The sequence below is a fragment of the Genypterus blacodes genome, unplaced genomic scaffold (assembly GCF_046128005.1).
Source record: "Genypterus blacodes isolate CSIRO-AG114 ecotype Tasmania unplaced genomic scaffold, CSIRO-AGI_Gbla_v1 ptg000027l_1, whole genome shotgun sequence".
NCBI lineage: Eukaryota > Metazoa > Chordata > Actinopteri > Ophidiiformes > Ophidiidae > Genypterus > Genypterus blacodes.
The window spans coordinates 1,527,310-1,598,972 of record NW_027466840.1 but is presented as its reverse complement, the minus strand read 5'-3'; the positions used below and the strand labels follow the sequence as shown (position 1 = coordinate 1,598,972).

The window sequence follows — 71,663 nt, the reverse complement described above, 5'->3', positions numbered from 1 at the left end:
TTTGAACAGTTTGATCTGGATATTCTATTGCACTTCATCAATGTAGTGAGTTGTAATCGATAGATCATAGTCCACGTATCCGTCCGTACATAGTGGGGCGATATTGGGAAGGTTCCTGTAAAATCCTGCTGTGGCCATTGGCACTCTGGGATGGTTGCTTCCCTGCAGCGGAGACGAGACAGAAAGAAAAACACTGTTTAGTGAATCTTGTCAACTTGGATTTGATGAGTTTGTCTTTGTTTTGGTCATTTAGAGCAAACTGTGCTGCCTTTATCCGATCAAATGGGCTCAATCTAAGCTTATCTCCTTGCCCGCCGAACAGCTTTGTCACATTTCAAGATGCCCCGTCCTGATGAAGTACTTTTCTCACCCGCCCCTCCATTTTTCCCCCCTCTTCTTCAAACAAATCAATACCCCCATAGTTTAGCCTTTCATAGGAAAGATTACAGAGAAATGGCTATTAAGGGCTTAGCCTCTATCACTTCTCCCATCTCAAAGCCACTTAAGGACTATCGCAGTCTCGGGTTGGGATCTGGAACCCGGTGCCCTGTCACACTCGCCGGGGTGTCGAGGGAGCCCGAGAATCACACCTAACTTCAGAGTTGCACCACCAGCGAAGAAGTTTGACCAAAATAGACGCAAGAAAAGGACACAAAGGAAACTGAAATATTGCAGAAATCGGTTTTCACTTTTCATTCCAAACACACCGAGTCTTCAAAATGACTTCCCTCCTCTCCTTCCTCCCTGTGTGTGTGTGTGTGTGTGTGTGTGTGATTGGAATGCACCCAGTGTTGCCCAGGCCTCTCTGTGTGTGTGTGTGTGTGTGTGTGTGTGTGTCTGTGTGCGTGTGCGTGCGTGTGTTGAGTCTTATTTCACATATTCTTCTTACACGCGTGTAATAATAGCCTCTGAGAGTTACTCATGCATTGGCAGAGCAGGGCGATGTTGCTCACACAATTAGCTGTCCGCAAAATGGCTACATCAGCTCTCATTTTCCTGCAGCGTGATGAGAGGGAACATGAATAGCATATTATTAGGGGTGTTGGCATTGCTTCCTTGTCTTCTAACAGTGTTTGTTCTACAGTGTTCTCTTTCTGCGAGACTGAAAACCAACAAAATGAGCATGATTTTCTGTTGTTTGGGAATAAATTGCTGCGGCTTGTTTGCCCTCTATTTCTGCCTATTTCTCTCCGGCACTCACTTACACACTTAATCCTCATGATTTAAAGTGCGGCAAATGTGGTTTTTTTTTCTCCCTCTTTCCCTCATTTTTTCCCCCCACACAGAGAAGCGTGTTGTCAGAAATGAAGCATAAATGATCACCACCAGAAAGCAGCGAGGGGGAAAATGAAGCTGCTGAACCGCACTCATGGGCGGAATTAGCATTCACTCAATCATTCACTGATATAGTCCAATGAGCACTCTTCAATCAATAAATGGGCCGACTCCCTCCAGGTGAAAACTTTTAGGGCCACTTGCAGTGACCTCAGCATCCATTTATACGCTGAACCCCTGGAAAAAAAGGCCTTTAAAAAGTAATATATGATTATTTCTACTTAAAAGGACATCCAAGTGAAGATGCAGTGGCCCTTACTCCAATTTTGAATCTTAAACCAGTGGAGAAATATTGTTGTGTGATCCATAGAAGCTCCCCTCTTTTCTCTTTTTCTACCACATTTGGTACTGAATAATTCTCTAGCTCATTTCGCCATTTATTCAGTGTTTGAATCTGAAAACTAAGTAACCAAATGATTAATACGTCACTAAGACATCTGGTCAAGGATGCCCAGAGCAAACAAATAGTGTTTTATGATGTAATGGCCAATTCTGAGGATTTTGATGGAGCCTTACAGTATGATGATACGTCCATTTTCACACTTTAATATGAACTGCATCTGAATATGAACGTTATTATGAACCTCAGACGTTGCATTTTGTTTCCTCCTACTTAAACTTTACAATGTAATAACCTCTGAACCTCTCAGAGCTCTCTGGAGAAATGTAGTTGTGTGTGTTCAATGGGGATATTGTTATCGCAAGCAGATAAACATTACACGAGCAATTCCTCATTATTCTTGCAGGATATGCATTCACCACGCACATTTCAATCAAAAACACACTTCAGTCAGCGACCTTTTTTTGGTAATCATCAGCTCATTGCCTTTCCTATCTGTTCATTGGCATTTTCCTTGCGGAATAATAAACATGGCCAAGGCCTCTGCAGACGTGCAAAGGTTTAAAGGCATAAATGTAGCAACACTGTGACATGAATACAATAGCCGACTTAAACCAAAACCCTCTTTATTTCTCCTACAATATTCAGGCTCCCCAACTGAAACCGTACCGTTTTGATCCGGCTCTATCAGATGGCAATATAGAGCAAGTCTATGGAAAATTGCGCCCTAGAGCAGTACACCACACTTGCGTTATGGCACCCGGAACACTTTTTTGGAGTGAGTGCAATGTCAGAGAGTGCTTGCAAGGGTCTGAGTTGTTGTGATCCATGATATTGCCAGATTTAATGCTATTTCCAGGATGCTTAGGTCACTGTTTTTCTACCGTTTCTGCAATCCTGGCTCATCTCAGCCTCTCCAATGTGCGAGTGTGAGGGAGCGAGCGAGCGAGAGAGTCCGACTTTCAATAATTCAGCATGGTGACTTGGCTGGAAAGAGCCTCACACACGCACATTCACACGCGCAGACACGTATGTAAGCACTCACGCAGCTATTCACACACTTTTTGAAGAGGTTTTGTTAAAACAGGCAGAATCTCTCCCTCTCTCTCTCTCTTTCTCTCTCTCTCTCTCTCAGCCCTTTTCTCTGGCTGCCTGTGGCTCTCTGGCCGGGGGTAGCCAGGAACACGGTTGCTGTGATATGGACAGCTGGTCGCTCCATCTCTCAGGGCCCCAGAAGGTGTGAAATCTGGGATACCTTTCATAGCACATTACCCTCGTTTTGGCAAAAAAAGAGAGAGAGAGGGTGCACAGGCGGGAGAGAAAAACAAAAGGAAGGCAGTTATTTATACCGGAGTGAAATCTCCTACTTCTCTGAAGGACCTGGGATCATGGATTCTCTTATCGATAGCCCCACATTGATTCGTTTTCTTAATTGATTGAGGGAAAAGAGAGCAAATATTCGTCATTTTGACACGTCCATTATGGCCGTGCAGCCCTGTCCACTGGAGCTTTGGATGCGTCAATAGATTAGAATGAATTGCTCCTGATGGGGGGGGGGGGGGCTTTTTGGTGAGGAACCAGTGTCTGCTAATGTGGCCATTTTATACCAGGCGTAGTTCTCCCACATCTGACGTGTGTGTATTTCTGTCGCGCGTGGTAAGAATACCAGATGCGGTTACATTTCTCACCGCCACACGTTGCATGTTTGACCTTTTGTACGTCGCGTCAAAACTCGCCGCAGCGTTTCTTCGCATCACGATGCATGCGTAAAGTTATTTACGGTCCCTTCTATAGGCCGGTTTAGAACGGCATCTGCAAAGTTCCAGGTGAAGAGTTCAACAAGTGGACCGGTCATATGATATTCTAAAGCTTACACAAATCGTATAATCACATGAAGGAGCTGACAGCACCTTTAACATGATGTTCTAAAGTCAGCTCCTTTATGTACCTAATTGAGCTCATGCTAAGATGTCTTAAACCTGGACCACAAGGACAAGACACACTTCTATTCTGGTTGACGATTGAGTATTTCATTCATATTTCAATGTGTTCTACCTTGTTCTGTCTTTTTTTCTAAGATTGTGTCAGTAAATGTCAACGTTGACCTAAATGTCTACAAACTGATGTGTGTATTGAAAACGGGTTGAAGAATTCATGAGTCAGTCAACAGGAAATGTCTAATGTAAAGCTATGAAATGATAATCTGTGTCTTCTTATACCAGCTGTCGTATTTTCTGCTGTTCCTAACATGTGGGCTATGCATGAGTAATATTTTTCCCCGAATCTAAATGTTGCAGAATCTGTTTGACTTTTCATATTGGAGGGATTTCGCTTCAGATTCTGAGTAATCCCAGATCCAATCCTTCTTTCAACACGCTTCTAACTGTGTTCAGCAACTGCCAGCCTTCCTGTTGAGGGCGGGAAATATATGGTTTCATAGAGCAGAGCCAGTGGAGAGGGAAAATGCAATCCCGTTGTGAGCAAATAGATGAAGATGACTTATTCCCCCCCTCACCTCTGAGCTCGCTCATTCTGAAAGAGATATCGCAGACGACGTCGGAGGCAGAGAATGCCAAAAGAGGATAAAAAGCACCAAAGTTTGCTGATGTGTGTAAGCAGATAAAGTGGGTAGTAACACCACAACTTTCCCTTATCTGATGGCGGCGCCTTCTAAATGTATCGGTAGCTTCCGCGGCTCAGTGGCCACCCTGCACGAGGGAAGCTGCACAATGATTCTCCCATCGATACGGTCAGTCCTCATTCGATTAGCGCTCCGCTCCTCCTTCTCCCGTATTTGGATTAGCGGGCCGGATTGGAACAGTTTGGCGTCTGTGTGCGGCGCTGAAGGCTTTTCAGCATGCGTGGGACACCTCGGATCAGTGTTTATTGAATCATTTTCCAAATAGGGGAAACGATAATTACAAGAAGTAGCGGCTGTGCACATTATGCAAGTGCTGTGCCATGACTTTGGAGCCAAACGGGCCTTCTTATTAAAGGCAGCTGGGCCGGCGAAGCTCCTAATCTATTTCCAGGATTTCCGAAGCTTCAGCAATCCACGGATTAGACGTTTTCTCACAGATTTAGACCCCCGCTCCCCCCTCACCTTACCCCCCCAATTCATCCTCCCCCCACCATTCCTGCTCTCTCTCTCTGTCCCTCCCTCTCTCTCTCTCTCTTGCCCTCTCCCTCCTGTTGGAGTGTTGCTGTCTGCAGTTTGTCAACTCGAACCCTTTTTTATTCTCACACATTCTCTCTCACTCTCGCGCGCGCACACAACACTCAGACATACCCTTTAAATATGGAAGGCACACACACACACACACACGCTCACATGTCTGCTTCTGTGTGTGAGTGGAGTCATGTGGACAGACCGAATGTGGGCTTTGCGATAGTGGTATCAAAGTCCTGAAATGCTAACACGTCTCCTGACACTTGCGTATTGAAAAGGGACGTGCACACGCGGTCAGATGCAACGCGTGTGTGTGCGCAACGGAAGACAATGGTAGACACATGCTCCTAGCCCGACACACACACACACACACACACACACACACACACACACAGCTGTGTTTTGTAGCATTACATATCTTTGTTCCATTGTTTGGTAAGTTTGTACTGTGATCATCTTGATAGGAGCATTGTCCAATAGGAGCTTTAGTTTTGTGATTTCATTATCTCCTCGTTGAATTGTTTTGTTTTGACTCTCTTGATCAGCAGGAGTGGAGGCACAAGGCTGTAATTTAACATCATAATGAGCACCTTCACTTTGGATACTACTCGGGCATTTTACTGCCGCCACTTCTTTAACTTTTACTCATGTAGAATTTAAAATGAAGGACTTTTGTTTGTAACGGCGTGTTTCTCCTCTGCCGTGTTTATGCTTTGGCTAAATGGGTTTTAGTGCGTCTTCATCCACCGTCTAAAATGTTCCTCGCTTTATGCCCCAATCATAAAAATGCCACATCTGAAACAGTTGAGTGTCTTTGTCTCCCCAAAAAAAGTCGTTTCTGCAGGGAAACAGTAAAATTGTCCACAGAAAAGGTCATAAAACAAATTACTAAGTCTGAAGTTATTATTCCGAAAATCAGGCATAATTTTGATTATTATCTTATCAGACCCGCATTTATCTCCCTTTTTATGGTGACATTTTATTGGTCACTGCTGATTAATCATTGGTATTCATTACACCGTGCATTCGGAATAAATCAGCGGAATAGGTCTTCCAGCGAGTTTTAAAGAAAGATCGTTCCACAACAATGCGGCCATGGAAAACATTTTATGAGGCAGACAGCTGAGCGTGGAGGAGGGAGGTCAAACCGGGGGGTCAGGGAATGTGAAACACGGTGCCCTCGTGCCGCTTCCCGAGGTGGGATTGAGGTTTTAGCACCCGTTATCGGCCGCATGGTCCGGATGTTGCTGTGCGCAGAGTACAAACCAGATATAAATACCGGCACATTTGCCGACACACACGCATGCACAAACTCCTGCATTCACACGCATGCATAGAAATGTCATACAAAGATAGATGCATGTAGACACAGTTATTACTCCTCGTGTGTTGCAGTAAGCATGTTCTGCGTGTTTGTAAAGCTATTGCTGTCACACCTCACATGCACAAATCCTCTCATTACATCATTTCATCCTCACGTCTTCATTCTATTTTTCATCCTTGCCGAGGCGCCCTGAGTCAACAAGGCCGGGGTTTTCAAAGACCTGTCTCACCTCGTGGGGTGTGGCGGGGAGCTACGGCGGGAAAGAGTTTGCTAATTGTGGAACAGTTCATCACAAAGCAGCCAATGCATGCGGCTTCCCCCGACCGTTCAGGGATGGATTCTTGAATCCCACGCAGCTCAGAATCCAAATGAGAGGAAAAACTATGGTGGCTGGTTTAAAAGTTTCACTTATGTTGGCATATCCGCACTCGAGGCTACGAAGAAGTTGAGTGTCTCTGAATGGGGGGGAGGCCCACAGTTTATTAAATGGAGAGTAAGGGAGAAGTAGAATAGGCTGGGAAAAATATGCAAAATGGAGCCGTAGCTGTAAGCCTTTAGGGTGATAAGCTTATCATGGTTTGGATCATTTTGATTTAGCAGTGCGAGAAAACAAAAGGAATATTTGATATAATACTGCAGACTGCTTAAGAAGAAAGCCCTGAGCGCAGCCAAGACTCCACATAACAAGCTACTCCCATGATGCAAACTGAATGTGACCAGATGAGACAGCAGCCCACGCTCATCCCGTTCGCCAAGTTCAACCGCCCCTCACTCCCCCTCTACCCGCACTGCGCTCAGGTGGGACGCGGCCCCGGACGAGACGTGTCACAACTTGCCTGATGGGATTCACGGAGTGGAATAACCGGGTCCGACAAACGGTCCCCTACCTCCGCCTGCTGCCTCTCCTGTTCCCCGTGTTGTCCCCTCCCCTTGAAGCCCAGACTTGACCAGCCGTGGGACATCGCAGACAGGGACCAGGTTGGGGTGGGTGGGTGTTTTCGGGGGGGGAGTGGGGCGGGGGCGGTGTGGATTAGACCTGATCCCTTCAGCTTTCACCACAAGCCGGAGGAAGGCTGGTAAAAGAGGCATTCTATCAGCGAATTAAACTTAGATTCATCCTGGGCTTATGTGATTAAAAGGGGAAGAGGACAGCATCAATTAACAAAATCCCTTCCCAACGTTTTCGCCAATATTTGTTTGAGGACGTGCTGTCTGTGATGCAATGCACAAATATTTAGAGCTTGCTGTGGATTCATGATTACCACAAAATGAGGATGTCGCTTTTGCTAGATCACACAACCTAGAGACGGCCCCAAACCTATCAGATTAACATTCAAAAACCCTTCTTCTTCTTCTTCTTCTTCTTGGGCTTTAGAAGTCAGTTGAGTGCTGAGGAATTCATCTTCCTGTTTCACCTCAATATGACCCCCGCTGAAATGTCACAGCGAGCGGGCTGAGCCATCACAGAGAAAGGATTTTACAACACCTTTGTGTACAGTGTGTCTCCATCTCATTAGCCCTACAATATGGTGATCTGACATCCCTGAGTGCTCTCGCCGCTCCCCGAGATGTTTGTAATCTTGGGTGACACTGCTCCCCCCCCTCCACCCGCCCTCCTTTTGTTTCTGCCGCCATTGTTCGCCTGCCACATCGTCGGCGAGATAAACCGCGGACATGTCGGCCACAATTGGCTTCCCCTTATTAGCCGAGGCGACGAACACGCAAATAAAAGCAAGCCGGCACTCAGAGATGAATAAAAAGCACACTCAGTCACGGCGCGCAAACAAGTGTCGGCTGGTACGCACGGCCTTATTGCTGCGTAAGTGCATCCTTAAAAGTTGCTTCTTCGACTATTAAGCCTAATTAATGAGCCTGGTGTGGAGGGGCGATAACCGCTTAACAGCGATTATCGGCCAGCGTGACACTCAATAAAGAGCCACTCCACACACAAAAGCCTTGGCTGCACTCGACAGAGAGGAAGGGGGAGATGGAGGGGGGGGTTGGAGGAGAAAGACCGGCGGAGGAAAGGCAGAGGTGAGGCGAGGAGGGATGTGGGAGGGGAAAGGGAAGGAAGGAGGAAGAGGGGAAAAGGGGATAGCGGGGAGGTTGGGAAGAGAGAAGTGGCCTTTATCCCTGATCCCCAGAGTGTGGACTAGAGTGTGAGCAGCCAGATCAAAGGGCTCTTGCCGGTCATCGGGGGGGTAAGGGGGAGGGGAGGGGAGGGGGGCCGGGCACAGCAAAGCACAGCCTTCCAAGACACAGACACACGCACACACACACACCCACACACACACAAACACAGACGAGGCCCCTGGGCACGAGCTGGAAATAAGACGTTACAAACAGGTTTCTGGCATGGCTGCAGAAGCCCCGAGCCTCAGCCAGCCAGGACTTTGTCAATCCATCTTGCTCGCTGACAAACCCCTCCGCTTCCTCCCGCCGCTAATGTTTCATCCGGCGTGTATTACAGCACAGACAGTTTCTATTTATTCTCCGTCTCTATCTCTCTTTGTCTCCGGCGTCATATGCTCGGGCCGGGGTGCGTTGTCAGCGGCGAAACCCCCAAAGAGAATGTGACAATTCTGCCGTCTGGGCTTATCGGAGCTTATTTCCAGGAGCTTACATACATATGGTTTTATATAGGGGGTCTGCGGGAAATGTTGTTGGAATACGTTAAAGGGGCTGAAAGCTGAGGTTGTATTCAATCACAGTAACTGTATACAGGTTACAACCAATAGAAACTGATTGATACTTGATACTTATGTGATTGAGGCAAAATTTGTATAATTCTCAAGATTACATCATTGAAGATCCATCACTCCTTGTGTGGAGAAGCATAAACCAATGGAATTAATCAGATTAGAACTGAAAAATGCTGCTTTCAATCAATTTACTTCAGTAATCAGATGAGAATCACCAACTCAAACTATTATCATTTAAAGTGATTTCATGTTTTTAAATGAGTTTCATCCAGAAGTTCCGTGTCTGTTTGCACGATTTCTAAATCATTACATATCGGTTGTTTACGGCTTTACCCTCTCTCTCTCAACTCTGTTTTCACTCAGTTCGCCATTCAGTTCAACATTTTTGACCAGCAGGAACAAATATGTTTTTGAAAACATGCTCTTGAGGGGATAAATCGATTTGTCATTCTGGTCTGGCACGGGGGGGAAACTGAGCTATTTCAAAATTACAAGTACAAATTGTCTCGTGATCTCGCTCGAGGCTTGAAGTGGCTGATGCGTTATGGCGCCCTTTAAAAGAGATATGTGAGCTATTCTGTTATCGGCGTGTCGGTGTGGAGAGAGAGGTTTGCCACTGTGTGTGTCTGTGTGTGTCTGTGTGGGTGGGCAGAGAGCTTTTTAAAACAAACATTTTTAAATTCACCCACATTAGTGTGGACGTGGCCTTAGGGTGCCTAGTGTGTGAAATGTGTCACAACAAATGAGCTTGATGAAAGAGGCTGGTTTGCATACGGGAGGGTCGTTAGGAGGAAAGGGATTCGTCCTATTCAGGATGTCGCGCTCCGTCAACAACCCGAGGTGTCGCCTTACCCAGTCAGTCACGTCCCCGAGCCCGTGAAGGTGTCTGCTCGGGGACATATGGATCTTCCATCACACTCCTTCCTTCTGGTCTAGAGGCTTATCCACAGCTTAGTGTGAGACCACCTACAAACCAGAAGGAGAAAGCAACTCTTATGTTTGGCTTTAGAACAGAAGTAGAACATGCAGCTCTAATGCAACCATGTTTGATCAGTCAGCGCTGCACGAATGAGAGAAAACACGCTCTTTCTGGTTAATAACAGCCAATAGATGAATGTATAATGCTAACCAAATACAGCCATACCACAAGCCTCGCTCATCTATTATTTAAAAAGAACATCTCGCTGACATTTGCTAGTTCAGGTTGGGTGAGTGCGTGAGCATGGGGTGAATGGTGAATGTATGTGTGTGTGTGTGTGTGTGTGTGTGTGTGTGTGTGTGTGAGTATTTGCTGGTGGGTTGTGGGGGTTTGCCAGGATGATGTTGAACATGCCCAATGCATTTTTAGCCTCTGGAGTCCTACGCTAGTTCACGCTTACGTGTTCATCGGAGTCATGAGCAGCAACTTGCATGTGAATCGCTCTTTGAATCTGGGTTGCAAGTCTGGCAGGAAACCTCCGGCATCGCCGCGCCAACGCAAAGCCAGTTTCTCCCAGGCTTCATATTTATTAGCCCTGATGTGTGTGAGCTGGCGCGCAGCGTGAGCAGCCGAGTGAAAGCGCTGCGGATGCAAACCATGCTTGACGTGGCCATCTCATGTGGAAGGCGAGAGTAAATAAGGTTCCAGCAGGGAGGAAAATGCGCAATCATTGCCTGGAAGCCGCGGCCTCCCATCATGAGATTCATGCAAACCCAAGCAGGCTCCTGCCTCAACTGTTCAAAGGGCGACTCCTTGCACAGTTAACCATTCTCCTTGCTTAGTGGTTAAGGATTGAATCGGGGAATGTGCCCGGTCCACAGCAGCCAGCAGAGGCGAGACCTTCGTTAGCTTACACCACCTCAGGTTATGCTCCAGAATCCCTCTGCCGTCCTCCCCCTCCGTTTCTAAATGTCAATCTCCACAGCAGCTTCCCTGTACAGAAATGCTGCCCTTCAGCATGACTGAATCCTCCCAGGGAGAGACGTGAAAAGACACAAGAAAAATTCACTGCTATCAATAGAAAAGTGTCTTGTGTTATTACAACACTGTGTGCACTCAAGTACGGGCTATAACTTAATCTGCGTGAGGAAATGATGTCTGGGGCCTGGGAAAGAAAGGTAATTTGCAAGTTAGAATCGTCGCTTTAATAGAGGACTTGAAACGAGGTTACTTGATATCGAACGAGTCTAAAAATCAGGTTTCCCAGCTATCAGGCATGAAGACCAGGCATGACTTAAAATAGCCGGTGGAGGAGCCAATCATAATACGTTATTTTGAGAATGTAATTTTCTCATGCCTCGCCAGTAATTAACCTCCACACAATAAGGTATTGGAAGCGCCACAGACGCAATTCCAGCCCCCACAGTTTGTTTAAAAGACGAGGCTATATGATAGGCTGTGTGGAACAGGGGAAAGGCGGAAGAGGGGGGAAAAGGGAGCGCGCTAAGATTCGACTTTATCTTTCGGCGGGGAGCCTTTTCTTCTGCATTCTCTGCCCGGTTTTATTCAAAACTGCTGTTTCTTCACTTCTGCTGAATTGAGTTTTGTTCCTGGCTAATTCCAGCCCCGTCTCAGTCCAGGGCTCGTGGGAACTGCCGCGATCGCTTACAATCACTTCAGTCAAACACCTGGGAGATAATTGACTGGGCTTCGGTCAAACTTGTTTTTTCCCCCCTCCTCTCTCTCGCTCCCTCTCTCTGTCTCTTTCCCGGAGTGTTCACAATGGAGACAAAGAGCATAGGCACAAAAAGAAGATCAGAATCACTAAATCCATTCCCACACAAGGCACTGTATAGATGGCCAGGGTGCCAAATTGCCTTGCCCCAGTCTGGGCCAGCTGAATGTGAAATGGTTGAGGAACAGTTGTGGTCTGAGCTTGGCAGTCCCCAAGGAGACATTCTGTTGGAGACCATAAATGCACACGGACCAATGTATTGTCTGTCTTATGCTTCCACAGATGCTTCCAGACATCAATTCCAAATTTCACAGCACACAGCAGAATTCTGTCAAATTTGTCAGAGCTCCAAACTTGGATTGTGGTCAGGGATTCCAAACGTAACAACATTAGCCTACGTATGTCACAGTTGGCCTTGGTGGAGGCACATAAAGAAACTTGTTCTTATATTAGCTCCTACTCTAAACTGGATGCGTTTGTGTGTTTTGATATAACAAACTTTAAAGCTTGAATATAAACTCACACGCCAAGGTAGATAAATGCAAACTAGCAGACTGATCTTGAATCTGCGATGTAACAACATCGGAGATAATTGGCCGGTTGAATTATCCCAGTGCGATCATGCTCAGTGCTTTCAGATTCGATGGCACACACTTCTATTCAGGAACCAAAAGGAAAACACTAATCATTCTTGAATTAGTGCATAGCAGCGGCAGCAGCAGCCATTAAAATCACACCGCTATTAGTCATTAGAGACTCTACAGTTTGGCTGTTAACTATAATCACGTCCTGGCAAGTTTCATTATCTATGGGACGTATTTAATGTGAAACAATTCTGCGATGTGTTCTTATCAGCGGATGCAACTTGGGTGAATTCATGTTACTGACTGGCTAATCTTATTCAAGGTCACGATCCGCTATAAATAAAATCCATAAAAAAAATACGGGAGCCTTGTAAACAACGGCAGACTCAGTTGACTTCTTATCTCGCACATAGCAGGACTGTAGTTCTCGTACGTATAGAAAATGATTTATCTTCCGCACGGCGTGGCCTCCTGATGAGAAATCGCATTTCAGCGTGGAGGTGGTGATATCCTTGGCCTGTTTATTTCTGCCGCCTGCGGGGCAGAGGGCAAATCGAGGGTAATTATTATTAGGGTATGGAAATGTTGACAGCTTTACAAAGCCCATTCTGCTTTACTTGCTGGGTGACACGCGAGCGCACGCAGTGACAGTAACTCACACCTGTTTATGTGGGGGGCGCTCCAGCCCGGGCCCAAGTCTCCGGAGGGATTTCATTCATTTTGTTTGCGGGGGGAATGCGTCTTTCCCCAATGCATCTGTTCCTTCTGAGCTCTGGACTGCCATGGTACCGTGCGGACGCCCTTACCCCTTCATTATAAGCGCAGCCTCATTATCCATTTATGTAGGTAATACCGTTATCCCTTGTGACTTGGCGGGCACATGAAAAAATAATTGCTTATGAGTTATTCTTACAGTATATGACCACCATTACATGCTACAACGCACACGTTCATTGTCAAACACTGTATAGCCCCGTTTGGACCGCAGAAACTTCAGCAATTCAGGAACCTTTCTCTCCCTTCGCAGCAAAGGACCTGGCAACGTTAGATAGATGACAGGACGGGACGTTTTATCACTAGGTTGTGTGATTGTGGGTGGTAGTACGAATATAAGCTTCTCTTTTACTCTTTACATGTCTGTGGCAAGTTTAGACTTCAGAGAGCGGCGGGGGGGAGAAGTTGTGGCCATAGGACAGGACGGCGCGAGCTATTCTCTGTGATCCCTCTGAGCGATCATCACTTCAGAAGTCAGCACATGTGATCTTGTCGCGTCTTAACCTACTCGGGTTGCCGTTGCTTCCATAGCTTGCGTCTTAACACTTAGAACGCGCCATACTATGAGATGTTCTTACCCCCGGTTAACAATGGTGTCCCCGACAGACGCCGTTATGGGATGCCCTCCAGCTTGTGCCGCGCCGACGCGTTTGTCACCTGCCTCGCACAACACAAATAAGTTTTGCGTATTATGTTGCCGCAGTCATGCATGCTGAATTAGCTGCTAAACGGAGAGCCGCCTTGTTAGAGATTAATCACACTGGCATTTGCCCTCACATATCAGTGTCATAATGGTTTAGAGATAGAAGACGGGTATACAGCATATTGCATGTCTCTGCTGTTATATTGCTAAGCCTAATTTTCTAATATATATGTAGGTGATTGAAATAAGAATGGAGACCTCGGAGATGGTTATCTGCAGCACTGTGGATAGGATTTTCCGTCCGCTATCAGGCAGGAGAGAGATTATCGTGTCATCTCCCAATTCCATATCTGTCTGTAGGCTGCTACGGACCACATTGAGCCGGAGGAATTTTTCCACACCTCTGGCCCATTATGCTTGGCCGGGCCTTGATGAAGCCAAAAGCACCTGCTGTAATTGCAGCGTTTTATAGACTGTACACAAGGCTACCCTCACTAAATACAGCATGCTTAGATTAATGGGAGCGTTCAGCGTTAGTGCATTTTTAATGAGGACTGGAGGCTGCCAGACTACTTTTCTATATGATGAGACACACTTTCCCCTCCGCTCGCGACACTGGCACGGTACGTTGCGGCGCCCCAGTGCCCGCCAGCTGGTATCCAGTGTGGAGCCAGGATAAGGCTGTTGTGCCTAGCAAAGTGTGCCTCACCCACCCCACGACAAGCCAACAAACAAGGCTTTTCTGTTTGCTTCATATTCTCGCTGCTTGAAATGCACAATTGAGATTCAAATATCCACCTTCACAGATGTGAAGACACAGCTACTCACACACAGACACACACACACACACACACACAGAGGGAGGGAGGCGAGCACATGAACGGGTTTGGTATTTTTCCACTTTGACACACAAGAGTGCACCTGTTGTCGCTGCAAACCATGCGCGCTTACACACACACACACACACACACACACACACAGAAGCTTATCGGAGAAAAACAAGAGTTTAGAGGCTGATATGTTACAGGATATGGGGTGTGACCCTGATTTGCATTTGCGCGCCGAGTGCAATGACAGAGAGAGAGAGAGAGGGAGAGCGGGGGAGAGAGAGAGATAGAGAGAGAGAGAGAGAGAGAGAGAGTGAGAGAGAGAGAGAGAGAGAGGTAAAGGCATTCGGAGGAAGAGACCCCTAAACATTCCCTCTAATTCTATGCCGACTCCTATGCCCTCTCGCTGAATAAATGCTTTAATCTCTCCCTCTTTGTGGCATGTGTGTGTTTGGGTTCTGTGCGCGTGTGTGTCGGTACATCAGGTTGGGAGGGAAGAGGTGGGGTGGCGGGTGGGGGGGGATTATATTCCTCCATCGCCACTGTTTTTACTAGTTATTTTTGCAATGAAAGAATTTACCACAGAGGTCCAGAGGCTGAGAAATTGCACCTTTTGCCGTTTCACTCTCCACCCCCCCTCATCCTCCCACCATCCTTCTCCCCCACTCCCGCCATTCTAAGTCACACCAATAGGCCCCATCAGTTCTGCTGTCTTTGCATTTCTCCTCCACAAAGAAACAGCAAGGATTCTTTAATGGAAGATTACCTTCAAATTCAAGCTTAAGAGATTATGCACTTTTATATATATCTTTGAGGTCCATTATTCGATGTCATTTCCTGAACATTCAGCCCTCTTCCTCTCTCGCCCATCTCCCCTCCCTCTCTTTTAGTTGTCCCCTCGTTTATCGCCGTGTTTAATTCAGCACTTTATCTATTCAAATATGCCGCATGCTCGCTTTACCCCTCTCATATTGTGCGCTTTGAAACTTTTTTTTTTCTTTTCTCTTTTCTTTTTTTTTGACAGACACCTACGGCAAACCGGCGACTTAACGCGCTCCTCCGTCTCGGATCCCGCGGCTCACTCTGCATGCAGCACCACCAACATGTCTGCTGATATGCCACATCCATAATTTATCCCGTTCTAAAATGAAAAATCGAACCTGTTCTGCGGGAATATTCATTTTTCCCCATCACCATCACACCACCCGACTCCTGTGCTTATGAATTATTTTAACCATTGGGTGATGATGTCCTGTGTTGGTAGGCCATTACAGGAGAGGAACTTAATTCGCCCATTGTTAATTAATTGCTCCATTCTTTGTGAGAGTAATAAAAACGCTATTAAGTAAAATACCTCTATCATTAACCTAACTTTGTTAATACGTGCATCAGCGGGGCTCGATAAACAAAAGCCGTCATGCCAACCGCCACACGGGTAATTAAAAATGCACCCTCATCAATTATGTCGGCCGGAAGATCGTCCAATGGGTTGGAGTCTCCTTGACGACTCTGCAACCCATGCAAGAGTGTGGCATAGCATCGAAAGTGTGTGTGCTGTAGTTAACAAATGATAAAGTTGTCTTTGTGAACGCAGCTTGAGTCATGCACGTGCAGGATGAGTGAAAACAGGCAGTTTTAGATACTCCATCTTCTCCCCTCTCTGGTTGGCCAGCTGTATCACTTGTGTGACAAGTTGTTGCGAGTCTATTATGGAAAGTGTCAAGCATTTAGCGCTACACTGTAAAAGAACAGGGAAAGTGTAGCACATCCACTTCACCTGTGTGGCTGGGGTAAAGGTGTTGTAATCCTGGGAAGCAATGTCGCAGATGAAAGCCAGGAATTTCAAAGCCAAACTGCAATAAATTGCTTTACGGCGAAAGAAACCATAAAGCATTGTCAGGTGAAATATCTGCTATCTCAGCGTGTACAAACAGACGTGTTTGCACTGAAGATCACATCTCCTGATAACCAGAACTCTGTCAGAAGGCGACGGTGGAAGGAAAGTTTTTTTTTACCGTATCAGGGTACTTTTCCATGTCGCCAGGGAGAGACACGGAATAGATATGAACGGAGCACGCGGCAAGAATAGGATGTTCCGCCATAAAGGATGAGTCAGGCACACTTCACTCCGGCTCATTCCGAAGCTTTATTGCGCTGAAAAACAAATGACTTCCTTGCAAACATTCCAGAAAGCGTTAAACCTATTGTTGGAGCACCTCCTGGGTTCCATCAGTGTTTGAAGTGGGTGAGCAATGTTGTTAAGTTTAGAGATATTCGTTTGTGGCAGGGCCTGAGATTAAGAGTGTGCACGTTCATTGTTTCCCCCCGCATTATCTCCTTCATCCCCTTTGTTCCCCCGGCTTTCCCCCCCCTTTTCTTTTACTGTTTTTTGTCACATTTCGGAAGAACTGGCGACCCAAGCGTGAAATTGATGTGATGAAAACAAACTTGGATAGCTCTCTGAGTTAGGTTACCATGCCGACTAGGTCACCCATCTCCCTAACCCGCCATCCCAACTTTGCTCTGGTGCGGCGACATACAGACGCAAACGCGCTGAATTTTCCGCAATCATTTACTTTGACACCTGCTTTTAATATTCCGGAGACAATTGAATTTATAGAGAGCCGGCGCAGCTCGGGCATCACTAATGTAGCTTCTTAAGATGATGTAATTGAAAATCGCATTCACAGTGACAAATGGTGGCGGATGCTGCGTCTAAGCAGCGACAGAATAACAATACCTGAGCATACATCTTGTTTCGTAAAATCATAACATCATCCTGAAGCACCGCAGCACTTTTCTCTTCGTCTTCTTCCTCTTCGTCTTTTTTTATTTCATTATAAATATAAGGTGCAAGGGCAAACGGGAGAAGTCGCCCCTCAGCTGTGTTCAACCTGACGTCCCCCAAGTGAGCCGTGAAATCTGGCGGCGACTCATCCCGGTGCTCTGCGTTTACAAGGAGAGATAAGGGGGCAGTTCAGACCTATTGTTGCAGCCGGCGTGACCCCAAACATCAAAAGGGCATCTGGGCCATCTCCCATTGTACTCAGCTACATTATATTGAGCCGCATAAACTCGTCCTTTTGTCTGAAGTGAAAAGAGAGCGGCCTCTTAATTAAACAAGCCCGAACGCCAAGTGACTTCCTGCGTGCATAAATGAACGGCGGAGAAAGTAACCGTGTCATCTCGGATGTGGATAAATGAATAAGTTGCTGAATGCGAGCGCTGGTAAGTGGGTTAGCATGTAAATAAATGAATAAGTTAGCAAATTACTGTTTAAGTGTATTAGCATGTAAATAAATGAATAAGCGGGTGAATTACAATGCGAGGGGAAGTTGCTGCGAACGGGGGGAAAGGACGTTGACGGAAGCGGTGAAGTCGCCGGTCCGCGAAGCCTCCCGAGGATGCGCGCGGAAACGCATCTGGCTCGTGCATGTCATCGTTCCTGGTGTACAGATGACACACCAATTACTCCTTAATTACACGCGTCATCTGGACCAAAGTGCCCAGTGCCAGCTTTGATTAATCCTGTTTATTGTCGTGGCGATGGCGGTCCCGGCGGACACGGAGCAACCGCCACAAAATAGATAGATATAATATAGATGTGTACGATTACAGGAAAGTGAAGGATTTGTAGTAATTCTTTGTAACTTCTTCTTAAAAAAGTATTTGTCTGGGGTTGTGTTTTACTTCTTCTAATTCAAAATTGCTAACTGGGGAGATTCAGGGAGATCAGTTTCCAAAATGTGATATTGATGAGTGACACGGGGTCATGCTGTGTGTGTGTGTGTGTGTGTGTGTGTGTGTGTGTGTGTGTGTGTGTGTGTGTGTGTGTGTGTGTGTGTGTGTGTGTGTGTGTGTGTGTGTGTGTGTGTGTGCGCATTATGTGAAAATCTAGACTTTCCTGGAAATGGATGGAAATGGAGATGCGAGCACGGACACACATGGATGCGCTGAGTTCGGTTCGGTTTGGTTCGCGGTTTGTCCTCAGACGAGCAGATCGAACGCCCTGGCTGGCCGCTTGCTTCCCCCCGCCTGCAACTTCCTGTCCTCCAACCGCTCCTCCCCGCGCTCCCGTCTTCACTTCCCCTCCTTCCGTATCTGCCTGTAATTCACGGGCCTCCCCTTTGTCCGGCTCTTTCCATCGCTCACTCGCTCGCTCCCTCGCTCCCCGGCGCTTTTGTTGCCTCCCGTCGCACTCTTTCAGCATTAGCTCCATCTCCATCCATCTGCTCCCTTTGTCTCTTTGGTCTCTGGCGGAAAAATGGGTATCGACTCTGCCTTCTCCTCCCCTCTCATCCCCGCTCCACTCTCTCTTTTCTTTTTTCTGCCCTCCGTCGCCGTGCGCTCCAGCAGTACATGTTCCTTTTTAGGAGGCGATGTGAAGAGTGGTAGAAATGCAGCCTGTAAGGGGAAAAAAAAGGTGATGATACAATCAGTTTTATTGTGCCGTAAGGATTTTTTCAGGCTTGTGGTTACACACCCCGTATGCAGGCTGTATGAGAGAATTGCAATTCGCATGCATTTTCTCTCTCTCTCTCTCTCTGTCTCTCTCTCTTTCCCTTCTTTCCTTCTCTTTTCATTCCTCAAATAATTAGGCTGCAGTCTGGACTCGGGGGGGTGTAACGTTTCTGCTCACGTTTCTATGATACGAGAATAATAAAGGTGGAAAAACTGGTCGCACCGCTCCCAAAATCTCTACCTGCATGTCAGACCAGCCGCCCCAGACCAGACTCCCCCCCCTCCTCCCCCCGTCCCTCCGTCCCTCCTCCCTCCCTCCCTCCCTCCCTCCCTCCCTCCCTCCTCCTCCAATGTTTTAACACGGAGTTCCACGAGGTGCGGCTGCACTTCGGCTGACCCAATTCTTCCCTGGCGCCCGTCCAGAGGGAAGAGTGCATCAGGACCGCGTGCTTGTCAGAGTGCTCGGCTCTGCCTCTTCTATTATTTCAGAAATCGCGCAACATCTGTTGTGCTCTGGGCCCTCGTGGTGACTCGCAGGAGGTCTTTTGCAGTTTACAGAAAGGCGCACCTAAATGTGCCTGTAGCCAGCGATGTGAGCGCGGTAATGTATTTTTTATGTGCCCAACTTCATTTTTGATTCCGGCTGTTGTTGCGTTTGTAAATTCAGACTTTTTTTCGGCGACTCACATGCGTTTTTATCTGCTTTATTACCCGTCAATAGATATAAGAAGCCATTATTAGGAGCAAATGCAGGGTTGCCAGGTTGTAAAAATGTCATACACATTCTCCATTAACGAGCCGGATTGAGGTTTCAAACTGCACTGCCGGCTGCGACGGGGGGCAAGGAAAAGATAACATTCACACATTTGGCTCAAAGGACAATTTAAAATTAGCAATGGCCCGCCAAGGCCGCAAATGATCCCAATCTTGACCTTTATGGGCCGCTCCAGCTTAGGTGTGCATCCTCTGGATTGTTGGACATCTGACAAGCTCAGAGTGTTTACATGCACGCAATACTACTCCCAAGTATTTGTCCTCTTAAATGCTAATTGCAGGAGGAGAGGAGTCCTGCCAATGATTTCGGCGGCATGAAGGTATAAATGTACTGAATGACTCTGTGAAAGGTTGGAAATTTGCATGGAGCAGTCAAGTGAACCATCCATCAGTGGCTTGGCTGGTCTCTACCAGGACGAGGTCACCACTGGAGAACAAGATTGATTGATTGATCTCTTTATTTATTCAAGATCAACCTCCACAATTGGACGATTGACAAATTTGCCCTTTGTTAGATGAACATTTATAGCTGCAGATGTGACTTTTGTTTTCACAACCTGGCAACCGGCGAATGATTCAATATTAATGTCTTGTAAATATCTATCGATTTCACCGTCAGTGTGCCTCATTAGAAAGTGGCAGCCGTATTTGTCACGACCGTCCAGCGAGCACATCGGGCAGGAGACCGTTCCTCTGAAGCCTGTACATTACCCAGATTACACTGCTGCTTACATGACCGCCTTTACGGGGCCGCGACACTCGACTCTGTCACGTTGAAGTTGACATATAACTTCAAAAAAGTGCCTCACCTGGGAAATCCAGCATGGCAACAAGCACCACACACACACACACACACACACACACACTCACATCTCATTTCCTCCAGTCATATTTCCAGGCGTGTGGCATCTGTTGGAGTTTTACAGCAATTTGGAAGTTTTGTGTTTGCAGCATTTAAAGCGCAGTGGCGTGCGAGTCGGTTGTAGTGTTTGTTTGTGTTTCTGCCTTGCAACCCAACACTCTTGTGCTTGATAAATTTTAATGGTCCTTGTTGAGCTTTATACCCGAGCAGAAAAAAGTGCCACACGAGCCCAATTCTCCAGCAAACACACCACACACACCACAGCTCACACTTTCCACATGAATCTTGCATGACCCGCTGGCGATTTCAAACAAGCCCAGTAACACACAGATCTAGAGGGAGACGCTTTACATTACGGAGTGACCGTGATATTATTTTCCTGTGTTGGGGAGGGGGGGGCAAGACCTGCTCCTTCTCCCCCCCCTCCCCTTTACAATAGGGCAAGAAGCGGGGAACCGTTCTGTGTTTCGCCCCAGGCTTTGTTTTGTGTTTAACAGCCCCTGCATGGGATTGATGTTATTTTCAATTGGAAAGCTCAGCTGTGGCTAACAGGCCCTAGCCACTCCAAGCGATTTGCCCTAATAATGTGGGCCGGACTCTCCATGGGGGGAGAGTAGCCACCATCCCACAAGCAGGAGGCTAAATGACACAGTGGCGTCCATTGATGGAACAGATTACACGGCCACATGCGGGGCGGCAAAGCAAAGGTGTGTGTGATGGGCGCTACAAAGAGGGGCCATGTAAAGACTGCACAGGGGGGAGAAGGTGCTGGTTTACTGTATGTCAAAGATGGTGAGTCACACTGTTTAGATTGGGACACAGGTGCCTACGGGAGCCATGTTGATGTATGGACCCTCTTTATGGCGCTGAAATGGTTTTGCTCTTATGTCTGGGATTAAAATAGTCAAAGTTGTGATCAAATGTCAGCATAAAGTCATTGGCATTTCAAAATCTGTAAAAGCCTCAGCCTTGTCTTACTTTGACAAAATGCATTTAAAGACTTTTGAATAGAAAGGTGGTCAGAAATTAATTGTCTGAAATATATTAGGGATTTAAAAGTATATATATATCATTTCAGAAATATAATTTTTGGATTCAAAATTCATACATATATTTATTTATCGAAGCATTCAGGTGTAATAAAAACAATAATGCATCAATGATGTCATCCTCCATTTTGAGTACTTTGACTCAGGATACTTGTACGTGGAGTTCAAAGTAGAAATTTGACCTCAGGACCTTTTAACTGTGTTTTCATCGTGGTTGAAGTGCTTTTTGGTCACATCTTTAACCACTTAGTTTCAAACGTGTCAATCTGCTCAATTTCCTCATGTCGGTACTTTATACTTGGAATCTTGCACCTTCATTTGACACCGCAGTAAAACCTCAAATTTGCAGCGTGTATCCGTTTTCACTTCCTGTAGCCGGCCTTCCGCGGCAGTACCTCCTATGTTTGTGAAACGCGACCGCTTCCTGCACTGCGTGTCCTAATAACGAGGACACAATGTGACTTATCAAACGGAGGGAACGAGGAGGTGGCGGCGGCGGCGGGGCTGAAGTCGCGCGGAGTTGATAAGCCGTCGCGCGGCGCTCCCGAACAATACCTGAATGGATGCGGCCGCTCAGTTCTACCTCCGCCCTCGATTAATTTGTATGAATCCAGCCGCCATCTATTAAAGTGGCCAGATGCTAGGATAGATTCTGTTGGGAGCAATGACATGTGACAAAGTGATATGAATCATCCCCCACTCAGAACAGCCACGGCACGCTCTCAGAGGACCGCTGACACAGTTCACGGGAAAAAAGGGAAAACAAAATGCGGCCGTTTAAACACAGAGGGTCACTTACACGGGGGCAGCTGTCACAAAACCTAAGAATTAGAGCAAATATGTGCAGGATCAATACAAATGTGGGTCTTTGGAGAAATTTCCTTAACCTGAAACCACAACCAAATGGAGAATTGATTCCGTAGAGTGAGTCCGGTCACGTTGAATATCCAAACAGAGATAATTATCTGCGGATTAGCCCCGTTTAGACTATGAGAGCTCCTCTTGTCAGCCGACTCTTGGGAGAAATCACTTAATCGTTAAGACATTTTGCCGCCTGTGAACCGCCGGCAGTCCACTTCAGTCCAATTGTCGCAACGCCGCCTCTGACCGGCCTCGCTCCTCGCCGCCGCATTCTCTCTGCGTCCCGAACCGTCTTTCGCAATTAAACATCGGCCTGTTTTCATTAATTGGGCTTTTAATTAATCCCTTTTGAAGTGCGTTCGTCTTGGTGATTTGCCCCCGGATGGCGGCTACTTCGGGGGGTAGAAACTGTGTCCATGACAACATGCCTCGCTCCCAATGGGTGCGAACAACTTTTCACACCCCGTCCTATAGATCGAGTCCCCTTGAGACACGATAACTATAGGAGCGGGGATAATGTAAGGGCAGCGTGAAAACGGGGACCCCAAGGCCATTCACTCTCACAGAGCGGAAAGAAACTGCAGCCAGCGAGCCGGTGACGCCTCAAATCTCTCTCCTCTGATGTGGGCCACTAAGCATTACCAATTTCTCATTTCGCAACAGTGCGTGACAATCTCCTCATCCGGCATTCGCCCATTCATTATCAGCTCCGTGCAACTGAAACAAAAGCCGGAGCACTTCAAAGATTACCTGCACTCCATCGGAGGGGGGGGGCTGCAGAACCCCCTTGTTTTCCCCCTCTTTGAAACCATTGCGATATCGGCCCCCAAATCTCCGCCGCCACGTACGTAAATATATCCACCCCTGTAGCGAGAACACATCCAGGAAAGGCAATCTTGACGTTGTAGCTTTATTTAGCTTTCGCCTTTTTAATGGGCATGCAGAGTACAATCAGATAAGCCTTTGTTTTTTTTTTTCAACTGTGAGTCACATGCTGCTCCAGGAAAGAGAGAGCGAGAGAGAGAGAGAGAGAGAGAGAGTGAGAGAGGTTTATTGCCAAGATATTTTTGCCAAGTCTGTGTTCATTTCGGTGCTATTACTCAGCTGCATCGGCGTGAGCAGCCGCTACACACGCAATCGCCCACGTTTACATACCAAAACTATTCCGCCGCACATGCATCCAAATCCCTCGTTTCCGCGGATTCTATTTCTGCCTTTACGGAAGGCAACGCCAGCTCCGTGTCACTCCCGTGTTGCCCCTATATTACAGCCGGTGTGGTACTGGTCCATCTGGGCTCTGTGAGGTCACTGCACACGCCACCTGCTCAGATTGGGTTTCAAACGTGGCTTCTGGGTAGCATCTCTGGGCACGCGTGGAGAGGCAGATGTATAGATTTAGTGGTACAAATGCCCCCTCAGATAACACACACACACACACAAAGTATCAGTGCACACAAGGGAGATACATATTTCTCGTCCCAGCACTGTTTTACAGGTTTTCAGTGCAATTTTGTGTTTAATGAGACTTACTGTATGCGACTGACTAATTTAGGCAGACAATAGCTCCTTGCATGCTCAGGTGGTCTTAATAGGCTTACAAGAACAAAAATTGGAACGGGGGGTTGCTTATTCCGTGGAGTGGGTTTCTTATTACAGGAATGTACTGCAGGATGTTAACTTGGTTGTTTCCTAAAAATAAACAGAAAGTAGACGTTGGTATCATTCCTGTTTATTCGTGAAAACAAGCTGCTGCTGCTGCTGCTCTGTATTTTTAGAGTTTTTTAGCCGGAGAAAACACTCCCCTATGTGTGCGTTCACCCACAGATGGAATAGAGCTCTTTGTTGAACATGCGATCAAAGAAAGGCAATATTGTAAAGGAGACGGCGAGGTATACACTCTGCGTATATCACTCTCGGCTCTCTCTAACACACAAGCCACTTTGTTTGGAATGTCCACAAAGCTTTTGTTTTTATTTGATGACAGCCGTGTTGCCTATACACATCCTGTTGACAGTGTATACATGCTTGATACTAGCACCTGTCCTCTTTATTGCGAAAAGAATGTGCAAAGAAATGCTTTCCACGTGCCCGAATGACACTATGTTACACACACACACACGCAGTAATTTCCGTTACGGCCTCGTCGCTGTGAGGGAAGGAGAAAGGGATTACGACAAAAAAACGTGCTTGCTACCTGCAAACCTGTAATTACACTGAAAGAAACAAGAAAACAGAGGACATGGGCAATAATCCTTCACTCAATGAAAGAGCATTTTTATTTGGAGTGAAGTAGACCTCCAGAATCAGCTGCCGTTGCTTTTTATGTATTCATGGCATTGCCAGTGGCATTAATTTCCTATTTTCTGCAAAGATGTATAGTGTGAATCTTCCAGCGTCGTTTTACATTAACGGCTCCGTGCGTGCCGTGATTGGAATATCTCAGGATCATTGTGCGCTCTAGCACAGTGGCCTGGATACAAGCGCTGATGTTTCTGTACACCAGCAGCTTTGTCAAATGTCTTTCGTCTAATTTCTGAAAAAAAAAAAAGAGACCAGAAGCGTCGGCTCGCTTAAACTCCAGGGTCCTGAAGAATCCACAAGCCGGGGACAGGGAGGAGCCGTGAATGATGACGGACATCGCTCGTTTTTGGGTTGGCGTGATGAATTACTCGAGGGGAGGTCACCAAAAAATGTGCTGTCAGAACATTTATCCCCACATGTTTTATGTATGGAACTATTTCAAATCCATCTTTCTCTCTTTTTTTGCTTTAAAGGAAGATTCCTGCCAGCTTCACTTTCACATCAAATTCGGTTTAGTTGAGACTGTAGAAGGTAACAGAGGGCTCTGACATCACAAAGGTTACTTCCTAGTTCTGCCTTAGAAAACAATACATAGACTAGAACCTTTTTTATTTCTTTTTATAATTCTTTTATTGCCAGTATCTGGACTCCGTAGACTCTTGAACCAGCAGTTTGTGCCAAATTGCTTTGCTTCTACGTTGTCCAAAGGTCCTTTTGTTGACCCAGAAGGCTGCAACGCTACACATGCAGTGCTGGCAAACCTCTAACTCTAATCCACAGAAAGTAGAGAACTAAGAACTAGAGCCGCCATCTCCCATGTGTCTGCTCTGTCAAACATGGCAGTACAAGCCAAACTCGAAGTGAACTCCATATACTGCAAAAAGAATCACGAGATGTTGTTCAAAATCAGCCCAGATGTTGCGGGAGACTTTGGACTCTGGGGGGGGGGGGGGGACTGGTGCTGGTTCAGTCACAAAAGTGTGTTTGATATGTAAAATTGATTCTGGTTGAAAATAATTACTCATTTTAATGAAGAATATGACATGACAGCATTAAATCACATATCCTGACTCCTCTGTAGCCTATCAGAGTGTATATCTGCCTTTGTTTTGCTATTGCAGTCATGTCAGTACTGAAAAACGTTCAAAAATAAGGTACCAAATGTAGAAAAACGGGGGAAATCTGCGTTGAAAAACACATTTTTCAACAAATATAACACAAAATAAGGCTCCTAAATGTCCCGGGATTTGTTTTGAACTTCCTCCTATGTAGTTGCGCAATGATTCCAGCTCAATCCAGTTCCTTTCTGCTTTTTTTTTTTTTGCCTGAACCAAGACGTCTCTATATGTCTATATAAATACAAAACCCCGTGGAAATATGACGCTCGGATGTGAGGATGGGGCTTGTTTTCTCTTTTTTTTTCTCTCTTCTCCCCCGCCTCCCTCTCTCTCTCTCTCTTCTCCTCCTCTCTCTCCGCTCTCCCCTCGCAGTGCGTGGAGAGGGGTTTGTACTATGTGCGCAGGCAAAGACCCCGCCTGCTTTCACGGCGCGTCACTGGCGAGTAGCGTGGACGCGGAGTCACTCCCCTGCCTACTTTTAATAGCTTTGTCATGTGATGGAAAGCAGTTGTAAGACAGGTGCCCTCGGTTCATTCTCGGCGAGGGGCAGCAGTTGCCTGTGTGAGCGCGAGTGGGAAGCGTGTGTGGATTTCTTTTCTACTTGGTTTCCTTTTTCTTTTTCTTTTTTCCTTTTTTTGATTTTTTTTCTTGCGGACCGTCATTCAGTGGCTGGATGGCGTGGGACAGGTGTAACCAGGACTCGGTGTGGAGAGAATTAGAGGTGAGCGCATCTAAATATCACGACTTCTCTTGTCATCTTTTGGTGGACTTGGTCTTCTTCTCCTCTTTGGACCGATTGGACACTAAGACAAGCCCGGGGGTTTGAAGTCTACACGCTCTCTTTCTTCTTTGCCGGTGCCGGTGCCGGTGCTGGTGTAGTGCGCGTCTGGACGTATATGTGAGAGGAGGATGCGGGAGATATACATACAAACGCGGGGATCTATATGACGAGTGAAGGGGAATGTGCACGATCCTCCACGTTAAAGGTGTTTTTTTTTGTTAGTTGTTGTTAAATGCGTGCACAGGCTTTCGGGACCAGCGCTTTCCCCTCCTCCTCCTCGTCCGCTTCCACCACCACATAGGATCCTCTGCTCTGCTCTGCTCCGTCGCAGGGGGGGAGAGCGCTCGCAAGCCGGCGGGCGGAGAAGGTTTCCAGCCTCGGTCCCGGTGCGGAGACCACCGGAGTCCACGTTTTTCCTGTTTTTTTCACGGCAGAAATGACTGAAATGTTCCAAAGTCAGGTATATTCCGCTGACGATCGGTGTTTCGAACAGACGATTGCAAAGATTTTTGATGCTATATTTCCCCCCCAAAGGTTATATCCACACGGAGGGAGAGGGGGGTTAGGGGAGAGAAGGAGGGGGGGTCGCGATACTTAACGGTACCGGTGCTCGTATGTGCGTGTATGTGCGTGTGTTTGTGCGTTTGTGCGTGTGTATGTGTGTGTGCCACCATCCCGGCCGGACCGAGGAGCGATGCCGATTGCCGTTAGCAGGGGGGGATCACACCCCAGCACGGAATTGCTTTAGTTTGAAGTTTATTTCGCCTCCTGCAGATGATTTACCTGCGCAGCCGCCGGATCGTCAGCTCTCCACGCTGAACACCGGGCGTCGTTGAATAAGTGTAACGAGCGGACGCAGGAAAATAACGCCATACATCACTTATTTACCTCCTCTGCTACAGTCTAGTTGCGTTATCTGAGCGCTGTCCTGCTTGGTTTGAGGCTTTAGACGCACCTGGTTGTGTGTGTGTGTCTGTCTGCATCCAGCCTGCGTGGAGAAACAAAACTGCCCTAAATTAAAAAGTAACAGCCCCGGTCTGTACCGACTGATCGCCGGATTCCCGTTTGCGTCTCTCACAGAGACACGTACGGTGTGTGTGTATGTGTGTTTGTGTGTGTATGAGAGTGAGGGTCCCCCCCTTTTGCGCTCGGATTGCGGTATATGGACTTGGATCTGTCAAAACAAATATTCTCACCGGTCGAGATTCTGCGTAAATGTTCTGGTATTCGCGTCAAACGTGGACGTTAACCTCTCTCGTAAAGCTTTTCACTAAGGGGATTGCCTCCCCAGACCACCGTCACCCCCCTCCTCCTCCCGGTAATCTCCCCCCGGGGCAGGTGCGTTTATGTGCGGCGCGTTTATGTGCGTAAATCACCGTGGTGCGCCCCCCGGTTGTGTGTCTGGCGGCGCTATTTCATTAGTTCACAAGAGAAGAAGCCTGCCAGATAATGAGCCACGGGACGTCCAGTACGCCGTCGTTAGCGTGTATTTATCTCCAGACCTCAGTGTCGTAAAGGAAACTCTAAAGACGCGCTGAATCCGTCCTCTTTCCTTCTCTCTGCCTGCTGCGGAGGATGTGTTTCATCACAATTGCGTCGCGGTGTTAGTGTTGATTCCCGAAGACAGATGAAGTGTGACTCTGGCGTCTGGACGGGATTTTTTTCTCCCCTCTTGTCAAACCGCACCGGTCTCTCCATTTCGCCCTGAACCGAACCGAACCCGACTCCCATTCCTCCCTCCAGTCCGCGGAGCCAAATACCTCCCCGGCTTGGCCTGCAGGTTGTCTCTCATATATCTGTCATAGGGGCGATCCTGTGTCACTCCTGCTCCCTGGCTTGATGTGATGTCAACAGGATGAGGAGCTTGTGGCTCGTCAGAGGGCAGCCAAAATGCAAGGTGGTGCAATTTTGTCTTTCAATGGACCTCAAAGTTTGCACACTTTGTTTTTCTTTTTTTCTTTTTTTAAACTTGTGCAGGACAGAAATAGCTCAGCCTAACTGTTTACACCGTGCAGCATCAAGGCATGCCAATACTGTAACTGCTGCACATGTCACTCTGTCCTTTGGGTCGCAACACTTTGGGAGAATCTCTGTGTTCCCCCTTTCATATCACCCGAAGATTTACAAGCCTAAAGCCTCTCTGGTTGCAGCCAGAATGGAGCTGATGATGGGGGGGTTAGGGTAGGATCTGATACAGTACACATTGGTTAGATTACTTAAATGCTGTTGTTGGCAAGACAAAATGTCAACAGACAGTGTTTAGTAGCACACTGAGACCACCACCCATAGCAGTGCAGTGTGTGTTTGTGTGTGTGGGTTCATGGAGAAGGTTGGGCCACAGGTTTGGACGGCAGAGTTGAAAGTCTGCATGTTGTTGTTGTGCAAAACAGAGACATGCATCCAATCAGAGTTTGTCTTAAAAGCAGCGATTGAAATGTATTTATTTTTGTTCCCTTTTTTGTGGAAGGAACGCAACAGCTTGTTGCTTCCTGTTTAAATTCCTGATTCTTGCTCTCCATCTTGGTTCATGCCGTAATGTGTGGTGATCGTTCCTTTAAAGCATCTCTGCTGTCCTCTTCCTCCCTCCAGTGTGCTGCTTTGGTTGGTGAAGACCAGCCCCTATGCCCAGACCTTCCTGAACTCGACCTCTCAGAGCTGGACGTCAGCGACTTAGACGCCGACAGCTTCCTCGGCGGCCTCAAATGGTACAGCGACCAATCGGAGATCATTTCCACTCAGTATGGCAACGAGGCCTCCAATCTTTTCGAGGTAAGCAAAAAGCCGTACGTCGTCTACCTGGGTTTGGATGTTTGTTCGTGTGGATGTGTTAGAAAATGGTCTGGCCCAGGGGGGGTGTGTGGGGGGGAGGAGGGGGGTGTGTGTAGGGGGAGGGTGGGGGGCTCAGGAGCGAGCTGGGATATGCGGTGCGTTATCGCGTTCTTGAACGCCGGCCAAACAAAATGCACAACCCCGTCACCAGTTTACAAACATGCTCTTACATGGCTCAGAAGTACAAAGGCGGAGATAAGGGCCAAGCGGTGATAAGGCCCGGAGGCGGACCTTTGTCCCCCGTGTTTGGGTCCCGGCCATGACAGTAGGATCCCTTATCCAAAGTCTGAGCGCTTTATTTCAGCCCAGAGTCAGTAACGCGGCGGCTCACATCTGAAAGGAGGTTAAATGCAACTGGTAGTAAACTCTGGACTTGGTGGCAGGTGTTGCAAAACGCTTGAGAGTAAAACTTTAATCTTTGCTTGGGTCTCTCTCTCTCTCTCTCGCTCTCTCTCTCGCTCTCTCTCTCTCTCTCTCTCTCTCTCTGTCCCCTCCTATCTGTCTCCCCCTCCATCTTGGTCTCTCTCTTCTTCCCTCGCCCCGGTGACAAACAGAGTCCACCGAGAGGGATGATCTGGCCAGGGCCATAAAGCCATTGGTCTTGGGACTGAGTTCCAGTCCCCAGTTCATTATAAGCTTTTATCAGTGCCAGAGATAGACAAGAAAGCCTGAGATTGGATGCTTTAGCCTCGCCTCAGGAGGAAAAACCCTGTCTAAGTGTGTGTGTGTGTTTGTGTGTCTTTGCCCTGTCATGTTGCTACGTTTCCAGGGTCTCTGCTGTGTGTGTGTGTGTGTGTGTGTTTGTGTCCACACGTCTACTGCGGTCTTGCAACAGTTGATAACAGGTTGAATTCTTTCCACATTCGACTCTTCTCCTCTCTGCTACAGCCAGCATCACCTCCGTTTTCAAAGTCTTGTTTTTATACACCCCAATGCTCACACACACACCCGCACACACACGCACACACGCACACGCACTGAAGCAGAGAGGGGGAGGGGCGCTAAGTACATGCTGGTGTGGCCATGGCTCCTCTGTCGTCTGAGAGCGATATGGCATGCAGCCGCTGAGTGGCTCTGGGCATAGATAAAAATACCAACCTGAGTGTGTGTGTGTGTGTTGTTTTAAAACACAATGGAATTTAGCACCAATTGGAGACCACACTGAAGTAGAGATGCAGTTGCGTGTGTGTGTGTGCGCGTGTGTGTGTGTGTGTGTGTGTGTGTAGTTGCCTCTGCATGTGTCTGCGTCCGTGTGGATGCTGTGTGTCGGCCCAGCGGGTGATGATTTGAGACACGAAACAAGCCAGCGGCTATTGTGTTTTGCCGAGGATATGCAAAGCACCTAATCAAGCTGTGAAAACGGGCTTTGAAAGCGATACACCCCCCCCCCTCACACACACACACACACACACACACAACCCCACCCCGACCAGGGATTGTTTTTTTCCTCTCTCCCTCCATCTTTGGAAAGTTTCTCCTCACCCTGCTCAGTGCTCAGTTCATCATACAGCAGGACCCGGCTAATCCCACTTAATCTGACAGGGGAAAGTTAGCTGCTCGGCAAGGATCAGAAGGCGAAGGGCTGCGGCTGCACTTCCTGCGCCCTCGCCCTCGCCCTCGCCTCCCCCACCCCCACCCCCTCCTGCACCCCTCCCCCCCCGATTGGCCTCTACACAGGCGCGGGGAAGCATCCAATCATATGCAGAAGATTATAGAACATTATTAGTAAATGGCTAGATTTAAAGCTTGTGAGTTTTTTTTTTCACACCCGCTTCTCCTGCAGCATGTGCATGTGTGTGTGTGTGTGTGTGTGTGTATGTGTGTGTGTGCAGCTATTGCGCAACATGTGTAACAGTTTTGAGGCCCCCTGGTGTCCCCTCCGAACATGCAGCACCCTGACATTTTGACTGGCTTTCATTTTCCCAAGTGCTCTAATCATTCCGGGGAGGGCGTGGATGATTTTCTCTCTCCTATGCGCGTAAATCCGACTAACTCGTCTTCTTTTCGGGTAGGTTTGTTCTGTTCCGTACGCATTAAACGCTCTCAGATCACAAGCTGTCCCCTGGCTGGCCTTTTAGCTCCGTCCCCCTGCCACTGTCCCAACTGTCCCTGCCATGAAAATGCAGGGAATGACAGACAGACACACACACACACACACGCCCGGCCCGCACACATGCACCTCTAACAGCTATCACTCCTGGCGCTGCTTGTGTGACAACTCTTCAAACCGGACCGACCGTGAAAGTCCACCGTCTATTTTGGGCTGCAGTTGTTAAGGGGTGGTCGCTGTAATAAGTTCTCGATGTACTGCCAGAGATAACGGGGGAAAAGCGTGACCCGGCGTTGTCCCGACCACAGGTCTCTGGTCAGATTTCACGCCGAGCCCACAACCTTTTGCTTGATGGAAGGAAACGTGACTCGCCGGTTATGAAACGCCATCACCTGACTCCCCATTTGGACTTTCTCACACTTGGGCTTTGAGAAAGAGCCTGCGGTTGTTTCTATCTCTGTACCTGTCTGGTTCTGAGGGGGGGGATATGCAGACATCAGATGGACAGATGGGACGAGGGGGGAAAAGGACAGATTTTTGAAAGAGAAGTGCAACAAACGAAAGGGCAGGGAGACTTAAAAAAGGGGGCCAAGCAGATGACAGGACAGACAGACCGACAGACAGACAGACAGACACAGGCGCAGATGGCCGGTGAGATGAAACGGCGTGGACGTATATAGAGAGAACGGGCAGACGCTTGGGCCAGCGCCAGGCCAAATCAAAGCCCGGGGGGGACAGACTTTAAATAAAAGTTTGAAAGCTTTACAGATAGTAAAGCGAGCAGATACTGCGGCTTAAAGCATTACTCGGGCGATTTCTACCGCATGTGCACACGTGAGCGAGCATACGCCGGCCTCGTCAGTCATGCAGCGTCTCCGCGTTACACCAACCGCCCCCTCTCTCTCTCTCTCTCTCTCTCTCCCGGTGCGACGGCAGCAGTTTACGGGGCGTGGGACTTTGAGAGGCATTACGGAGGCTTTGTCTGGCTGATTTGGTGCCTCTCGTGGACAGATGCTCGGGCGCTTACGCCTAAGCACGGGCAGATTAGATCGATCAGGTCATCTTGGAAGACGAGGCGGCAGGGGGGGGTTTGGCCACATGTATTTGATGACGAATCGTAGGGCTGCCTCGCCAAAACTTCGCCCGAGTTTGAGAGAAAGAGAGTGCGTGGAAAGTTGCAGACCCTCTGAGATGAATTGTCACGCCCACACACACACACACACACACACACACACACACACATACACAGTAGAGACCCTTATTGTCCCTGTTCCTACTCTCTGCTGAATGTCGTTTGCGTTTATTTTGCAAATTTATGCTGACATTTGAGAGTACACCACCCGCACCGGTTCACCGCTCCAGCAAAGGGTGTCTGAATTATCATATCCTACTGTATAATATGATTTTCACAAGTGAGTCTTATTAGAGCACACTGCACTTCCCTCGTACTGAGTTCTGGAGCCCGGGATTTTGGTGTCGTTTGCGTCATCTGATGGCCCGATGTTCTCCGTCACTGTCACGTTCGGAAGCCTGCGCCGCTGTCGTTTCATCCTACACGAGCGAGGAGGAGGAGGAGGAGGAGGAGGAGGAGGAGGAGGAGGAGGAGGGCGGGTAGGAAGGTGTGGATCTATAGAGGCGCCGGCTGTCCAAAACCCGTGTAGTGTCTTGTCAGGTCCACTCCGTTTGGCGAGAGCTCTCAATCCAGCGCGGGCTCTGCTGTCTGCCGTTCCCTCCCTCCCCTCCCTCCCTCCCCTCCCTCCCATCTCCTCCTCGCTCCCCAGGCAAAGTGTCTTTTTTTTTTCCTCCCTCCCCACCAGCTGACGGAAAGTTGAAGCCGCCGCGGGTAAACAAATATATTCCAGCCTCCGACAGTCCTGAAGGAAAGGCTGGAAGGGAGGAACATAAGGAGGATGAGAGAGAGAGAGAGGGGGAGATAGAGAGAGAGAGAGAGAGGGGACGAGGTGAACATGGCCAAAAAAGTCCCCCCTCCCTCAGGGAATGTTTGGGGGGGAAAAGAGGAAGGGAGCATGTTTTGGGCTGGTGGTTGCTGACTGGCTGCCTCTCTCTCTCTCTCTTACTCACACACACACACACACACACACACACACACACACACTGAAACCACATTCCCAGTGGGCCGCTGCTGCTGATTGAGGCAGGGTTTGGTGTTCCTTCCCCAGCTGATCCCCTGGCCCCCGGTGGATAACCCACTTCTCTCATCACACCGGAACCACTGATGTGTACATTTGTGTGTGTGTGTGTGTGTGTGTGTGTGTGTGTGTGTGCACGTCTGTGGGTATGTGTGTGTGTGCATGTGTTTGTGTGTTCTAGTGTAATTGAGACACCCCATACAAAGCTGAAATAGTAGTCCTTACTGGCTAGACACAACACCTTCATTGCTCTTCAGTTTTCTGGGAGGTGTGTATGTGTGTGTGTGTGTGTGTGTGTGTGCGTGCGTGTGTGTGTGTGTGTGTGTGTGTGTGTGTGTGTGTGCGTGCGTGTGTGTCTGGTGGTGAGTTACTGGGTGGGAGTGGCTATTTTTAGTACTTGGGGTAATCTCCGCTAAGAGCCTTTCAGGGCTGTTTCACTTTAACCTGGCCAAAACATTAAGCCACTAATCCACACACACACACTCCCAGACTCACACACTCAAACACAGCAACCTAGCCACAATTGCACACAGCAACATAAACCGTCCTGTATAATTTAGTAGTGGGAGAGTGTAAACGGTGCATACCTCAAACGAGATGTGTGTTCTATCACTTGTGTGATGTAATAAGAAAGAGAGAGAGAGAGCGAGAGAGAGAGAGAGAGAGAGGCAGAAAATAAAGCAGAGATATGAACGACAGAGCAAGGTAGGAGAGAGAGAGAGAGCGAGTGAAAGCGATACCCTGACAGTAACCGAATGAATAAGAGCCGACAGGACGGCGAAAAGGGAAACCTCAACACAGAGAGAGAGAGAGAGAGAGAGAGAGACCTTCAATCAGTAACTGCCCTGATTCAATGCGAAGTGCTATCAGTCTTGGGTGATAGGCTGCTTCCCCTCTCCAGGAAAGGCCAATCGATCCCAGGTGTGTGTGTGTGTGTGTGTTTGTGTCATGCCGCCATGTCTCGGAGTGACAGCAGCCTTGCCCAACCCCGTATTCCTGTCAAACTCTGCATGTGTCAATCGCGTCTTTCTGAAGGACTCCACTCACAACAACAACCAGGTCGTCTCTTAAAGCGACGCGCCGGCAAACGTTACAAAACGTCCCGACGGTCATGAGGCAAAAAGTTCAGAGTTTAGTTTCGATCCAAATGCACGATGACATCACATCAAACTTGCCTTTAATGCCGTCAACCTTTAATGTGAAGCAGCTGAGGCAATGTTGCGTTGACGTACACGCAGGCAAACTATTTATACAAACCCGAAGGAAATTCATCTCACAAAAATTGCTGAAATCTTCCCCGTGAACCGTTCCTTTTCACTCAGCTTTGAATCTCCTCCGTGTTCTAACTAAGCTATGCGTGCTGCATGTTTATAGCTCCGGCTTATTTCCTCCCTCAAAGCATTTAAGTCTATGCTAGGCCTTAAATAGTTCAAGAGGCTCTCTGAGGCTCTACTGATGCATGAGTGACTGGACGCCCGGATGACTCACTCACGCTGGCCAGTCAGTAGCTACTGAGTGTTCAGCTGGAAGCAGCGGCTCAGCTTATTTTCACTCAAGTGTTTCAGCACTGCAGACGCTGAAGCCTTCCTTTCCCCTTCGCGCATTTTTGTGTCAAACACGAGCACGGTGTTTACTATAGAAGCAATCAAGGAAGAGAATTCAAGCTAAATGAGCCAGATAGATGCCGGAAATGTATAGATTTTTCCATACGTAACCGTTCTGAACCCAAACGAGGCACTTTGAATGATGCAAACATAATAGGAGCAGATGAGCTGTAAACATGCAGTGTGTTATGAAACTGTGAAGTGGTGTGTTCTGGGTAAATCTGCCTCGGAAGGGCTGTTGACCTCAGGAAGCCAAAGCACTTCTCATGTGGGTGGAGGTTGTCAATCTATGTATCATATCTGGATGGATAGATTCTGTGTTTTGAGTGTTTCAGGCGGTCAGCGGCCATTGATCCTTCTGCGTTTGGCAGAGACGTGCAAAGTCTAAAGCCGTTCCCAGGTGGAGTGGGTGTGTTCGGTCTAAAGTGAAAGCTTTCCAAACTAATGGGAACGTGATCAGTATTCCACCGAGAACAGACCCTTAATTTAAGGTGAAATACATCTTAGCGTTCCAGGCTTTCATGCCCCACAGTATCCACGCGCTACATCGAACAAGGCGGGATGGTATCGACCCGAGTCTGTGCTCGCCGTTCCCTTTGATGATCTTCTCTTGTAAAGAAAGACGCGATTGCCTATTGCACAGGAAGGCCTGTGAAGTCTGCCGCGTCGGGGCTGCGGCCACATGTGCAGCCCAGACACGTACGGCACTTAAAAGGCCAGGGGAGGGGGTGGAAGGGGGAAAAAAGTTGCTCAGATAACACACACGCAAAGTCATGACACGGATAAGACGGGTGTACACATTGGCAGCCCCCTTACCTTGATCCAGGAGCCACACACACACACACACACACGCATGCACACACTGAAACAGAAGTCAAGGTAAAAGATAATGCGTTTATTTAGTAATCAGTAAATAGCTTTTGTGCAGTAGGTGAGTGGTGAGGCCTGGATAAGAAGGTTTGCTCTCAGGTGTTTCCCTGTCGCACCACGTGTGGCGCCCGCTGCAAATTGAATAGCGTGACCTTTTCTTTTTTTGCCACACAATCAAATTGCCTGCGTTCCCCCCCATACACCTAAAGGATTCTGCCACTTCAATTACCATGAGTCTGTGACGTCACATGACCCCCCCCCCCCCCCCCCACACACACACACACTTCCAAACGTGCACATGATGACACAGGAACACACACACACACACACACAGACGCTGCTCTCCTTGAATCGGGGTCTTTACCAAGCGGACGTTGACTGTGACAAATGAAAAGCAACAAACCTGCGATGGACTTGGCAGGGCCCCGAAAGGTCAGGAGTGTGTGTGTGTGTGTGTGCATGTATTAGTGTTTATTCATATTCATCTGTCTACGCTTGACTGGAAACATGGCTGCATACTTTAGCACGGCGAACATTGCCAATGGCGTCCACCCTCCTCTCCTCCACCCTTCCCCACCCTCCTCTCCTCCACCCTTCCCTGTCCTCCTCCAACCGCTCTGTCGGCGGGCGTAACGGTTGCCTAGCGCAGTACATTCCCAGCTACAGACTTACGCAAATAAGGGAACAAGCTGAGGGAAGGGCCATTCTTCTGAATATTCCCGATCCAGGGGTTCCAATCTCTTGTTTTTCCTTCTTCCCCCTCCCGCTGTGACCCGTCGGAGCAGTCGGGAGTCGGAGCAATCACAGCAAATCAGTGCCTTCTCGTGCCAAGCCGATCGGGGACGTAGTTGCCAAAACAAAAAAAAAGGAGCGAGTGAGCATCCGATGATTATGATGGTGTTAGCAAACGGTTGCTCGGACCATCTGTTGGACGGGCAAAGTAGGAAAACAACAGCAGCTTGCGGCAGGAGAGGAGACTGGGATGTTCCACCAGGACGCAGTGGACCCCCCTCCCCTCTCACCACATCGTGATCATATCAGTTGTTTGGATAGCTGCGCCAGCATGTGTGCGCGTGTGTGTGTGTGTGTCCTCTGTGTATGGTTATGATCGGAACACATTCGCACTTACACCGCCTCGCAGCGTTTTATGTTGCGTGAACCTTAATTTAAGCCGGTGCAATGTTTTATTTGAAGTCCGCTGCCGTGACACAACGGTGACAGGTGTGCCGCCCCCAGCTGGTGTCAGCAGACCCGGGGGCAGAGTTCAGGTGGTTAGGTTTTACCAACAGGGGGCAGCGGGGTCACCGTTCCTAAGGATTTAACCTGGGAGAGAATCAGGAAGGAACTGCTTCTCTAATGCACATGGGGTCAGAGTCTCAGGTTGTGTCTGTGTCAGGGTGTGTAACAACAGTTTTCTCTCTCTCTTTCTCTCTCTCTCTCTGTCTTTCTCACTCTCTTTGGCTCTGACACACATACACACACACACCTCATCGTCCAACTTTCTATCTTTTCCTCTCTTTCCCCCCCCCATCAGCTCATCGGATCATGCTCTTTAATGGTCACAAATGTTTCCCATGAGATGCATCAACCCCGCACACACACACACACACACACACACACACACACACACACACACACACAGTCGTAGCAGACATCTGACAGGCAACATGATTCTGCAACAAATTGTATTCTTTAAATGGATTGGATTTGAACAAGACTTCCTGATGCTTCACAATAAAAGCCTGTATCAGTTTGAGTGTTGACTTCATGTATTGCTTGTGTAGATGTCATCTCCATTGTAATGTGTTGATACTTAAACTCAACGCATTTCTGTGGTGGTTTGATGACACAGTACAGCAATATGAGGCCTGGATCTGTCCTGTGTGTTCTGCTGAGGTACTGGAGAACACACACAGACCTTCTCTTGCACATGATCATTTACTCAGGCAGTGGGTTCTAAATAACGAGGCGCTGTGTTGGCTCGGTTGTCAGATGGAAAGTGACCGGCGTCTACATCTCTGTGCCGCCGCGTGCTGCACACCCAATCACAGTCCAGACCGCAGTGTGGAGGCTTAACATTCAGTTTTACGATTTGGAACACCATCACATTGTGCCACCACACACACACACACACACACACACACACACACACACACACACACCCACACACATACACGGGGGGGTCTTAACAGTGTTATGTATGGTTTCATCGCTCTGTATAGGCCATAATCACCCTCTCTCCATCTCAGTAAGCTCATGCTAAATGACCAGACGTCTCTGGCGGCTGCCGTGATTTGTCTCTCCGCCGTGCACCTCTCCCCGTCCCTGCCCTCCCCCCCTTTCCGCCGCCATATGTTCTAGCTGCGTGACCGCCCGACGTGTCAGGCCTGACTAACACCTTAACGGCACAGCTGACTTTGATTTATTTCCTCTGAAATCTGGGGGCCAGGGGTAATAACATAGAATGACATTATTTGTTTATCAAATCCAAGGCTGGTTTTCTTGGCAGAGTTGCGACGTGACGACTTGATACCACCGCCCCCTCCCTCGCCCCACCTACATATAAGCCCCCCCCGCCACCCCCCGCTCCCCAATTCCTGATTGCGGCGTGATTAGGAGGTCTGGCGAGTCGTTTAACCTCACACGGAGGGAGCGCGTTTGAAATCTGACAGAGCGGAGAGCAGAAGAAAAAAAGATTGAGATGAAGCAACGCAATTAAATTGTCAAGGCGCAGATTTAACCCCGGCCGTGCAATTCGGGGGCCAATTCATTAGGAATGTTTTCTGTCTGAACCGACCAGTTGCTATTCTTCTGTTTGCGGCGAGAGAGAGAGAGAGAGAGAGAGAGAGGGCGAGAGAGCAAGAGTGACTGAGCAATAGAGAGAGAGAGAGAGAGGATAAACAGTACTTTAAATACCAAATGACCCATTTAATGAGAGATTTTTGTATCTTGCCTCACCAATAGTGCCTGTCACATGTTCTGTCTCTCATTTGAAGATAGTGGCGGGGGCTGTTTAGTCTGCTGAAACTCCATCTCTGTGTTATTCAGTAATTCACTCTGTCATTCTGGCAATTTCACAACACATTCGGGTTCCTTTTAACATGTAAATGATGCAGCGCCCCCGAACAGCTCGTTAAAATTTGATCCCCGGCAAATTTGCTCAGGAGCTTGAAATCCTCAAGAAGCAATTAGCAGATTTAATTTGGCTATTTGCCCCAGTGTTCAGAAGTAAGTGATTGTTAAAAATAGCACCTTCACCTCATGTTATCAGCTGTGTGAATAGTATCTCCTGGAACACAATGCTGCGCCGTGGAGCTCAATAAAAGAGTTAAAGGCAAGGACAATCTCAAAGACGACCTGGCTGATAACAAAAGGGCCTCACCTAATAATGAACAACTGGAGTTCTTTGCTCCGGCGTGGGGGAGCAGGGGGTAGGGAGGGAGGGGAGGGGGAAGGTGAGGTGGAAGCTCTGCCAGCACTTGCCAGCATGTTTTATGGCTAATTGAAGCATTTGGAATAAAACAGCCACAAAATGGCACCCTTTAGAATTGGAGCGAGGTTAATATATTGTGATCCCACAATTAGCCCAGGATTGTTAAGATCTCTTTAATTCGGTGAGGTCCATTAAGCGGGATGGGCGAGAAAGTGCTCCCGCCGAGACGATTTCTCTCTCTCTCTCTCACCGCTTTGTTCTTCCTGCCCTCTCTCCCTCTCAGCGGCCGTCCGAGTAATCAATATAAGTGGACGTGGTCGTCAGCAGGTTGCCAGTTTGTCCCGGCCTCACCCCCTTTGGGTGCCATTGCTCCGGCATTGAGATTTTGGACATAAATATACAGAGGGCAGACGAGTCAGTGCGAGTAGTCGATTGACTTTAGCTCGGGAGCACAGAGCTGCTGGATGTGGTCATTGGTACACTCTGCTCGCTGATGTTCGCTCTTTACCCCAGTTTCTCAAATCCCCACTTGGCCTGTGAGTGGCCCCTCTAGAGCCGCAGAAAGGGCTGCAGCAGGGTCGTCACAACTCAGAGTTTTACAAGTGTTCCTTTCAGAACATGAGAATCCCTTTTGGGTTATCGTTGGGGAGAGAGTGTGCCTGTGGGAGCTTGCCAATTGGTTGGAGGTTTTTTGAAACAGGATTAAAATGGTTACATTTGAGCCTCTGAAATTCCTCCAATCCTTTCCACACCATGACATGCTGAGGCTCCGACAGCTCCCTCAAACTTTTAATGAAACGACTGCGAGACAGAAGCATTGATTTCACCGCAAATGTAGGAAAACGCTTATGCGATAGGGAAGTAAATAAAGCCCCACCCACCACGAAGTCGCATTGCTTGGGTAGTTTGAGAGAACGGACCGAAACGGGTCCAAGTCTCATTTAAGGTAATCTAAAAATGATCCCACTTTCAATTTCTCAAGTGAGGACGGATGTGTGGGGCAAGGAGAAGGCTTTGGCTTTATCAGCTGTTATTACCCGCCCGCTTAGCGCTCAGCTAATAAGTCGGAATGCCGGGAAAATGGTGAACGGCAGCACACGGTTCCAGCACAGTAGATTTGAAACTGCTCACAAGTAATTAAACAGCGTGGCACCTCATACAGAGCAATTTCCTGCGAGGCGTTTACTTGCCAATGCAGCACAGCCTCAGTCTCCATCATGTTATCACTGTGAAATATGTTCGCTTTATAATTTTTTAATAATGACTGAGTGCTGGCGTTGTTGGTTGAAAATGTACTCAATGAGCGATAGATGAACATTTTCCTCGCTGTTAGCTCGCTAACTAAACATCTAGGAATGAAAATTGGATTTGGGGGAAACATTAAAATGGCTGCTGGCTCCTCAGCACCCATGGGTGGGGTGTGGCGAACACACACACACACAAGCAGGCAGATAAATGTAGTGTATCTGCAATTCTGACTCCTCGAGGTACAGCGCTGCTATCAGAGCGGTTGGTGGCCCCCGGCGGCATAATGACGGCCGCACGCTGCCGCAGAGCGATGCTAATCCTGACGTGTGCATAAAGGGATTTGTTCTTGTTGGTCTGGCCGCTCAGCGTCCCGGGGTGACGACGCTGTTTATCTTTCCGCTGTCCTAAAGTCCCCTGGGCTTCATGGCCCTGGAACTCTCAGTTCCTGTTGCCTCTTGTCGCTGCACAAAGGCACAGTCGTGTTCGTGCTTGTGCACAGACACACACACACACACACACACTTTCCTTGTCATCCTGTCTTGTCTCGTTAAGTGTACAAGTGCACTCTGCTCCTAGTATTATTACTATTACTATTATTATTATTATTACTATTATTATTATTATTATTATTGTTATTATTATTATTATTATTAGAATACCTATATACCTCTGACTTTCCACTTTCCACTCTCTCTCTCTCTCTCTGTCTCTGTCTCTCTCTCTCTCTCTCTCTCTCTCTCTCTGTCTGTCTGTCTGTCTGTCTCTCTCTCTCTGTCTGTCTCTCTCCCTCTCTCTCTCTCTCTCTCTCTCTCTCTCTCTCTCTCTCTGTCTCTCTCTCTCTCTCTCTCTATCTGTCTGTCTCTCTCCCTCTCTCTCTCTCTCTCTCTCTCTCTCTCTCTCTCTGTCTCTCTCTCTCTCTCTCTCTCTCCCTCTCTCTTTAGGTCTCTGTATTCATCAGTCTCTTTTTTACATACACACACACACACTTGCATACACACACACTGATCCCACCCATTAGAGAGGCAAGTCGGATGCTGCTGTGGTAAATCAAAGGGAAACCTCAGCGGTGAGAACAGGCTTTGTTTTTAAGACGTGGCAACTTTCCATGCATCCTGAACGTCAGCCCGCCGCGCTGACATTTGTTTTCATACGAGCATCCCATTTGTTTAGAATTAGCTCGCGGTAAGGCGTCTTATCTCCGGATTGCCTGCAAACATCTTGTGTGCAAGTCTATCGTCCCTCGGTTCTGGGCGGGGGGGAAGGGGAGGGGGGTTGCTACTGCTGTGATTCAACTTCTGCTACCCCCCCCACACACACACACACACACCCTGATATCACAAACCCGCCCCAACCAGCTCTCATCCCTGCACACTTGCCACTTGTCAGCCTTGGTAATGGGTTTCTTGGGGGGTTAATATTATTTTGGGTCCAGTAAGCTGCGTGCTTAAAATATGAGTGACAGCCTCGACTCACTTGCACGGAGACAGAATTTTGTTTTTAAAAAGGTTGCCCAAAAAAACAGCGAGCTCTGCTGCTGCAAAAACCAGAGGAGGAAGAAGAAAAAAAAAAGCCTCCCCACTCTGGTAGCAATGAAAGATTGCATGCAGCCGCCCACCATCCTGGAGTTGTAACTTCTCTCAACTAAGATGTCCTATTTTTCCTCTCTCTGTTTTTCTGTCTCTGTCTCCCCCCCCCTTTCCCCTCCTAAGAAGATAGATGAAGAAAATGAGGCCAACTTGCTGGCAGTGCTTACAGAGACCCTGGACAGCATCCCGGTGGATGAGGACGGATTGCCTTCGTTTGAGGCCCTGGCAGATGGGGACGTGACCAATGCCAGTGATCAGAGCTGTCCCTCCTCACCTGACGGCTCACCGCGCACCCCAGAGCCAGAAGAGACTTCACTGGTAAGACCGGCAGCCACGGGCCCTCCTCACCGCTCGAGTTCAACCCTGCGTCGGTCCTGAGACGAGACCTCCTAAACCGCCCCCCATCTGTTGCTCCCATGCCAGTTTTGTGGCAGACACGAGATAAGCCTCTTCCACCAGACTGGGCACCGCATTTGTCTGGTAGACTCGCGCATTTGGCAGTAACCGATTCACACTCCGCCGCACTCGCCACAATGTGCGCTCGCTGTGTGATCCGAGCGTGTGTGTGAAAAAGCGTGGTTGCGACCGTGCGAGAGAGAGAGAGAGAGAGGGAGAGAGCGAGGCGGAGATGCAGATGCACGGCACAGGAAATAAATGGAATGAATCAGTGTTTGCCGCTTGGTGCTAATTACATAACAGTGCTATAACGCTGCCAATTCAATGATATGTGCGCTGCGGTGGGGCCAACTATGGGTGACACAGTGCCACGGGCCCTGAAATCAAGCTGCCCGCTAATGAAACTAAGGCAAAAAAGAAATCCATCTCATCTCATATAGTCTCAGTGGGTCTCAGCTAATCCCCCTGTGCTGGAGTCATCTCTGGCACAAAGACAGAGCTCTTGATGAGAATTCAGCTTACCTCTGCGGTGTTATTTTTACACGTCTCCCGACCATCTGGGCATTTCTCTAGCTGCAGGGTTCTGACCTGAAATGTTGTTTTTTGTTATGTTCAGTTATAGTCCATTATATTCCATGCCGGTCCCTTTCCCAAATGACCTTTAGCCACGTGGCCGAGCTGTGTTTATTCAATCACATTAGGGGAGCGTGGCCTTGTGTACACAAAAACACCTGCAGATATTTTTAACCTTACTCGCCCTTTGAGGATTTGTACACCGCTGTAAAATGTGGTAAAATGTCGTCGAATACAATAGCGAGGATGGTATCGGTAGCACGGACTGTCAGATGTAAAAGTCGTGATTTGCAATACGCCGCGCTCACTTTTCCCTCCCTCTTTTCCCTCCCTCCTTCCCCCACTTTCTCCTGTTCTGTTTGGATCCGTTTGCAGCTGAAGAAGCTCCTTCTGGCGCCCGCAAACTCCCAGCTCAGCTATAATCAATACACAGGTGGCAAGGCACAGAACCATGCAGCCAGCAGCAACCACCGGATCAGACCACCACCTGCCGTCGTCAAGGTAGGGACAGAAACACACCAATATGTGCATCCTCATGCTCCTCGCTGCATACTTTTTGTGTTTCACCTCTCCCATTCTCTCTCCGGCTCTCCTCGCTCTCCGCTTCGCTCTCTCCCTGTCTTTGTCTCTTTCTCCCTCCCTTCCCTCCCTCCCTCCCGCTCGCGCTGTCTTGTTTTGGTGGCCGCCTTTAGAAGATGTTAGACTACTGCTCCAGTCTGCTCTCCCAGGGGGCCATCTCGTAATGAAAACAGGCTGATTGCTGTTGGGCTTTCCAGGCGAGGCATCGGCACCGTTGTCTCATTAGCTCCAGCACTTATCCGCCTTGGTATGGTGCCTGTCGAGGAAAAAAAAAACACAGCGACAGGCACTCTTGCGGCGAGATTGATGCCTGGAGACGACAAGATCAAAATATCAAGCTTGATGTTCTCATTAGATGACTCTCAAAAGGCTTTTTTCCCCCCTTTTTTAGAGGGAGGTGAGGTTGATTGAGATTAATTTCAGTCAGTTTATCGTAGACTGAAGAATGTGAATTAAGTGAAGTGTGTGATTTCACTAAGGTGGTGCAGTTTTGTGACAGAACATGACATATTTACTTGACAAGTGTAGTCTTATTTACTGTCACACACACACAGAATCATTACTCACTCATTTGTTTGCTCTTTTTCCTGTGAAAAATGTCTGAAACCTCTCTTTGTTATTGTAAGAAAAATGAACTAGATTTATTTACACAAGCCTGTCAGTTGACCTCGCTATTGTTAAATGGAGTGGCTTCAAAATCTGACGCTGTTGGAAGCATCACCATTTTTTGACCATCCGTTTGACTTTATAATTTGGTGTTTTCCAATTAAATATTTAAAGGAAAGTTACCTCGTCTTGACAAATGCCGTCTGCCAGGCTTTACCCCAGAAGTGACACATTCATGCTGGAGAGGAAGCAAGACGTGCCACAACAGTTATGTTTTTCATCGGGCTTCAAACCGGCAGAATCTCACTAGTACCTGTACGTGATCATGTGTGGCAAAAACACACACACACACACACACACACACAGGCATATTTGTGTGTGTGTGTGTGTGTGTTGCTTGCACTGTGTTTGCACATGCGGTGCTTCAACCTTCCTCACGGAGTCTATTTTCATACTGTGCCTTTGAGTCATCCATTTCTGGAGCACAGCGAATGAGGGCTCCCAGAGGACACGGTGCGTGTGCACAGAGGTGCGCTGGTGCTTGGAGGGCCACGCAATTAAGATGATGGGTGGACCGCACTCCTGCCGCCGTCTCCCAGACAGTTTGGCTGTTCTGAACCTGTCTGAATCTCTCTTTCTGTCTCTGTGTTTCTGCAACTAGTTACACCAGTTTAACCTTTTAAAGCACTTCAGTCCGCTTACAAAACTTTGAGGTTTTTATTGAAGGAAAACATTTAATTTTTGCTCTCTTTTCTACTCTTGTTATACAGACGGAGAGCCCCTGGAATGGCAAAGCAAGGGGCTCCAGCCAACAGAACCGCCCGGTGAGGCGGCCATGCACTGAGCTGCTGAAATACCTGACAGCCACCGATGACATCCTGCTCCACACCAAAGCCAGTGAAGCCAAGAGCGCCTGGGGGGCTGCCATTAGCAGGGACAAGAGTGGCCTGGGTCTTGGCGCCTCCTCCTCATCTTCCTCGCCCTCCTCGTCATCCACCTCTTCGTTCTCTTCCCTGTCCTCCAACTCCTCTTCCTCTTCTTCCACGACCTCTAAGAAGAAGTCAGCTGTGCCATCTCAGCAGCAGCAGCAGCCGCCGCAGCAGCATCACCAGCGAGGTGAGAGCCGGGCTGCAGGCGAGTGTAGTTTGGCTGGTGTTGGGGCTGGGAAGTGGCAGCGTTGCTCTCGCGATGAAGGGGTTGAGGACTTGGAGGGTGCCTCTGTCCCTGTTGGCCACAGAAGCTCCGCCTGCGGCCATGCCCGCCCCAAACTGGAGCACAGGCCGTCCAATGAAGAAGGAAGGCCGCCAGGCGACGCGGGCCGCCTGGCCGCCGCTAGGTTTATTAGGTATATGCATTCTTATTCCCTCCCTCCCCGAGAGGTGAGTCACAGCTGTGAGCATTGCCGAGAGGCTACAGGTGCCACTCAGGCTAGTGAGGGTTTTGGCAGGCCAGGCCGTGGCAACAGCTGTGGTTCCAAACGCGCACCACGTAAGCACGTCACAGTGACCATTAGGAAAAGAGATGAGAAGGTGGGGCACCCCTTACTGAGCCAGCTGCTCACCTCCAAACACAGGCCTGCCCAGTACCAGGCCCGTCTTGCCCCACCTAAAATCACACCTTTACCCAGCACCCAGAGCAAATTAGCAAGCAAGAGGCCCCAGAGGCCCCAGAGGCCCAAGAGCCCCGTGCAGTCTGTTGCACAGGTGAAGGAGGAGGAGGAGAGCAGAGCAAACGCTGATCTTTGCAAACAGGAGGTTCGCTGGGCTGAAGAGCCTGATTCAGCGTCCCTGTTGTCACCTCTAGCCTTCGACTTAGAGAGCTGGGTTGGCCAGCAAGATGCAGGTCTAGATCTGGGCTTTGGTCTACAACTAGGATGGCCAAGCAAGGGGGGCTATGGGGAGAACGTTGACCGTGATGATGATGTTGTTGATGATGACCATTTTACGGGCAGCCCCGAACCGGTGCTGGCACAGGGCCCACCGAGCCCACTCTTCCCAGATACTAGAATTGCAGAGCCCACCCTTCCCTGCCTCACACAAGGGCAAGGGCACCCACACAGGCAGACACTCAGCGAGCACCCCGATGACCAGGGCCACCCATTGTTAGGTAATCATGACTGCATCCCCCCCCCGAACCGCCCTTATCTCTGCTATTTCTTCTCCTTTTTTGCTGTTCTAACAACTTCCCAGTTTGACTTCACAACTAACCCCTATTCTAATTCTAATCTAACAGTCATTCTGGGGGCATAAACAACAAATGACCTGCCTGCTAGCTCGTGCTTTTTGCTAGTCTGGAGGCATTCTGTACAATTTGAATGAAGTCAACGTCAAAGGAGTGGGTGGGAAAAGGGGGCAAGCCTCGTCTTGCTACTGTATGTCTTGTATTCATAATGTCCACTCTCGAACCATCTTTGGCTTAGTGTGCTGAATATGTACATTTAGTCTCAAAGACCGGGTGCTGCTCTTTAGTGAATCTCGTCGCACTACCAAAGCCAAGTTCCCTGAGCTGGAGCACAAGTCGGCCAGAGCCTCGGGCAACTGCACAAGCTTCCTTGACTCTCCTTTCTTCCTTTTTTCCCCTCCACTGCTGTTGGTGCATGCGATTATGACTTTACTGTGCAGGGAAGGGCTCACCCACTGTCATGTGTCTTGTTTGTGGCATCGTCTTTGTATGTCTTGTTCCATTCCGATCTGTTTGTTGTCCTGAGCAGGGGGTATGTCTGTGTCCAGACACCTGTGCACCTGCAACACACGTACCATCACTTCATCCTGCCTCACAGAGTGAACAGTCTATCCTTAGAGAATAGCTAAAACGGGGTCAATCTAAAAGCATATGCTGTGTAAAATAGCAGGGGATGGGTGTTTTGTAGCCGTAACCTGCTGTTGATGAGCAAATTTGAGATCACATTTTTGCAGAATGTGGACCTGTTCTCTTCTGCCATGAGTGTTATACCTAGGTCAATAATTACCCATACTCCTTTGTGTTCTGCAGCCAAACCAACCACCTTGCCACTTCCTTTGACCCCAGAGTCTCCAAAGTAAGTGCGAGAAGTTTTTCCACATTCTTCTTGGAAAAAAAAAAAGAATTAGCAAAAAAAACAAAAAAAAAAGTCAAAGCCAAAGCAATCTATGTAGACGAGCATTCAAGTTGAGGCATTTTGTGACTCTCATTTCCATTTCTTAGCTCGCAGAAAGCTTTTGAAGACCTCCTTTAGCTGGAAAATTAAAACTTTTGCCCTCTTTTTTGTCTTGCAGTGACCACAAGGGATCACCGTTTGAGAACAAAACCATTGAACGCACATTAAGTGTGGAGATTGCTGGAACCCCAGGTAAGGACATTTGACAATCAACTGTGGTAGAAACAGAGCAGAGGGGCAGTAAGGGGATCAGGGTGTTGCTCAGAACTAGAACCAGAATCAGAATGGAACCGGGAACCTTCCAAACCCTAGACGAGCTTTCCCCCCATCAAAGGCGCGCAGCCCCATTGTGTAGGCAGTAATGGGTTAACGCCGGCTTTTCCATAATCTTGATAGTTCCATCACAGTGCAGAGTTCAAGGTGAAGGAGGAAGAGAACATTTTATGTGCCGGAGTATTGATTAGGCTTTCCAATCTCCTCGGAGTTTATTAGTGCGACCACCCCTCCCCCCATTACTGAAGAGTTAAAATAATGCTCCTCCTCCTCTGTCAGGTCTTAATGCTCTCTGTCCGACAGCTTACTTAGTCTGCACGTCATGGAAAAATTGAGATGGCAGCGCTATTGTTTTAATGGGTCTTACGCCATAATTCAGTTTTGCCTACACGATCCCCTGCATTAGCTCGCTAGACATGCTGGTAATTAGATCAACCGACGCGAGGGTAATATTGCTGTGTTGGCATTCGTGTAAAGGGTGTTATTTTTAACGGGTCGGTTGTCCACGACTTCACGCGTCATTTCCGAAACCATTCTTTTGTATTTAAGAGGGAAGGGGAAAGCAATAGGCCAAAGGTCATTTATTACAAATTCCTTGGAAGCGTAAACTGACTTGGCAGTAAAGCCCTTCTGATAAGACACAACCATAGTGAAAGTTGAAATACTGAGGGTCATGTCTCCTCTCTGTCTACCTCCATCAATTATATCACTAATTACCCGCCTCCTCCCAGCAGATTAATCATTTAAGGTCAATAAAAACAAAACAACCTGGCCTTTACCCTTTCACAGTGAAGTGAAGTGGCTCAATATTACTCAACCAGTGAGGGCTGCAGCAGACCTCGTCCCCTTTGCTCTTGTGTGGGAGGATTTGTCGGATTTGCAGCGCGCCGGAACCCCAAGAGAGCTCCCTGCGTCCTTCTGACCCCGGTTGAGGGTGCTGTTTAACCCTTTTGTGTAGACAGGCTCTCAGGGTCAAAGGTGGGTGGAGGGTGGGGGCTTTGGAGACTCAAAGAAGGCAGAGAGGAGGGCCACTTACGCTCAGGGGCAATCAAGAGCAGTTAATATTTCCTCCTGTTTTACTGCGCCTGAGCGAGGCTGCTGATCTGTGGGCAAATCGCCGTGTCCGTTCTGTCCCACCGCGTCCATTTCACCAGTCCAACAAAGCCCCTCACCTGACTACGGCTTCCTGTTTGATTGAATACTAGCAAGTAAGTCATTAATGTAGAAAGCTTCTGGTTACTGACGCCTCACCTCCCCTTTTTCTATTTGTGGATTAACTTTTGGGTCACATGCTGTCTGACACAGATGGATATAGATCCCAGTATGTGAAGGTGAAAGCTTTGGGTCCAGAGTTACTTGTCCTTTGCAGATTTAGAGTAGCATTCCACGACAATAGAGATTAGGGTGTTGTAACTGATAACCAGCTGGAGGTGAGCCAAGTGGGTGGTTCCATCTTTCACCTTCAAGGTAGGTCGGCCGTTCACTGATGGAACTTTCCATTAGTTGTTGCCAGTGAGAGGTTGTTGGTTTTTTGTTGCCTTTATGATGAAGTGTAGTAGTAGTGGTTAGTATTTGATGGAAGTTTCCATTGTCAATGATCAGCTCGATCTGTTTAATACTAAATAGTGGCAGCTTATGAACCTTTGGCGGTGTTATTGACATTTCTCCAAGAGGCACAGCAAGGCCCCCTGGGATTTCACTGTTAAGGCCTAATCTCTGCCAAGCTAATAGATTTACCCTGTGCTGCCGTGTTGTCTTTAATTACTGTATCTCATGACACCGGGACGGTCTGCGTGTTGCTATTTGCATAGCTTAGGGCCGGATCAACCCTTTAAGCTTGCCGTCGTTATTCGCTCCAAGGTCTACTTTCAATCTAAAGTTAAGACGAAGCGAGATTGTAAAGCCCTCCTGTGTCTTTCTCTCTTTGGTGGTGTGTAGGTGTGTGTGTGTGTGTGTGTGTGTGTGGAGTGTCCATCTCTACTTTGACTGAGAGGCACATATTTATAATGATTTATTTCAGCCTGCCTATCACGAATGGCTCCTAGTTTATGACCTCACACGCTCATTGTTTTGGACAGATGGCATTTCATCAGTAAAATACAGACATGCGACCTCTCTCCTACTCCTCCTCATAGCTCATCCCATTGACATAATATTAAAGTGTATCTGTATATAGATACATTGTCGGCTTCCACACACAATCCTTATCAGACGTGAGAAAAGCAAGGAAGGGAGACGACAAAGGAAGAGAAGGGAGTGAGGGGTTACAGTCCTCCTTATAGACACATCCACATAATAAGTGGGCTGATAAGCTGTTGGATCAGGCATCCCAAACACAGGAAGCCATTTCAGAAACTCACATATTTATGTATCAGCTTCCTGCTCCCTCGTAGCCAAGCTGTCTGCTCTCTGCATACTCTGACGCTGGATTTGAAACTAATAGCTGTCATTTGGTGCAATTCACAAGCAAGGGAAGAATGATGTGCATTATGAGAAAGCCAAAGAATAGGGAAGAGCGTAGGTGTTTGAAAGTGCCTCCGCTTGGTGAGCGTGCGCGTACGCGTGCACCTGTTTGTTCTGTGCCAGACAGAAACAGAAAGGGAGATGCCGAGATTGATCCAGACAGGAAGAGAGAAAAGGGGCGAAGGCAACACTGAAGGAGAGGAAGAAAGAGAGAATGAGAGTAATGGTGGCGGCTGTTTGCGTGAGTGCATTAACAATGCTGTAAAGCGAGCTCATCTCAGGACTTCCCATATAACTGCCATCTGTCTGGTTGTAAATTTGTAGGAGGCGGGGAAAGAGTGATGGGGGGGCACGCAGCAACGCGGTGGGGACATGCCATCTGAGAACCCATTTGCCAATAGTTCCTGTGCCTCCATTACATGGGAGACATCTCACCATGCCAGCCCCATAGCACATGATGGCTGCCGGCATGCTAATGTGTATATTAAGAGTAACATATCTTCTTAGCCTGTCTGGACCAGGGAGACGGCGGTGGGTAATCTTTGAAACATCCGTGCCAGAGACTAGGAAGGTCTTTGGTTTTATTCAGATGAATTGGCTGCTGTCCAGTGTGGATATTTGTGTTGGGCAGGGAGCGACGTGATGCATATGCTCCGGTTCTTTCATCGGATGCATTACCTTTGTTCTCTACGCGGCTGTGTGTCTTTTGTTTTTTTTCATGAAAAGGGATCTGGCCAAGGTCACAGAGGAAGAGGACGGCAAGTCATTCGTGTTACAGCAGCGTCGTATTAAGTTACAGCGAGCATTACATTAATCTGTCAAGATTGCAATAAAAGAGAGATCGGGATTAGGCGGAGTGAAAGTGAATATTTTAATCAGGCGTGTATCTGTGTGTCCACCGTCCATAGGCTGACCTGGGAGTTTATAGAGGGGTGGGGGGAGGAGGAAGAGGGGATGTTTAGGGAGGTTTGCATTATCATTCCATTTTCCTTTTATTGCCCCCAACCAATCTCTGGTCTCTGCCCTCCTCTCCAGGTCTGACACCACCTACCACGCCCCCACACAAAGCCAGTCAAGAGAATCCTTTCAAAGCATCGCTCAAAACCAAGTTGTCTTCATGTTCCTCCTCGGCCTTGGCATGCAAAAGAGCCAGGCTGAGCGAGTTGGGCCCCGGCGCTCTGGCCCATCCCCCAGGTGCCTCAGGCGGGGGCCCCGCCAGGAAGGGTCCTGAACAGACTGAGCTCTACGCCCAGCTGAGCAAAGCGTCCACCGCCCTCCCTTACTCTGTCTCCCTACACACAGCAGGGGGCGGCCTTGAGGAGCATTGCAGCGCTAGCAACAACAAGCGGGCGGCGCCGCGTGGCTACAGTGACCACGACTATTGCCAGGCGTCAGCTAGCACAAAGAAGGACAGCGGCACGGTCAATGCAGCTGTTGACGTGACTACGGCAGCGGGCGGCACGGTCACCCCAGGTGCCACTGTTGCGCCCGTGCCCACTGCAGGCATGGCGGAGGGCAGGCATGCAGAATGTAAGGACTCAGCCATGCCGCTGTCCTCTTCTTCATCTTCATTGTCTTGTACTCCATCATCAGCTTCATCCTGTTCTTTGGCTAAGCAGTTGCAGGAGGGTATTTCCTCTGCGGTTCAAGAAGCAGCCCGGGGGCAGGGGGCCGGGGAGCAGACGCTCACCCGGATCACCCACACGCCCTCGCACCAGGCCACTACAGACACCGGCAGGGAGCAGCAGCTCGCTTCTGCAGCCAGCCGCAAGCTCCTGTGCGACCAGGAAATCAGAGCAGAACTCAATAAGCACTTTGGCCACCCCATGAAAGCCTTCTATAGCCAAGGTGGCCCGGAGAGAGCGGGGGAAGCAGGCAATGCAATGAACAAGGCCGCTGCCCCTCCGCCCCTCCAGGAGGGAGCGGGCAGCAACTGCTCCTCCCAGAGAGGCAACCTCCACCCCGGGTTCCTGTGTTTCCACGACGAGCTGGAGCTGGGCGAGGGCCGCGAGGGTCGCTTCCTCTATCCGTGGGAGGGCACCCCTCTGGACCTGCTCTTTGACTGTGCCCCCCGCTCCCCCTCCTGTTCCCCGCCATCCAGCTGCTCGCCCTCACGAGGCTCTGTCTCCCCGCAGTCCTCCCTCCTCCTCTCGCCCAGCAGGCCGTCCTGTTGGGCCAGCAGCGGCTCCCGCTCCCGCTCTCGCTCGCACTCCGGCTCCCGCAGCTCTTCCTCTCGCTACCGGAGACGCTCGCTCTCCAGCTCACCTGATAGACGCCCCTCCTCCTGGTAAGTTGCTCGTCCTCGCTCTCATACACGCCGCACAAACACGCCACACAAACACGCCACACAAACACGCACTACCGCCTCCTTTGGCCAAAGCTTGTCTGCGCCCCCCTCTCGCAGTTTAAACAGGGCTCGGACGCGGCGGGGGGTAAAGCTTAGTCGTGTAAAACAGGCCTGTTCAGTTGTCGCCGCTGGTGTCGGACAGCGTAGCCCCAGTAAGGCTCTCAGCATGGGCCCGTGAGCCTCTGCCTTCCCGGGGCTAAACACAGGATGGATCTGTCACGTCTTAGACAAAGACTAAGCAGAGGTGAACAGAGATTGAACCAATTCCAAGCAAATAGTTTGAGTAACCAGATTTGCCCGAGTCTCGCCCGTTAAACCAGGCGGCGTCCTCGTTACTCGGCGAGAGAAATGCCCCGAAAAAGCGATTTTGAAAAGGTTAAGCGGTGAAGACATTCCCACAACAATACAAAGTGATAAAAATAGAAGAAGAAAATGAAGGCTGCCAGAGGCGTCGGACGTTTCAACAGTATGAGTTTTCCTCTCTAAGCAGGGGGTTTTATTTGAGTGTCTTCCTAACATTCACCCGCCTCGCTCGCTCCCTTGCATACAGCAGCTTTTGTGTTTGATGCCGGGGCTATTGTTTTAAGCGGCAGCTGTTGTTTTTGCTGAGCGGCAACCCTCCCCTCCTCTTCACATCCCCCAGAGATGAAAGCAAAATCCAGGCTGTGGGAATGTAGTCTCAGTACTCCTCTCAAAAGAGACTGCGGTTATCACAGCCCCCCCTTAGAACTACATTTCCCATGCTCCCCTTTGATCAGAGCCGAGGGGGCTTTCTGCCGGGGTCCTCCAGTGTGCCAGGGAGGGAATTCAGTTTGTCAGTCGCAGTTCATTGAGTCCCGCACGGTGCCGGGGCCTCCGCTGCAGTGACTCAGTTTGTTTGCCTGATTACTTAAAGGTCAGTTTACTCCACAGACCTCAATCGAATCACTTCATCCTGTTTCAGGCTTTCTTGTTCTTTGCTCAGCATCAACTCACTCACAAATTACACAGCAGCGGTCTCCAGGCTGTTGATTGTAAGCGGACACAAACACGGGGACATCAGCTTTTTCCCCGACACATTGTGTTCATGGTAAAAAAAAAAAATCAGTGACATAATTCTCAAAGTCCCATTCCTCTGTTTCAATTTTCTCAACATCACTTCCACCATCTTGCTGAACAGACATTCCTTTGCTTCACTGAGCAACCTAAACTTTTCTACCTTTTTTTCAGCTACGCTTCAATAATTAAGCATCAGGGGCTTAAGTAGTTTGAGGGTACAAGCGCTGTGTTGGCACTGCTGAGGGCCGCGGCGTTGACCTCGTCCTCATACAACATAGATTTGCACACCCACACTTTACCCGCACCGGAAAGTTTGACTTCTTTCCACCAAAATATTTTCGGGCTCGGGATCACATGAGGACAAATCCAAGCAGACCACAGAATCCAGCAGTCAGTGACAACGAGCGGTGACGTTTACCTCTTCTCTTCTCTTCTCTTCCCAGGTCACGTCACAACGCCGACCCCAGCACGATTCGTTCCAGGACTCACAAGAGCCCCCAGAGTCAGGCTCGATCTCCCGTCAGGTGCAGGCCAAGGTAAAGACTGAAGTGCCATTATATCACTTTGTTTAAGCTAAAGCGCCAAGTGACAAACGTTTGTTCAAAGATGTCTACGAGGAAAGAGAACAGCTCCCACATGATGCAGAAACAAGCGTTTGTCCTTGTTTCCATTCCCTGTGATTCCCTTTTTACATCACAAATGAAGCCTTCCTCAGTCAGTCACATCCACACTGACACCATTCAGAGCAAATATTTATAATTGATTATGTTTTATCCGGCTCGTGACAGAACGTACCCGAGTTGTAAGCATGCATATTGACTCACAAGCTGGAGCTTCCGGCTGTGTCCATGATGCTGACCGGTGCGGAGGGACGACATCATACGCAGAGAAGCATTGGGGCAGGGCGGAAGGAGAGCGAGCACGACGCCCGCCTCTCCGCGCTGAGCTTATTTTGCAACCAGGCGTCTAATGACACCAGACAGGCCACAGACTCCGCTCGTCACTGGGAAACTTAACGGACACATCTTGCGCTCGTCTGGGGTGGGGGGGAGAAAGTTGCACTTTCCTTCTTGATGAAGCCCTAACTAAGCAGAAAGTAATGAAATGTGAAGTTGTGCTGACAGTTGCAGCTGCCTGGATCCCCGACCGTGCTGCTCGCCGACACTCCCGTGGGCTTCTGCTGCGGGCTTCATAATCATAGCGACGGCGAGGAGACGTCTTATTAACAGGGCCGCTTCTCTCCCTTTGCAGCCCTCCCTCGCATGCATCGCTCATTAGAGAACAAGGGGCGACTCCTTTGTGAATACACGCGATTGTCTAGAGGAGTCATGGTCAGGGAGGGGGGACTTTAGAGGAGGAGGGGAGAGGATACTGATGTCATACGTGTCTCATCCACCACAGGTATGACAGCTACGAAGATTACCAGCACGAGAGGCTGAAGAGGGAGGAGTACCGCCGCGACTACGAGAAGCGGGAGTTCGAAAGGGCCGAGCAGAGAGAGAAACAAAAGCAGAAAGCAATAGTGAGTCAACACACACAGCTGACATCTCATTTCCTCTGTTGGCTTTTTTCTACTCTCTGTCCCTCCTGCTGCAGTAGATAAAGAACCACATGCAATCAATGCCGTGGCACACACTCACACTCAGAGAGACGGAGTGCGAGCGTGTGCCACAGCACGACCACGGCCAGGGCACCAACAGAAAAACGCACGAAGTGAGTTCCTGAATGATTCAGGCGACAGGCCCTTCCTCTTTATCTCCGGGTTGTGTATTTTTAACATCCCCGTCGTCTGGAAATACTGTCGACTCTCATTAATCACACCACGGGGGTAAAATGTTAAAATAGTGGAAAACAGAAACCGGCAGAGCGAAACGACAACGCAGGGATCAAAAGCAAAAGGCAATGATTCTCTGGCTGTGAGCTTCTCTTTCCCTTCTCTGTATCCATTTCAATATTCAGCCCGATGCGGTGAGTTTCGCGTTTCTCCCGTATCTCCGCTCTCCTTGTCTCCCCGTGTGAAGTTACTCAGGTGTCCGCCGGGTAACGTCACAAGCACCGCTGGAAGAGACTCGCCTTGAATAATGCAGGAAAGTGAGCTTGGCTCGGCGTGCAAGGCGGGAGAGACAATTAGGAGCAGTAAAGCTCAAGCTGTCAAACCGGGGGGACGGAGATGTAAAATCCAGCTTTGTCTTTTTCTCTCCCCCCTTTTTCTCTGTTTGTGATATACACACACACACGCACACACACACACAGGCAGCCCCCAGGGTGCCATCAAGAACAGACCGCCTATTTATCAGCTGTCAGCAACTCAACCCCCTAATTCAGCAAATACTTTCTTCTCAAACAGTATATAAGCACTAAAAAGCCTCAGAAACTGTAAACGGTAGTTAATTTGTATTTTCTCCGGTGTTCTTTACAAGTGGAAAAGGGGGGCAAAGGTGAACTTTGAGTTGAGCTCCTAGCAACTGATTTACATATGTGCCATCAGACATGTCTCAATGAACTTATCCCTCTAATCGCAAGTAAATGAATGAATAAATAAGTAATACTCATGATACGCTGTAGCCCCGGGCTTTGTGCCGTATTATATAATTAGCAGATGCAATTAAATTACTGAAAAGCTATAATTGCAGCCTGGTGCAGTTTGTTGCTAAATTATTCGGCTTTGACCCCCCTGTCCTCTGAGGTTCAAGGAACACGGTGTTTTTTTGCCCCGTGGCTCGCCGCTGCGGCTCCAAACGCTCCCTCTCCGCTGTGTATGTATAATATTAACACGTTTGGTTTAAGCAGTCGTGCTCGGCGCCGCTGCTGCCGCGTTTTCAAAGCAGAAAATAGTCTCCCCTTACATAAACGTAAAGCTGAGTCACTCCACCGCTTTATTTTTAGACTTTGGAAAAGAGGAAGCAGCAGCCCTCACTTAAGACACAGCATCATTTGATAAAAATCACTACGCCTCTGGCTGATGAGTTGCAGAGAGGAAGAGGAATTGTGGTGCCAAGGTGGATTGAAAGCACGTCCAAAGTGCAACTCTATCAGATAAGAGGAAGCAAGTTGAAGCAGAGGAACGCAACAGAGAAGGGGGGGGCGGAGTGGTCCGGGTGCGCTTAATTCAGGTTGCAGCATCCACAGGAGTGATCAAGAGCGATTCATTAAGTCCTCAGTGGAGGAAAGATGGGAAAAGGAAGGAGCGAGTTCCACCTTTTAATCTGCCTCTGTCTTTCCCCTTAACGAGCAGGAGGAGAGACGAGCGGTGTACGTGGGGCGGCTGAGGTCGGACTGCACCCGGACAGAGTTGAAGTGCCGCTTTGAAGTGTTCGGCGAGATCGAGGAGTGTGCTGTGAACCTGAGGGACGACGGGTAAGACACCCCGCCCCCGCTACCCCTGTAGGAGGAGCGTGCGTGAGCGTGTGCGCCGTGTCCGTGCGCACTATCTATACCGTAGAGCTGGTAATTAGAGTCAAAGTCGATGCGCTTGTTTGAGGTGTAAGGCAAAGACGGGGGGGCGGGGGGTTCAATGTCTGCTAGCATCTCCCGATCCATCACTTTGTAGGACTATACTGCCCCAAAGTTACACCGTTATTGATTTGTTATTTTGCATATAAATAGCACGAACGTCATTTTAGACAAGGCCCACCGCCCCCCAATCCCCCCACACACACATATACACACACACACACACTGTTGTTACCTCACTGCACCACTCTGAGTCACACTTTTTTCTTCTTTCTGACGCAGGGACAATTTTGGCTTCATCACGTACCGCTACACTTGTGACGCCTTCGCCGCCCTTGTGAACGGACACACCTTGCGCAGGTCGAACGAGCCTCAGTTCGAGCTGTGCTTCGGCGGACAAAAGCAGTTCTGCAAATCGCATTACACGGACTTGGGTAAGTAAGTGCAGCTTTGTTGTCCGCTCATCCGCCTCCGCTTCCCCCCCCACGCCCCCCCCACACACACATCCACCCCAGTAGTCATACAATAATGTTTTGCGTAAGGGCCGTCACAGCGGGGAGAGAGAGAGAGAGAGGGAGAAAGGCCACGGCGATGATCAAAAGAGACGGACGAGGCCGGCGGGCACTCAGGGTTCAAAAGGGCAAAGGGAATCCAGAGATCACTGTGCACCAACCCGCCAGGAATAGGCTGCTCTTTTTTTCCTCCCCTCTGCCGGTTGGGGGAATGCAGCCCAGCCACAGTATCTTCGGGAATACGTAGCCAATCCCATTACTCACACAGACGTGGACTGCATGTTCCTACTTTGTCTGTGCGAAGAGCGCAAGGATAAAAGGTGCAGGAGGGGGGGAAGGTAGATGGCACCTGAAATACATCCGCACCTGTGTGGCCACGGAGCACAGGGGAGGAAGTGAGAGGAGGTGGAGAGCGGGAGAGAGAGAGAGAGGAGAGATGAGGAGCAAGGTTACGTTCCGACCACCACCACCCACAAGTCTGTAGAGTCTGTAGAGTTCTGTACTGTTCCAGCTGTTGAAGGACCTGGCGTTTGGCGTAGGGGGGAGGGGCTCAAAGCAAGGGTTTGAAGGCATTGATCTGTTACGTGGGCCTGTGCGTAAGTGCGGGAGCTTCTGCATGGTCGGACGCATGGGCTTCGGCTCTCCTGGACTTAAATAGCCGTGGCGTAAGGTTGAATGACGCATTTCATAAATAATGCAAGTTAACAATGAAATCAAAGCCGTTCCCTCAGGCACGATGCCCCACTTTAGCTGCTTTATCCATCTTGCAAGGCCGTGACGAAGGTGGAGATCCTTCAGGAGCCGTGCGGAAACTTAAAGACGCCCTCCGGATACGTTTTCAACTTGTGGAAAATACACTGGACACTCAATACTACAAGTGATCCGGTACTGAAGGAGGAGGTATAGGGAGCCAGTTTGCTCTTTATCCTCCGCTCAGTATGTTTACACACACAGGCTAAAACTTTATTGCACTTGAATTAATGAAAACAAAGGAAAATGCAAATGTTTTAGTACAATATTCCGCTGACATTTATTCACGGGGGATATGTGAGGTCAGGGAAGTATAATGCGGCGCTACAAATAGGGTCAACGGGTCGCTCGAGAGAAGAAGAGCCGGCGTCTTGAATAGACAATGTGGTTATACTATATTTTCAAAGCATGCGCTCCGAGCCATCAGCATTTTTAAGAGAGGCCGCTATGAGAAATTGACTCGCACAGAAACAGTTGCTAATCCGGGAGCCTTGAGGATAGACATTATCCCGAAATTGACTAATCAGTCCAGTGAAATGAAAAGTCCTTCATCCGACTGCCTCTTTGTCCGGATCAGGCTATTTTGGTCCTCCCTCTCCTGGTAGCGCAGGATAAAGAGATTGAGAGGAGGCGAGGTATTGTCGCAGCGAGGCAGCCGAACCTTGCCCCCTCCGCTCAGTCTTGTGGGTACTCGCTTGTTTTTGCTGTTTTCCGAGACACTGTCCATTAGTTTTAAGTGGAGCGGCGGTTTATTTTTCATTCCTCAAGGTGCGCAGTGTGACAGTATCCACCCCTCGGCCACAGCATTAGATCACGAGTTGCGTTTCTTGGCTGCCACGGTCATTCCCATTTCTCAAAGCTCTTGGAATGTCTGCCGCCCCCTTTGGGGGCCCCATTTGTGAAGCTGTCTGCCACCAGAGATAAGATACTCCGCAGTGTATCAGTACAAATGCACACCTTTATTGCTTTTGATTTAAAGGAGACATATTATGCTGCTTTCCGTGCTCTTGTTTTCATTTAGAGGTCTATTTCTAAAACCTTACAATGCTCCAATGTGCAGACAACACCGCTCCACTTCTGTCCTGCAGCAGGTTTAACATGAATCACTCGGTGACGCCAACACGTAACGAAAGTAAAGGATCAATCACAAACGAAACTGTCAGTTTAGGTTGGTCTCAATGGGTGCGTTTCTCTGAGGATGCACCTTGAGAACTTAAATCTGGACGAGGACAAGGGATTGTGTTTTGTTTAGGGATTGTGTTTTGTCATTTATCATCTCTACTCTGTACTGAGCACCCCCCCATTATGTAATAATGAATAAGTCTTTCAGGTAAACTTGTAATCATGACACAATGAGTCATGTCAACAGAGATAACAGGGCACACTTTCAATTTCACCTCACCTCCTTGAAGATATCCGTGGCATCGTGCGGTGGTTGAAGACAATTTCACACACAAAGCCAAATTTGTCCATTTGTGAGAGTCACAAATTTAGCGGGAACCATCAGAAAGGGCGTGTCAGACCCCGCTAGAGAATCCAGCAGGCGCTTTGTTTGAAGCACACTGAGGCTTTAATGGTGAAACGGCACAAAGATCAATCAGGCGGTTCCCTGTGACGAGAGAACGCAGAGCTCGTCTTTTTGTTATGTCATTTTCAAAGGAGTTCCCGACTGCTAACCACCGCGAATCCTTCTCCTTTTCAGACTCCCACTCAGATGACTTTGATCCAGCCTCTACGAAAAGCAAGTACGACTCCATGGATTTTGACAGCTTGCTGAGGGAGGCCCAGCGCAGCCTGAGAAGGTAACAAGTTGAGCGGCACCCGCTGTCTTTTCACAAAGAGGGACTTCTGATACCTCACGGTCGCCTCTCGCTCCTTTCGCTGGACGAGACCACCAGAAGTTTTACGCTCTATATCATAGAGTTTATTTAAAAAAAACTAAAAAACTAGTCTATAGACCTTATATCAATATAAATGAATATATCAACAATAAAGTTTACATGAACATAGCTGCTGAAGAGCTGGGGAGAGACGTTGCATTCTGGGAAAGCCAGTGAATCCTCAGAACCTGTGCGCGGGTTTCGTGCACTCTACTGCTGTACAACGATCACTGAAAGAGAACAAACAAACACTTTCATGATTACTACTCTTTTTTTTTTCTCCAAGCACTACAATTACCCACAATTCTTTGCGGGGTGAAAACATGCAGCTTGTTCAGCCAGATTTGTTGAGGTTTCTTTTTGTTTGTTTTTCCGCTGTTGATTTTTGTCTTTTATTGGAAATCTGGTGTTTGGATGTGGTGTTACGTTACAAACCAAGATGGAATCGTATCCCGGAAGGCGACAAAGCTCGAAAGGTAACATGGTCGTCTACATTTGACGGAAAAATGTAGCCGTGTATTTACAAATATAAAAAGGAATATTTTTATTTTCTGTACATATCGGATAAAGTTCTTTATTTGTTACAGCTATGCACTGTAAAACGCAGCCTTTTTTTAAAAACGGAGGACAAAATTTTTCTTAATTCCGAATGTCGATCTGTAGTCATGGCAATACTGTATAACACATATTGTACACCTACACGATGTTTAGAAGACATGATATGATTGTAAAAAAAGTTTTAAAAAATCTGTGTCCGAGTGCTCATTTTGAGGGAGCATGTGAACAAATGTCCTTTTTTAAGTTATTTTGTTGGGGAAAAAAACAAACAGTCAACCATGTATAGTTTTCTCTGTTTATAAAGTTTCTCAATCAGTGTTTTTTGCTTATACGACCTGTGTAAAATGCATTTTTAACGTGTTTTTCATGATTGTAAAAATGTACCCCATTTTTTATTAATTATTTCTGAAACAATCAATATATATATATATAAATATAAATACATATATATATATATATATATACACACAGTATATACATGTATAACTCAGTTTGATTGAATTGCTTTGTATAGTTTTTGATTTGGAGGATTTACTGCATTCAGATCGTTTCAATCAGTACAACGCGTATTTATGTATTTATTTTGATATTTGAATCAAACATATTTATGGGCTCCATTCTACATGGCACGCCTCAGAAAGATTGATCTGCTATTTATGTCGTCCTTTGATTTGTGTTATTTAACGTTCAATCACTTGACAGGGTGTACAATAAACGCTTTGGTGGGGATGTTATTACTTTCTATGCCTTTTCCGAAAACAATCAAAACATTCAGCGAATCGCCATTCTCGTGACCTCGCGGCGGCTCTCCTGGCCGACCGGCGAGCTCCAGGTTTCTCTCTCTCTCTCCGTAAGCAGAACACGAAGCAATAAAATACTTTTGGTTTTTCTCGCAGGAATTTTGTTGTAACCACTGGAAACACTTTCGCTCCACACGTGCTTGATTATGTGAATGCCAAACGAAAGTTTACAATTTCCTTTCCTCAATTTTTTAAAGATCTTGTATTTGATGTACAAAATATATAAATATATATATACACAATGATGATACTACTAATAATATTCACAACAATTACAAGATGATTGATGATAATAACAATGATGATATAAATGAAAGAAAAAACTATATAAAAAGCAATAAATTATTTTTCAGAGGTGTATTTTAGCTCCTATTGTTGTGTGATTTTTGGACTTGACCCATTACCCAGCCGCTGGTAGCGAGGAAGACTCCATTCCACTGTTGCGTCACGGCGACGCGACACTTTGCGGTAAATACTTTAATGTCTCGCTTCCACCTGCTCGACCCTTTAATATGTATTTGAGGCGATGTAATTGTGACGCGCTCAATGTGACATCTGTGCAACTTTAGCCTGTGTGTGTGTGAGCGTGAGTGTGTGCGTTTGTGTATGTGTGTGTGTGTGTGTGTGTGTGTGTGTGCGCAACGTGCAGAGTTGACATTGTCACCGTGTCTGTTTGTTGTGAGGTTATTACAGCTTAGAACTCTTTGGACATCAGCTGTCTGATTGGCAGATTCCCATAAGCCCCCTGGAGTGAAACAGCCCGACAATGTATCAGCATTACCATGACACTTTTCAACACCCCCTTCCCCTTTATTCGCACACACACACTCACCGCCCTTACAGTCCAGATATCACAGCGGCGTCGATGTGATATAAAAGGTAACCTTGCAGCTTCTGGTTCAATTAATATCCCGTTACCGATGGGAGCCGAGTAATGAGAGAACTGGCCTCCCATCTGAGGAAAATCGTTTTGCGTGAAGGCCCGGCTGATCACAGGCCGCCTTTCATGGAGTTTGACTGCACAGACGAGAAGCGGCTAATTTTCCGAGATGCAAAGGGGCAAAAATGAGTTTTGGGGGGTTGGGGTGGTGGGGGGGAATGGAAGGGAAGGGTGGGGAGGAAGGACAAAAAAATCCCTTTACCTGTGTTTTCTGACGTGGTTTCACTTTTTTGCTGTCTGTGTTGCGTTTGGGTAATGGTGTCGTGTCCCATTTGATAGATGTGGCTTTAATCATTGTAATAAAAAAATCACAAAAAAAATGCTTTGTAAATTGCCTAGAGTAGCAATATATTACAACACCTTATGGTTCAAATTTCAAACTGTGGCGGACTTTTTAATAATGTGACCTGCTGAGGAACTTGCCACTGCTTAAACGTTTGTCGGGTAATCATGTTTCTTTTGGAAGGACAATATGTGTGTGAGCGAAATAGGTGTGTGCGTTTGTGTTTTTTTGGCAGGTATGTGTGGATTTGAAGATGGAAATGAGAATGGAAGTGCATTTGAATGTGTGTGTGTGTGTGTGTTTGTGTGTGTGTGTTGGGGGGATTGCTTCGGGTTGTTACCACTTTGTGTCCTATCCACGTTGCCTTCTGCCAAGTCCTTACCAATGCCTTTGTGGTTCTACCTATTGTATGACTTTCTCGTGAATTTCATTTTTTATGTGCAATTCTCATCAGCCTCACCATGCCAATAAAGGGAAATGTGTTTGAAAACCTTTCTGAACCTTTCTTTCTTCCTCTCTCTCCGTCGCTCCACTCTCTGTCCTGATGTCAATACACAGATTCCCACAACGGAGGCTCTATTTTGAACCAAGCTTTTGAACAGGTTTATCTGCTTCTATGTTGGCAATTGGATTTCAACACACAAATTAAAGCTGTGGCTACATTGAGCTACAATGAGCTTCAGTTATTGCTCTGATTTGAGCTTTGTACACTGATTCACTCACGTTTTGATGAATTACCCTCCAAAGCTTCTACACCTTAAAGGAACACATTATAGAGATTCCCAACTGCTCATCCCATCTTTTTGGAATGGCTTAATGTGGAAAAACACAACAATAGTCTGCACTTACCTTTGCTGCAGCACTGCTTTGAACACTGAGTGAAAACCTTTAAGGACTGGTGCATCAACACCTGCAGAATGTGAAGTTGTTGGATCCAGAAATTGTGGGTGTGTCTGTGTCACATGGTGATGTCAATGTGTTTCAGACGGGCTAATCAGAATGTATATATATATATATAAATAATAAAATATGGATGTGGATAACAAAGTGTAACTGGGAGGCCTTTAAAGGAGGATTTGTGAGAACATGCAATTAAATTCAATTTAATGTCTCTTCTTCCCACCTTTCACATATCAAAGCGTCTCACGCAACTTTCCCCTTTTGATATTCCCGTCACCTGGGAGAGAACGCAGTCGCTGCTGTCTGTGTCCACAACTTGACTTAAGCCGAAAGTCTGCAAGCTAATTAAAAAGTTTGGGGGGTGGGGGGAACAATTTCATTAATGCGACCGAGAGTTACACCGAGTTGATGGCGTGCTTGATATTCAATGCTGCCTCATGATTAGAAACAATCTTCCCACCACTCACACACACACACACACACACATGCCTTAGCCTGGGAGCTATGATCACACTGGGAGCCTCTGCCATTTTTTCTTCCACCGACGATGGGAGAACTATGGGAAGAATGTGCATTAAACTTTAAGGCTGGGGGTCTGATTGTGTTTTTTATTAAGGCATCCGTTTAGCCCCAGAGAAGAGAGCGGCTCGCTTTCATTTCAGCTCGGCTGCGGCGTGGAGGCGGGAGGTCTCCCTCTGCTTGCCCTTTCCACGGAATGAAACTGTCCCTGGAAGTCTCTCTGCTCCCTGTCGCCCCCGACCCCACCACCTCCTCCTCTCTCTCTCCATGGCGATAGGGGGGGCTGTGTTTTTGATCTGTTATGTATCTTTTTTTATTATTAACCAGTAGATAAGCGGCTATCTCTGCATCAGCTGGAAGTAAGTGGTAACCTTGGAGATAATGGGGGGGGGGTGTTGATGGGGCCCGGGCTCTCTGTGGGACAAACACAAGAGATGCTGCGGCTGAGAATTGTGCAGCTCTGTGTTTTACTTGCTGCTGGGAAAAACCTTCGGAAAATGCAAGCGAGCTTCTTTGTTTTCCTTCGTATTTAGTGAGATCTTGTACCCGTAAGAGCAAAAGCGAAAATCTGTAGAAACGGTGTAAAAGTGACGACAGGTCGGATCTGAAGCTGTATGCTTCTGCTGCTGGGTGTCAAGGAGCAGGATAATAAGATTAGAGTACCTGGGACTAGATAATTAAAGCCTGTGGGGTGGAACATGAACGATCCTACCAGCAATCAACTATTAAGAACTCGTTTTTTCTCTTGGACAAGCACGTCATACATCAAGAGTACAAATGTTCTGTTGCCGAAGGAGTCATTTCCCCTCCCCTCTCGACGGGGAGACAGCTGATGTTATTTATCTCTGATTCTATCACAATAATTAAAGTTAGGCGACGGTGATTATCGCTGACGACAAGGCCGGCAGAGAGAGAATATAAACAAGATTATAGCGTGAGGAGATGACAGATTAGGATGCCGTTGGCGATGACGCAACCACATCAAAGAAATGGCGTCAAGATGCAACGCCTCCAGTGTCCCTCCGAGCTTTCCTCTCGCTCTGGAACTTTCCCATCTCCTTCTCGCTCCCGTTGTCTTGTCTCTTTATTTTTAGCAGATCTGGCACGTGAGTGTAATCAGTTGCCAGGCAGATCTCAATGCTCCTGCGGTGTTCCGGCGGAAGTCAAAGCCACGAGACTTTGGGGTAACTCAAGGAAGAAGCAAAACCTTCAAACATCAGGAAAGTGATGATTAGAATGTTGCTTAGAAGGTCTGAAAGTTCTGGAAGAAACAAGGCAACATTTGTTGTCGTTTGGCGTTCATTTATTGAAACCAGCACCATTTTCCCCCCTACAAGCCCTCTATCGTATGCCACCTTATGGGGACGATAATGACAGCGCTATTAAAATCGCAATCTCCCTATCCAGCATTCTTGTTTCAGCAGTTTCTGCTTTAAAGAGTAATGAGGAACAGAAGGACAGTATTCTTCTTCCCCCCAAACTATCAACTTTGGGGACTGAATGAATTCTTTGCTAGATAATTAATGGCTACAGACAAATGGTGGTTGATTGAGCGACTCATCCCTCTATTTTCAATCACCATCTGCTGTGTGTTGCCGGCGAAAAACAATGTTAATTACCTCGAGTGTGCCCAAGACGTGGCGTATTAATTAGAACAACAAAAAAAGGCAAACCTAAATGATTCCAGCGTTCCAGTGTGTGCCATTGTGTGTTTTTGTCTGCGTTCATAAAGATTCCGTTAATGGGTTGGAATAGCAATCAGCTCCAGAGGCCAATCCTTTGGTAATTTGCCTTTTTGATCAGTTTCTAAACAATATTGCCTTGTTGCATCTTCGCCATAACTGCTGTGCTTCCTCTGGGCCAAGGCCGGCCTTTGAGAACACTCGGGCCCGCGACTCTCCGCCACGCGGCTGGAACGTCAACAGAACGATGGAATCTGGAGCTTGACCGTGGGGAACGCCAGCTAACGGAGCATTAGGGCTCCTGGCAGCAGACAGAGGGGGGCGGGGGGTGAGCATCACCTGTGGAAAAAGACAGACGAAGAAGATGAGAGTCGTTGGCTGCCCGAGTCGACACCCCCTGCCGCAGAGGATGGCGGGAGAAGATCTTGATGGGCCCACAGAATTCCAGAACCGCCACTAACGAGCCAGCGTAGAGAGCAAGATGTAAATGTGATGAAGTGAGACGCACATCATCAGTAATTATTTGGCAATCATCGAGTAGCATCAATAACAATTAGCATAATTTCCATGACTTAAGTACTTAATGACTTCAGTCAAAATACTGACGAATCAAATATGCTTATTTCCTTTGTATAAATAGGTCATTTGCATCCGTTTCAGGCGACATAAGGACATCAAGTACTTTAGATAAAAAGTAGGCATGCAAGACCTGAATAACAAAATAAGCTTTGCCTCAGTGTCTCAAGTTCCTCAAATTCTTTACTTAATTAGTCCAATGTCTGTTAAGATCTGTGGCTTGAGTTCAAGTAATGTTGCTGGTCCAAGATCCAGGTTACAGAAACGTAAACAAACTGCACCATCATGACCGTCATGTAGTTCTGACCCATTTGGTGAATTGACCCCCTGTCTACTGCACTTGTAAGTAATTTGTTAGTGGCTGTCTCGCTTCATTTTAACATGATGACAGCACTGTAGCTGGGGTTTGGAGTTTCCGACGGTAGCATATAATGAAAAAAAGACACTAACAACTCTAGGGGGCTCCATAGATAACATGGTACTGCTTTCACTAGAATTCAACTTAAATAAATGTCAATAATTGAAGTAAAAAGCATGAACAATAATATGTATAAAAGTAAAGTACTCATTTCGATAATAGAAATAGACAAGCAAGCATGTGAGTGACAGTGCTCCCTTTAAAATGAAGTCCTCAATCCGCAAGGAAGCCTCAGATAAAGGTAGAAGAGTCAAAGGTACATTATTTTCGAGAGATTCCAGTAGTAAGAATACCTCAAAAATGTACCTAACTTGAGTAAATGTAGTATAGCATCACAGTCATACTAGTTGGAGCCATCTTTTATTATGGCTCAATTCAAAGCTTGACAAAATGACTCAACTCTCTCTCTCTCTCTCTTTCTCTCTTTCTCTCTCTCTCTCTCTCTCTCTCTCTCTCTCTCTCTCTCTCTCTCTCTCTCTCTCTCTCTCTCTCTCAGGCATCAACCCTGCATCACACAGTGAGCCATAGTTGAAATGGGGGATGTGGACAGTTATTGTTTGTTTGCACTATTTATGCCAATGTACAGTCTGCAGCAAATAGCGCCATAATGTAATAATTCATTCTGGTTGTCTGGTGCTTCCATCCATTAGTTTAATGATATCCTATACCGCCATAGAAAGTGTCCCGGGAACCCTGACTGCTAAAATTGTGCATGTGGGAAGTCAGAATATATGACGCGCCCGTGGAATCAAACTGCTGATGTAGTGCCCTTGAGCAAGACACTGCGCGACACAGCTGAAAGAGATAATACAGGAAATCGAGTATAAAACGAAGCAGACAGTCGATGTCCGTGTCCAGCGTTCCTCGTTTCACAGTTCACATACACATTCACTGACATCATCACTCCATTTAAAGACCTCAGCCCGTCTCAGAATAATGATAAGCTTCAGCAGGCACAGCGGCAGCAGAATGAGCTCCATTTGTGCGGCGGGGGGAGGAGGATTTTCAGTTTTAAAATAATCTGTTATCGCTGATACTTTGTGATGTAACCAATAATTGACTACTGAGGAGTTTAAGCAGCTGATGAATTGGAGAGGAACATTAAAAGACGGGAGAGATTCATAATTATTAGTTTATTCGTCACACAGTGCTCAGTCATCAACAGGAAAGAAGCTAAAGTGAGCCGCAGTCTGCCTCAGAGACTAATGTTCACCTACAAGACTGGAAATAAGTCCACAAATTGAAGAAATTAACAATTGACAAATGCAAAATGTACACACAATTATTGAATGGTAGAAAAGTGGAGTTATACTGTCCAAAGCTTTATCCAGGGTGATCTAGTCTGGAGTATACGTATATATATTATGTTTAACACTTGAGACTCATGCCTGTAGAAATGCGTCTACAGGTCCCAAAGCCTTTTTTCACTTTTTTTTACTCAAAGCAATCATTATTTAACTCATGTTAGTCAAATTAATTATATTTTAAAGAGAACTATATTGTTTAATTTGACATTTTTCTAACTTTTTACTTTTAAATGTGTTTTTTTCTTTTTTTTGCCTTTTGTCACTCAGTGTGCACAGCAGCGCTACGGCAAAGCGACAGCAGAAGTGTAGCAATGTTGTTGTCCCCTTTAAGCACGATAACTGATAAAACCAAATCTATATCTTTAGTTTCTTAGCAAATGAATGAATACAGTAGTAGTCCAGGTGAGAGTTCATTGGTGGCAATGATGGGATTCCATGACTAAAAAGCCAATTAGTTTTTACTTTGGATACAGAAATAGCATGACATCAGAGCCTTGTATTATGGATAAACACACATTATCACCACGTAACCCTTTCATCTGTGTTTTGTGAGTGCACTTAATGCCATTGTCATCCCAAATAATTACAGATTCCCTTTGTAATCAAACTTCCCTCTGTGTTTAAATTGTCAAAACTTTCAACCACGGCAACCGTTCAACTCAAATGCACGGACAGCCTGAGCTATAATTACGGGACAAAAATACCACCGTGCTTTAATCCACATGGTAATAATGCTATTAAAATGGTGTTTCTTGGACTTGGTGATCTTCTGAGACAATGCCGACAATTCAATTAACCCTGTTTTAACACTTTGTTTCAACTTCCTGCGAGGGGGTAATTTGCTTAAAACATACTTCAGTTGTTATAATTATTGGCCAATTTGAGATTTGTCCCTTGTTTACGTCAGAGGAGAAGCGTTTCCAGCAGATTGCATCTATTTTCATCCAAGACGACGTCTCATTTTTAAAAAGCGTTGGCCGTATTGATTACTATTGACGTGTTTGTTTAACTAAAATGAAATGCGGGAGAGGAAAGAGTGACAAAACAAATAGTTAGTTTCTGCCGTGTTACACTCGGACGACGATGATGAATTGTTGCCAGCTTCCTCTCCCTGCACGGAAAAGTTGGGCCCTACGCGCCCACGATGAAAGTTTCAGCCTCACACAAGTTTTGATCATCTCATCTCACAACCAAGAAGCTGCACTTCTCCTCCCCCTTCTCCTCCTCCTCCTACTCCTCCTCTTCCTCTTAACAATGAGACAGGGCAAAAAGTTGTAGGACAAAAGGGAGGTTTGTGGGAAGTCTTCACATTGCACCAACTGGTTATTTTTAAATGTGACACGTTCGGGGAAGAAACAATTGTATTACGGCAAAGGGAATTATCAGAGCTGTCTGAGGACATAAAGCGTGACAATCCAAATATGTGAAAAGAAGACAATGGGGTGTGTATAAGGAGGCAAGATTGTTATTGTTCTTGCTAAGAGAGCTGCCATGATTTGATGGCGAGTGCTCATTGGGGTTTGCTGTGGGTTAATTTTGTATGATTTCATAGGAGGAGGAAGAAGAGGAAGAGCACAATTGCGACAAAGCATAATAGTAATTGTGCGGGAGGTGTCTTTGTGACGCTGATGCAGGTGTTATTGTGTCCTGCTGCGAGGACAACAGGATGGCACATTTTCAGCAAAAACAAGGACAATGCTGTGTTGTGGACTTTTTGCATTTGCATATGAAACGCAGCCATACTGTAATGTGAGAGCGTTTGAACAATTTCGCTGAGTGAATTAGGATCAATTCAGCTCCGGAGCACTTTTGGAAGGACAAACGCCGCACCTGGACCAATCAGCGCTGATTGGAGAGTGGCTGCTTGCCCCAACACGCTCGCACAAACACAGCTGACGCGAGAGGATTCCCACATCTCCAGGGAAGAAGAAGAAGTTTCGAGTCAAACTTTAAACTGTGTGTGTGTGTGTGTGTCAGTATTTCTCCTCATCATTTCACCTATGTGAGGGGCGATGCCTCGTTTTGCCTGCCGTTTGAGTGCTGAGCCAGAAGCCCTTGAACGCACCTTAACGCTTTGTGCTGCGTTTATGTTCCCACAGCAGGAAGTCCCGCAAAGGGAACTTGGCACTACTTTTTGGAGATTTGTGTGGCTTAATTGGAATCCTTGTTTCACTTTTTCAAGCCCCGGTTCAGTCTTAGAATTCAGCTCTCTCCGGGTTTAATCTTCAGCGGGGTGCAAGTGAGTTTTCTCTCCTTTTGTGTGTGTGTGTGTGTGTGTGTGTGTGTGTGTGTGTGTGTGTGTGTGTGTGTGTGTGTGTGTGTGTGTGTGCGTGCGCGCGCGCGCGTCAACCCAAATCTGTCTTCTGTTATTTGGTTTTGCATTTTTACACCCTCAATCTGTGTGTGTGTGTTGTGTTTATCATAACGGACTGTGTTCAGATCCTTCCTGCTGGCTGAACATAACAGTTGAGTTGAGGATCATCCAAAGGTCAAACATATGCAACCTGAAGGAGTTTGATCCTCCAGCTTCTTCCTTTTAAATTGGTTCACAGCTGAATTATTGGCACCGGTATCCCAACTCCAGCCCAATTTTCCGCCTGTTTTAGTCTCAAATATGTGGGATATAAACCATTCTGATAGCTCTATTTGTCTTAAAACTGCCTTGAATTGTAATTATTCATCATCTCCAGCCATTCATTCATTTTCTTTACAAATGATTGGAGGCATCGCCGGGGCGCCCTTAACTTTCAACAAGCCTCCTCAATCCATTTGATCCGCACTCGGCACAGTGTGAACAAAATACAGAATTGGGAGTTTACAGCCGGTTGCATCAGTGTTGAGGCGAGTACAGTTTTTTAAAAATGTAAAGTGGCCTCAATCGCTTTATTCACTGCTGATCCTCGTCTTGATTCATGGGAGACAGACACACACACACACACACACACACACAAGCGTACATCCAATTAAACAGCCACTATTTTGATCTGACAGGGTGGAAAATAAAGCAAAGATACTGTTGTCATGATATCCTGTGAGATATTTGCACAATCCATAATTCTGACATATTTGGAAACCTTTCATTCTCTTCCTTCCTAGTTTTGTGAACGTAACTGACGGACCTGATCGACTGCTGGCTTCCACGCTGCCGCCGCTAATGTGAGCATTTTGGCTACGGGAAACAACCTCGCATCCAACGTCCTACCACCAAACACGGCAGCCAAGGATGGCGGGAACGCTGCCAAAGGTATTTTGCCTCAAATTAAGACGAGTACATGAGTTGATTTAGCAGAACGCCTGAACGCAGCAAACTTTCAAAGTAACTTCTGGTGTTGGATGTTTGTCTCA

General features: G+C 47.7%; 1 protein-coding gene across 6 annotated transcripts; it reads left to right on the top strand.

Annotated features, from left to right (window-relative positions):
• The first annotated feature begins 26,253 nt into the window (after positions 1-26,253).
• On the top strand, positions 26,254-61,141 carry ppargc1a (peroxisome proliferator-activated receptor gamma, coactivator 1 alpha). Of its 6 annotated transcripts, none has more exons than XM_076143792.1 (13): positions 26,254-26,499; positions 29,149-29,328; positions 42,453-42,647; positions 43,674-43,799; positions 45,254-46,589; positions 47,475-47,520; positions 47,738-47,811; positions 51,391-52,642; positions 54,184-54,276; positions 55,142-55,262; positions 56,976-57,097; positions 57,476-57,627; positions 60,158-61,141. In XM_076143792.1, the coding sequence occupies exons 1-13, from the start codon at positions 26,452-26,454 to the stop codon at positions 60,259-60,261; spliced, it is 3,849 nt and encodes a 1,282-aa protein (XP_075999907.1). In that variant the 5' UTR covers positions 26,254-26,451; the 3' UTR covers positions 60,262-61,141. The 6 variants fall into 6 exon arrangements, with proteins under 6 accessions (XP_075999907.1, XP_075999913.1, XP_075999911.1 ...); XM_076143798.1 differs by having other exon boundaries at positions 26,255-26,499; positions 42,456-42,647; positions 45,254-45,599; XM_076143796.1 differs by having other exon boundaries at positions 26,255-26,499; positions 42,456-42,647; positions 45,254-45,599; positions 56,973-57,097.
• The last annotated feature ends 10,522 nt before the right edge of the window (positions 61,142-71,663 follow it).

Bases quoted from the DNA above. Each gene is read 5' to 3' on its own strand.
- ppargc1a (XM_076143792.1), top strand. From the start codon at position 26,452: ATGGCGTGGGACAGGTGTAACCAGGACTCGGTGTGGAGAGAATTAGAG. The intron at 29,329-42,452 runs GTAAGCAAAAAG...TCCCCTCCTAAG, and splicing joins AGGCCTCCAATCTTTTCGAG to AAGATAGATGAAGAAAATGA. The intron at 46,590-47,474 runs GTAATCATGACT...TGTGTTCTGCAG, and splicing joins CCAGGGCCACCCATTGTTAG to CCAAACCAACCACCTTGCCA.